This window comes from Bidens hawaiensis, unplaced genomic scaffold, assembly GCF_021521415.1.
Source record: "Bidens hawaiensis isolate Kalapana, Puna unplaced genomic scaffold, B.hawaiensis_p1.1 tig00025093_1, whole genome shotgun sequence".
NCBI classification, from domain to species: Eukaryota; Viridiplantae; Streptophyta; class Magnoliopsida; order Asterales; family Asteraceae; genus Bidens; species Bidens hawaiensis.
In genome coordinates, this window is record NW_027493991.1 from 196345 (window position 1) to 268433 (window position 72089).

The following is a 72089-nucleotide window of genomic DNA, read 5'->3' on the forward strand; positions in this document are numbered from 1 at the left end:
TCCGGGGGCAGCGGGGTCTAGCAGGGTCCAAGGGGCAGAGCCCCTGGCTGGGGTCGAGCTGCCAGGTCAGCTTGGAAAAATTTTATTTCCATTAACTGTCTTAACACATTTTTCATTAGATTTTTAATTTAGTTTCTAAACGAACTTGACTTTAGGCGAAGTTAACCCTCGGGCGAACTTAGCTCTAGGCGAAGTTAACCTTAGGCGAACTTAGCTTTAGGCGAAGTTACCAGCTAGGCGAACTTAGCTTTACAGCGAAGTTGCCATCAGGCGAACTTGGCTTCAGGCGAACTTGGCCTCAGGCGAAGTTACTAGTTAGGCGAACTTAACTTTACAGCGAAGTTGCCATCAGGCGAACTTAGCTTGCAGGCGAAGTTCATCAGGCGAACTTAGCTTGCAGGCGAAGTTCATCGCTTTGAAGGCGAAGTTGCCCAGTTGCAGGCGAAGTTGTCCAGATCAGCCGCTGTTCGGTTTCTGTCCAGCATTTTGAGCGATTTTAACACCCTTGCTATGGTTCAATATCACCCACTACGCTTCCCGACCATTTTCGGTCGCTTATACACTAAAAAGCTTGGATCTTTAAACTTCAAAGATCAAGAATCATACCTTTTTGAGCTTGTTTGGATCTCGTTTAACTTGTTAACACACTAATCGCTCTCTCTCTCTCTCTCTCTCGGATCTGCCCGTTCCTCTCCTCGGCCCGGCGGCGGTGTAGATGGTGTGTGTGTGTTTTTGGAGTGTGTGTGTAGAAAGTAAGGAAATGAAGATATTTTTGGGTTTATGGGATATTTATATCCCTGAAATCCCATGGACCTAAGGCCCATTCTCATTTAACCCGTCTCCATTAATCCAACACTAGCCCGACTCATACCAACTCCTACTCTATTATTTATTTCCTGACAACCCGAGTAAACTTTCCCTCTATTAGTAAGTATTATAATTAATATCACTTTGAAATTTCGGGATGTTACATGAACCGGTAGAGAATGAAGAAGAGCCGAGAGTGATATTGGGGAGACCGTTTTTGGCAACATCAAATGCTCATATCAATTGTCGAGACGGAACAGTGTGCATGGCCTTTGGTAATCGTAAGTTAGTTTTGCATATTTTTTCAAATTCATTTTATTATTCTTGTGAAAATAAATCTTTTAGGTCATGTGCTACTAACACGTGTCTTCCTCATGTAAGTAAGGATGACACCAAAGAAGAAAGTTTTGTGTTTGATAGGTCGAAGCGGGAAAGAGAAAAGGAGGAGGTAAATGCGGTAGAGATACGTGTTGCAGAGGTAGCAAAGTCAGGTGATGATTTCAAACATGCAAGAAAAAAGGTGGTTCATGATGAGACAGGTAAGACAAATAAGAAGAAACCGCCAAAAAAGGAGAAGGTGAGGAAGCCACCGGGGTTTGAAAATGAACAAAGAAGATTGGCATGTTTTGGGCCAAGATGGAGTGCCATGGACAGTGCACCACTATGTTGGAGGAGTAAGAAGAATGAGGTGGAGGAAGGTAAGCACTCCATTAGACCACCATAAACGCAAAATGAGGTAACGATCTGGCTGAAGACCTTAACAAAAACTTAGCACTAACCGGGAGGCAACCTGGCCTTGTATTCAGGTACATGTATATTTTTGTTGTAGTTGAACATTGTGGGTGTAGTTCACTATAAACCCTCACGAGACCATACTCGTCCACTCGGGCTACCGGGGGGTTTAAAGGGCTTGTTGCATACGCTAAATGCAACCGTGATTCCTACGAAAGTGAGTTAGGTCTTTTACCATTTTTACTCATTTAACAAATTTGGATATGAATTTAACTAATATTGGTTGGTAATTTAAAATTAATAGTTTTGCAAACGGTTTAAAAGACCTATATTTTTAACATTTGTGAGAAGCTTGCTTCTACATGCTTGAGAGTTTGCAGATTTTCTTTTGAGAGTTGAGGAGTTAAGTTCACCGAGAGATCACCGAGGGCACGAGAGTTGCACATGAGAGTTTTATTTTCTATCAGGTGATTTCGTTTTCATAACCTTATTTGTTTTATTAGTTTTGTGTTAAAAGTGTAATTGTATAAATGTATAATACATAACCATCATCACATTCGCTCCGGTTTTTAAAATTGTCAAAGTGAATTTTAACCCCGTCCCTATTAATGTTCTTTTTAATTGCTAAATTTTAAACATTGAGGACAATGTTTGCCTCAAGTGTGGGGATGGGGGAGAAATTGGAAATTTAAAAGTTTTCATGTTCCTTGAAATTAAGATTTTTGCATAATAATGAAAAATGATAGAAAAATTGGGGTATGACATAAATAGAACAGGGAACACACTTAATTTGGGATGTGTCAGTAGGCTATGCCTTGAGAATGAAAGGATAATTTGGTTGTTGACTTAATTGAACTTTAAATACTTGATTTTTAGTAGGAAATGTCTTCAGGGTTTTGTTTGTTTAGCTAAGTCTGTGTAAGGACTGGAATGAAAGATTAGGCCATACTCAACCTTACTATTAGATTTGATCACTAAAAATATATTTTAATATGAATAGTCTATAGTACAATGGTTGGATAGGCTTAACATTAGAGTATGCTAAATGGCTTGTGATATAAACATAAATGAAAAAACTGCTAGTTAAGTGGCTAACACTTCATAGGCGTATGGTTGTATGGCCTTAAATCCTGTATTGATGGGATGCCCCGGGGAATGGAGACCATGGGTCGGTATGCGGTTTGTCATCTGGTATGCGTAAATCCTAAGTGGATTTATTCATATTAAAAAAGCTTAAAAAGAGCAAACCCGCAGTTTATCTGCCAATTCATAAGTCAATAAACATGATCACAAAAAGTGCTTTAATAGTACAAATTCACTACTGACTTGATCATCCACGCTGTTAGTCATATGGGGTCCCCGTGCTCGCGTCTCATTACCATTAAGAAACGGACCACACGGGACACGTCATATGTAAGCCCTACAGATGAATTCGTGCCTACTCACGTATGGAGATGGACTTCGGGGTATTGCTTGATAACGGGGTTATGTCATGTAGTGGGGGCTATTACTAGTTGGTTACCTAATTGCACCTTAATTATATCTAATGGCCATTCTGGTAGACTTTAATACTTAAGTTTAGGTTTTGGTTTCGATAAAATATTCAAGATTGTCTTAGCTATTACATATGGGCTTAAAAATTGTACATATGTGCAAAATTTTGATCGTCTAATCTTAAGGTTTAAGTCAAGTTGGGGTGGTCTGGTTCGGTAAAACTATAATGAAGCATGGTAAGGCGGCTTCAGGGCTTTGAGGTGTGGGTTCCATTTTAATCATATGAACTAATGAAACTGTCGCACCTTATTTTTCCCGGTAAGTATTAAGGCGTGGGTCGCAATCGTGGTTTTTGTGTTCTTGTGCTTAATTAAGATAATCTATGAAGTATTTTGAGAATAATCTCTGATTCTGATTCTGATTCCATTGCAAAGTCTTTTTCGGGACGAAAAAGGATAAGTGTGGGGATGTGATGGTTGGGTAAAAGTTAGCTAGTTTTATATATTAATTAGTTATATTTAGTTAAATAATCGAATAAACATTGGTACTTCAAGCATTGTGAACGTGTTTCAGGATATTATAAGCTATGGAGCTTAACGAGGATATTTACGGGCTTGGAACGAAGATCGAGAAGTGAGAGATTGGAAGTGCACGCATTACGAGGCAGTAAAGAAAAGAAAATAAAAAATGCAGAAAAATTACATCTTCGCGATACGCGAAGATGCAAATAAAGGCAACTTCGCGTATATGTCGGCCGCGACTATTTTGTCCTTCGCGATACGCGAAGAAGCATGCCTGGACATCTTCGCGATACGCGAAGATGCTTAAGTCGGCCAAAAATTTAGGTTTTCCCTATTTAAACCCCTTAACCTCCCCATTCGGCATAGAACAACTTCCAGAGGCAGAAGAGGTGTTCTAGGGCGACTTTCAGCCATCCCGAAGCTTCCGGTTTGTCCTACGATCGTATGTTCATCAAGATAAGTGCTTTAACGATTATGTCGATGTCCGGCTAGTCGTGTGTGTTTGTTCTAGGCTAAGGTTTTGTGTAATATACTGTTATGATCAGCTTCTTGTGCTTCATGAATATAGCTTGATTAATTTTATATGAATTTGTCTTGCTTAGTTGATTATTTGGTTGATTAAAGTTTGTGTTTGTGATTATTGATTTGTGTAATGTTTGTTTGGTTATTCATCAACATTTAGGGTTTAAGCTCTTGTGTCATTGAAATCATTGAGTTAGTTGTCCTAGACATAGATTTGACAATTGTGGAGTCCGGGTTCATTTGTGTCAACAATTCGTTTAGGGTATCGTTTGTCATCATAAATCAAACCATAGGACTAGCAATTATTACAAAACTAAATACTAGAGAATCTGTGATTGACGTATGGAACACATAACCCGAACCTAGAATGAATACTTTTAATTAATATTGTTTACAAATCTTTTTAAGTAATTATTTAGTTTTAATTAAATCTTTTTCTAAAAACTGCTTGACATCGTATGTCCGCTTAGGTTAAATAATTAGGTATAAATTAAATAAACTTGCACTTTCCTTGAGTCCCTGAAGAGACGACCTTACTTACCCGTACTTATTATAGGTATTTAAGTCTTTAAATATTGTTTTTGAGTAGACCGCGACAGCCTATGTCAGTAACTGAACAAGACGAGAAAGAAACCGTGTTGGATGAAGTGCACGAGGAGGTAGTTCCGTCTCATGTTACAGGTTGTCATGGTAGAATAGAAAACGTTGAAGATCAACAAACCAACAAAGTTTACGTTGGAGTTTGCATGAGGTTCATGCATAGTTCGGGCGATCCGAATGAACAATCGAATGAAGGAGTTAAGTTCGAGAGGGAGCATGCATCAAGTGAAGATGGAAGAATTGCTTTGAGTACCATGATAGTTGGTCATGAAGTTGAAAAAGCAAAAGTCGTTTCCTTTCTGAAACCGGGTGATGCAGTTCTAAACAGTGGTAATCTCGAAACTAGCTTAGTTGTCAACAGGAAAAAGAAACCTGTTGGTAGATTGAAAAAGTCGAATCCAAGAATCAAGCTCAAGGAGGTGCGAGCGTTACAAGGTATAAAGGATCTTGGAGGAACAATGGTAGTTGGTATTGAGAGGGAGTGTAAAACTTGGTGCAATACCAACTTGAAGGACCCGAATGGTTAATGCGAAAAGTATAAGGGTGGTACGGAAGATCTCGAGGGGCGGTTTAGTGGAGATCAAAAGTTCATGGACCAAGTTGAATAACTTGGTGTCATAATTATCTTTTAATTATTATTAAATAAATTAGAAGTCTAGTATGATTATGTTTCATAGTTTGAGTAGGATTAGAATTGTGGGTGTTATATAAACCCATCAAAAGGTTTTTTTAAGTGTGGTAGAAAGTATTTTGTTCTTGTTTCTTATTAATGAAAAGAGTCGCATAAACGTTTTTTGCAATATCGTCTTTGGTGTTCTTGATTCACTTGTCTAAGGTTTAACATTTTATGTAGAAACAGTTACCTGGTCAGACCATACCAGTAGAACGAAATTTTGTTATAACCGAACCAATAACCGCATTTAATTCGATTACATACTGTTTGTTTGTATCAGGCGTTACAATTTGCGGAGAGTTTTGCACATTGTTGTGATTCTTTACTTCTAGTAACTAAAACAAATTAGAAATAACTTGACTTGATCACATATACAACAGTTAGTAACTTAATGTTCATATATTTACAATAAAAAAGAGGATTAAACCTCTGTTTCCATATAAAGATTCACATGTTAATCCTAGCAATCATCTCCTCCACCATTCCAACCTCAATCCTCCTCATTTCACCTCTATCAATCTCACCCATAACCTCTTCCAAAACCACATTCTTTGACCTCTCACTTCTGTAACCACTTGAACAATCCCTCAAAAGCCGAAGCAACGACTTCGCACTCGCCTTACCCCTTCTAGTCCCATCAATGCTAACTTGCAACAGCCCCGGGATCGCCCCTTCTCTTAATATCATCCCTCTGTATACCTCTCTACTACTTTCACACATCATCAACAATATCCCAACCGCATATTCTTTACACTGCTTTGAGCCTTCCTCAACCGCTCCACAAGTGCCCGAATCCCAAATGTGGTCGATGCAATTTCTCGTAGGGCAACTTCCGACGCAGAAACTATGTTTTCGAGTAAACCTATCGATCTCTCGACTAGTTTTGATGATTTTTCGCACTCGTTTATGAGGTGGATTAAGGAAGATGATGTGCATGGTAAAAGGTTAGTGGGAATGTATGGTGATAGGTTATGGAGAGTGACTATGATGTCAAGTTTAACTTGAGTGCTATTGTGTTCAACAAGTGTTTCAATGAGGGCTTCAATGGCACCACATGCAGCCATTGGTGATTTGTTTGCTGTGCATGATGATAAGATTAGAAGTGCTGCTATTGCATGATCAATTAAAGGACGGATCTGCGATCGAATTATGTTTAGAAGTAGAGGAATCGCTCCTGATTTCGCAATCCTGATCTTGTTTCTGTAAATTAAACATAGAAAGAATTAGGTTGATGATAAGGCCACCGCTATACAAACACCACTAATGTGCACTATTTAGGCGTAATGGGTCGGTTTTGGGTTTAAACTGAAAAAAAAGCCAAAATTCGATATTTGGGACTTATGAAAACTGTTTTGTTTTGGTTTTTCGATTTTCGGTATTCACAATAGTTCGGTTGGTTATCCTTTTTTTCTTTCCTTTTTCCAAATTTACAATTTGGGCTTTAGTGAAAAAAAAAGGCTTAAAATAATGAATTTGTGCTTGAAATTTTGATTCCTAATTTTTTTATTAATTTATTATTAACATTTGAATCTATTTTTTTTTATTAAATCATTTATAAATTTCTTAAAAACTAATAAATTTTTTTGGTTGATGTAAAAACTGAAACCGAAATCGGTCTTTTAAAAAAAGTAAAATAAAACGGTTGGCTTTTTGTTGGATTTGGTTATTTTAGATACGTTACGTCAGGTTACATTTCAGTTAATTTTAATTTCACGCACACCCTTAGTCGTACTGTCCTTTAGCCGTACTACAGGACAGGAAGGTCACACAATCCGCATTATATCATACGCCTACTATAATTAGACGAAAAATATTAAACCGTATGTACACTTTTGGAAGGTGTAACATAGTACACATTGTGATAAACGAACCGAACCTTTCGCTTCCATAGCCAAGACTGAGGAGCGCAACAACGACAAATTCCAACGATTTAACATCTCATTGAACATGAAGCACGGACACAAGCGCAGGCACGGCTCCATTTTCAGCCAGTTTATGTCGCTGCTTATTCGAGAGATGAGGAACCGCCTCTGCGGCAGCTGCTTTCGCTTCATGATCGCCGAACAAAAGCGCTTCGATTACTTGAACTTCGGCCATAGAATATGGAAAGTGTGCAATGACAAATGAAGCAATGTTTATAAGTATAAGTGGGATTGAATCTTGGGTAGTTGATGTTGCAAGTAGATTGATTGATGCTCAGAGTAAATTTGGATGAGAAGCAAAGGCTGCTGTTGTATTTATTCGCTAGAGAGGGACCATATTTAATTATTTAGCTGCTGCTTTTGTCCCGGTGAGTTGGGGATTGGGATCTTTTATAACTTTCCTTATATAGAACAACCTGCAATATATATAAAAATAATCAAATCATGTGACATGTGTATAATCTTTTTCACTTGCAAATTCTTCTAGGGATGTGATGTGATCTTCATACGCCATCCCGATGTTGACCGGATACGTCCTTATACGAGGTTGTATAGACTACGTATGACTGACAAGTCACAAGTGTACGGAGGAGACAAAAAACAATTTTTTGCAGCCTATATGACCGTATAGATCTATACGAGCGGTATAGGCATTTAATTGCTCGTATAGCACCTGGTACACCATAAAACCTATACGGGTTATATAGGGCTATACGACTGTATAGAAAACTTTGTTTAGAGCATTATTTGTTTTGGGGTGCACTTTTGTTTTTATACATGTGGACCAGATGTTTATCAGTATGTTTTTGGTCAAATTTTTTTGTTGTTTGCTTCATTGTTGATTGATTATTGTGTATGAACTGTTGTAAAGCGTAACATAATATTAACTTAAACGAAGGTTCTCGGGGTACAACTAAAAATTACTTAGCCGAGTATGCTATGTAAATTTAAATAGACAATTTATCATATTGTATTATTCAACATTTCAGTACTTTACTCATCCTAAAACTAAAAAACATAAATAAAAATTGTCAATACAAGCTGACACAAGTCAGGTGTTATATGGCCCGTATAACCCTATACAAACCGTATAAAAATAGTGCGTAGGGATTCATACTGATGCATGAAGATTCTAAACTATTCTTTTATTTATTTATTTTTCTGATGTATCTTTGAAATATTTAACTATGGGAATACGAGAAACGACCTAACACTGTAACCAAGATAATTTAAAGTTAAAAGACTCTACTTTATTGCATTGCTTCAGAGCTCCACTACATGTTACATGGATCTTTGTAGGCCCCAAAATAGTCCCATCCAAAATGAGATTTCAATTTTGTCTCATAAACTTAATATTTTTAAAAATAGCCTTTTCTAACTTATTTTTGACCATGTATTAGGAAATCTAACGCATCTTTACGACATGTTAGCATAACACGTCGTCAAAGACGCGTTGGATTTCCTAACACATGGTTAAAGACGCTAACACGTCGTTAAAGACGCGTTAGATTTCCTAACACATAGTTAAAAATGAGTTAGGCCTCCAAACACGTAGTCAAAGATATGTTAGCATCAAACGCGTAGTCGAAGATATGTTAGCTTTTCTGTTTGTTTTTTTAATATTATATTTTTATAACTAGTTTTACTTATTTTGTTTTTCTTTTATAACTTTTAATGTATAAAATTTTATATTATTTCGAATATACCGACGAGAAATGTTTACTTTTATCTACAGACCGACATAAATTTTATTTAAAACCGAGCGGGGTCAAATTTTATTGAATATTTCGATATTGATTTGGCACGGGTCGAGTTTGAGTTAGTTTATGTCGGTCAGTAGGTAAAAGTAAACATGTCTCGTTGGTATATTCGAAATAATATAAAAACTTTTATATATTAAAAGTTATAAAAGAAAAACAAATATAATGGTTAAACTAGTTATAAAAATATAATATTAAAAACAAACAAACAAAAAAGTTAACATATCTTCGACTATGCGTTTGATGCTAACATATCTTTGACTATGTGTTTGGAAGCCTAACTCATCTTTAACCATGTGTTAGGAAATCTAACGTGCATTTGACGACGTGTTAGCGTCTTTAACCATGTGTTAAGAAATCCAACGCGTCTTTGATGACGTGTTATGCTAACATGTCGTCAAAGATGCGTTAGATTTTCTAATACATCGTCGAAGATGAGTTAGAGAGGGCCATTTTTAAAAATATTAAGTTTAGGAGACAAAGTTAGAATCTCATTTTCTAGATGGGCTATTTTGGGGATTTTCCCAGCTTTGTAGCAACAAAAATTAAGAATGTACATGTAACATGGATACAAGGTGTCACATATTCACATTCTTGCTTAAAGTATATATCATCATGGTTCACAATTTTCTTATATATATTTGTATTTTCATTAGAGAGAATGTAGTGGGTGTGGGATGTTCACTTCGAGATGAAATTTCATCTCAGCATCACTAGGAGGGGGGTGGTGTTTCCACCCTCCGGTCCAATTCTTCCTCTTTGTTGGCAGTTTTCACCCTGATCGGGTTGGCTATGCCGATCTTCCCAAGCCTCTCTCTTCAAATTTAAATTTGTCTGGGCACATCATCCCGGGCATTCATCTTTCACCCACCACCTTTATCATTTAGGTTATTACATGAGCTCAACCTAACTGCAAAAGGGATCGTCCTCCATAGTAGTTTTCGAATGCAATATTCATATCTTTTTTTATGTTAAATGCTAATTAAATGCTAATATTAATGATAATTATACCGAATGATGTGATATTACACATGCACACATATTAAAGCAAACGGAAAAATTAAAATACAAAAAAAAAATCATAACTCAAAATATAAACAGAAACCGAAAAAAGTTTAAAAACTAAAATGTTTCCCCCGTTATTCCTGCTAAAAAAACGCCAAAAAGACAATAATGAAAATAAATAAAAGACACAATATATCATAAAATATAACACAATGCAGAACAAAATATAACACATTATTAAATAATATAACCGTTGATAAAAAATAATATGTATTCGAACTTGTTCAAGATAATTGATATAATCTGATAGATTGTGTCCAAAAGTCGAGCTAAGAGAGAAATATCTAAGTGCAATCTAAACCGCTTAAAATAGCATAGACTCTATCAAACAACCATTAAAATAAATAGTGTAGCATTAGGCCACACACATATACGGATATATATATATATTTTTTTTTTTTTTGAAAATTGACTTTCACATATACGGATATATATATATATAATAGTTATATATATGGACACACATTCAGATACAAAGATTTTGGAGCACATGAGAATCTGTCCAAACCCTCATTTTTCCCGGTGTGATCTCTGACCATTTTACATGGCTCTCTTAAATATTACATAACATGACTTTTCTCTTATTACATGTTGCTAATACCAGCATTCAGTATTTCTGAATACCGTTGGCTGACACCAGTAACTCATGTTTTTTTAACGGTTTTATTGAAACTGGTTGTCGGAAAACTTCGAAAGACATACACTTATTGGAATCAAACCAAGACCTCCCACATGAGATTCCTGTAAAATTCTTGCCACATACATGGTTAAAACCCTGATACACCTCCCTTGCCTCACACTTACCCAGCTAGCTTTTGCCCAGGGCCGGTTTTTGGGCCATGCAGCCCGTGCAAAGGCACGAGGTCCAAAACTTCAATAGGGCCCAAAGGTTTTAATTAATTTTCTTTTAAGTACCCAGGCCCAAACAAAGATGAAACCTGACTAACGGATTCCCCAAAATCATCTATTGGAAATCAGGAGAGGACCAAGGGGTGTAGCGATCAACGAATGGAGATCAAAAGGCCACGAGAATCATGATCTGGAGGGCAGCAGGCCACAGGAAATCATGAACTAGTGTTTTGTGAATTTTGTTGTTGAATCAACACCATCAGGTGAAATTGGGAATTTTTGATGTATAATTAGCATTCACCTATTCTAGTTTCACAAAATAAATCATGTATATCGACCTAGAGTTTGCCCTTTGAACATGGTTTGCTCAATAATACGTGTACTTGATTATCTATTTGCTGTTGGTGCATACATAAATGACAAATATGATAGTCAAGGTTTGTAGGTGTCATGTAACTAAATTAAATTCCCATTGAAGAAATTTTCTGTTTTCACAGTTTCTTAAATATTTGGCCTTCAAAGATACATACAATGCTAAGAAACAAAACTACAAACTTTGAATATTTTTATTTTTGTCTAGAAAAACTTAACACGCAATGATACCCATTGAAAACGAATTATTAGAATATAAAGACTTGATCGAGATCTTTGTTTCCCAAAACATTAGGTTAGGAGAGCCTCAAAATTCGCTTAAATAAGTTCAATTATTTTAATAGACTGCTTATCTTTTGTTTATTTTATAACAATTGTACTCGTATTGTTATATATATATATATATAATTGATGAGTTTATATTATAAGAAGGCTCAAATTTTACCTTGCACCGGGCCTAAATTTTTTTTATCATTCTCATAGACGGGTCTGCTTTTGCCAACTGAGTTAGATTGTTGGCGTAACTCTATGCTGTTATACTTAACTATTCAAATGTATATAAAACCGATAAGTTTAATCCTAACACGAACGCTATTTCTTAAAACCAAAACTAAGGATCGATTTGTGGTTAATTTCTTTCTTTTTTTTTCTTTTTTTTTTAGAACGAGAAAGATGGCTGAAAATTTTTTATGTTTTTATTTTTTTTATTTTTTTATTAAATTTTGAGTTATGATTTTTTTTATTAATTTTTATAAGAGGCTTTTTTATGTGACTACAAATACTTCTCATCCTTTTTATTTTAGTTTCCATTTATAGAATAACTTGATATCATAACATTGTTTGTTGGACTAAAGTGGAGTATTAAATACAGTATTACACTTGAATAATATGAATATAATACATGTTATCTATTTGCCGTTATACGGCGGGTGATATTCTTTTCTTCCGCAATTCCAGTTACAAGTGAAAAGGATCATATGGATTCTTTATTTGAAGCTGAGGCATTTTTTTATTCCAACTTGGGTGTAATTTATATCTGCGATTTGTTTGTTGACGTACGTACATCTGCTAATATTTTAAGTCAATATAATATTCACTTCTATGAATCAAATTGAAATATCATGTCCTCAATATAATCGACCTCCTAGTATTAAAAAGAATAATATAGTAGTGATATACGATTTTATTTTAATAACAAGGAGAAGAGGAAAAAAAATTACGGTTGCGTAAACATATGTATGTCTCGAGTAATCGGGTTGGGCTCAACTAAAGATTAAACTCATCACATACTCTTGAATTATTTTAATCTAATCACATACTTGGTCAAGTACAAATGTTTTAAGGTTCGAGTTCAAATGTAACCCCCCCCCCCCCCCCCAAAATGTTTAAGGTTTCAGACTTGCTTTGGGTTCGGATTCATTTATGATCCCTACATGTGTAAACGAGCCCAGTTTGAGCTCGCCTAAGCTGGCTCGTTTCGAACTCTATATATATTTCTAAAGATTGAGTTTGGTTAATAATTGGTTACTTAAATTCATTTATAACTATTTTGTATATATTTGTTACTATAACTTTTATATACAACATATAAGATTATTTAGTTATTTTTGGCATAATTTTATAAATTGTTACATATATAATATATTTAATATATTAAGTAAAAATTATATAAATAATAGACCCGATTAGGCTTATGAGCCTACTCGAATTTGATAAGCAGCACCCGGGCTCAATCTCATTTATTGAGCAAACTTATTTATAGGCTTGATACCACTAGGTATTCCTTCCAACACTTTATGTTAAAAAACACAGTATATGAATAGCCATGCAACATTTTATACTTGAGTTAGGCCTAAAAATAAGTTTGTTTAATATACAAACATGAGACAAAGCTTGAAATTGAGCTAGGAATAACCGAGCTCGAGTTTTACCAACCAATTGCCCGACGCATTAATTACCTAATTTCTTTTTAGTAAATTAATTAAAGTGGAGAAGCTATGTGTCCCGTAAATTTTACGATAAAAAGTTGAAAGATTTTTAAAGATTCATATTTATTAATAAAGCATGTAATACTTTTCCTTTGATTAGAAATCAAAGTTATCATTCTTTTGTTATTTTAAAAACTTCAAAACTAAGAGAAATAAATAAACTACTTCTTTTAATTAGTTAACAAATGGATACTGAAAATTTTTCTACATGCTTGGATTAAAGATTAAATTATTTTAAATAACCATAACTGGTTTTAGAATTTATTCTAATGATTTTAATAAGGTACTTTTCTTACTTAAACTTGCCATTATTTGGTATTTATTAAACTTGCCATTATCCAAGTTAGTGGTACTACAAGTTTTAACAAGTTGAACGTACGTGTACAAATATTTATGAGACATAAATATAAAGTGACAAATTTATCTTGTTCATAACAGATTTCAACTTGGGCACTTGGAATTAATTGTATAAAAACTCGGTTATCCATCTCCATTTACTCTAATAAAAGACTATCTAATTTTGCCACTAGTCAATCTTATAGCCATTCTCATCTTTTTTTCAACTTATTTTAATATATAGTACTTATCTTTTAAATCATTTCTTAATATAAATTCAAGTTTATTTTTATTAAATGATCCAAACTAATTCATTCATTAGCACCAACTCTAATAAAAGACTTCTCAATTTTGCCACTTGTCAATCCTATAATCTTCCTCGTATTTTTTTCAACCTATTTCAATATATGGTATTTATCTTTTAAATCATTTCAATATATAAATTCAAGTTTATTTTTATTAAATGTAAATCCAAACCGATTCATTCATGAACAATAATGGTGAAACAAGATAACAAGAAAATATCAAAATTGAAGTTCCACGTTAGAAATAAAATTTTAAAGTCATGGGGAAATTACAATTTAAAGTAAATAAATGTGCATAATTGTTGAAGAATTTGGATTTTTATGGTAAACTACAAATTGTTTTTAAACTAAGATTCGAGCAGCAATGCATAGTTTTTTTTTATATAAGATTGGTTTCAAATTTGGATTTAAAATTTTCTCATATGCATTTGAACTCAGGAAAATGTGTATTTTCTTAATTTTCTTCAAACATTTTGTATAAATATTACAAACGTGGGGAAAACCTGTTATATATATATCTTAGTGTTTAGCATTAAATCATTGATGTTGAATAGTATTATTATAATCCATATATATAAGGATTTACTATATGAATTATCTGTCATTTATTTGTATGTCTTTTTTGTGTAGTATAAAAGGTTTTAGCATTAAGAAAATCAATATTTAGTTCTCAATATTTTCTTCTATAACTCAGACTGAAATGCTTCATAAACATATATTTTATGACTTAATTTATACTTGTTTATACATTCAAATATATTTAATTTAATATGGCTTTTAAGACAAATTGCTTAATTAAAAATATTCAAAGTTTTAAACAAAAAAATCTGTTTCAATCTCATTCCACTATTTTCGCTTTCCAAAAATCATTTAGAATATCGAAACACAGAATGTCGTTTTCATCAGTTATTTACATAGCTTCAATATTATATTAACTTATTAATTTTATTTTTATACAAATACAACGAATTGGGTTTATGTTAGTGTTACATGTTGGTTAGTACATAATTAAAATGTATATTATGGTTTAAATTCAAAATAATAAAGCTATACACAATTTTTTTTCAAAAAAAAATTACGGTTATAACATTTATTATTAAAATATGTTTAAAAAATTTATTAAGATTCACATCTTAATTATAATATAATTTAATAGAAATATTTATTATTAGTTACTTTTATGATTTATAACTTAATCATGCTCCTCGTTATATTTCAAGAATATTTTATTTTCACATTAATTTTAAAAAATATATAGTTAATCCGGTTAAAAGTCATTTACTATGCTTGCATAAAATCCGAAATCTTTGCTTCGTTTTTTTCTATAAGTTGTTCATATATATAAATAGAGAGAGAGAGAGCAAGGTTAGAATAAGAAGTGGTTTTTTCCTAAAAAGTGTAAGAAGTGATTTGGGCCGTTAGATTCAATAAAACATATAGGGACATGACGGTAAACAATAACATATTTTTAAATCTGATTTTAATTCCCTAAATGCTTCCTATCTTTATGCTTAAAACCTACGACCTCTCATTACATTAATCAAACCAAGAACCAGATCCAAACAAAGACTTAAATCAACATACTGCTCTTCATATTTATCATACAATCAACGATTTCAGGTACGGCTCTGGTTAATTATTATCCTTCATCAGTTGATTAAGATCTATAATCATAGTTTTCCAGATTCAATATCACCATATCGAAATCCAAATTGTGTGTTCTTTAGATTCAATATTACCGGCGCGGCCGGATTTTGCGGCAGCGCTGGAGACGCAGCAAGGACAATTTATGCATCCAATGGGCGAGGCTCGGCGGGCTAGGGTTGGGGTTGCGGGTTAAACGGCGGCTTTTGATCATCATACCTGAGATTCAACCAATTTCGTGCCATTGAGGTTAGATTCTACGAACTTTGGCTCCAAACATGTTCAATTTGCTGGTTGTTTCCCTGTGTTTGATACCGTCTGTTACAATACAAACCGTAATCGAGCTAAAGAATTGTAGAAGAAGAAGAAGAATCACAGAAGAAGGAGGAGTTAAAACTCTCAAATCACTAGCTGATTCATTGCCGATCATCTCATCGTTTAAGTACAACAACACAAACTAACTACACATACAACCCCTATAATATGCTATTATTACAATTCACCCCCTACTATTTACTACCTAACATTACTCCCCCCTCAAAATATTTTTGTCCTCAAAAATCCGAATTAGAAAAAGAAATAAGGAAAAAAAATTGCTAATCAAAACTATCAAAACAAACTGGGAAAATTCTTGTGCTTCGACAAGATCACAACTCTGAATCATCATTTGAACTGTTCTGATTCGGACAACCATTAGCAGCAACATGTAGTCTCCGATCATCCCAACTATGTCATTTTTCCTTACCAAAATCGAAACTGCTACAATTTTAGTAGCAAATTTGCAATATGAAGAATAATACCCATATAGACTAACTGATGCTAAAGCAAAACTGTTATCCATATGTTGAAACACCCATGCCACTGTTCACTCTCTATCATCGCTACCGGTTTTGCTTCTGCATCATTTTGACCTATAAATCCATGGATCCTAAATTCAGTGGGTCCCATCCAAAACATTGGCGATTTACCATATGTGAAGTGTTGAGCAGACTCATCAGCCAATTGCAGAATAAGAATTTTTTGACCTTGAATTTCAATTATCAATTGAATAGTGTCCCTCATGATGGTCTCATTTTTTGAACCTTTTACTTCAACACTGAGTGCTTCACTCTCATTGAATCTACCTGTTGACAATTCTACCCTTGGAACCATAGTGACGGAAAGTGTCTCCCATATGAAACTTGATTCATTAATTGTGGTTTTGCAAGTTGTGATTATACCAACTCCTATGCAATCTGTTGTTTGAGTACAAAATAAGAATTTCACTTTAGGCTGCACACCTGTTTGAGGTTCTTGCAGCTGTAGTTCTTGTAACTCCTTAAGTCGTTTGACCACATTCTTACGTTTCCACTTAACTAGCCATCTTCTCACACCTAATTTTTGGTACTTGAACATCACATTGTCTAACCAATGAGTGTGACAACCATTCATGTGAATGCTAAAATGTTCCATCTTAATTTGTATATTTGAAAAATCAGCAAAATCAACGCCAGTGTTCGTCTTGTTGCTTCCCTGTCTCGATCTACTGTTTTCAATCATCTGTTTTTTCCAAGCAACAACTTCTGCCACAACTTCCTTTGAAGTTTTGAATTCTACATTCTTCTTTAATACATCAATCTCATTTTTAATTCCCATAACATCATCACAAGTTGTTACTGTAGTATCATGTGTGGGAAATAGTGGACTGCTTGGTACAAGGAACATATTTTCTTTGATGAATCTCTGATTAGGAATTCAAATTCATTTTTTTGTTTATTCCTCATCCCATTCATTTCTATTACAGATGTAATATCCAATTCATTCAGTGGAACCTCGTTATCCCATTTTTCATTAGGAATAAGAATTGAAACTTCAATAATCAATTATCATCCAATGGGTATACTGCATCTATATCTACCTTATTAGTGCCAACTTCTCTTTCATAATATTTTGAATCCTCATCCATATCTTCCTTTATTTCACCTCCATCATTTCCATACATTTCATCAAACTCATTTGATGCAGTCTTATTATCACTTCCATTCTCTCTTAAAGCATTATCAATTACCCTTCCACTCTCCATTGAATCATTAACATCAATGGATTCTTGATCAACGGTTTCTTGGACCTTAACCCCATTTTCATATTCATTAATGGTTTGAATCTTGTTTTCACTAATTTTTTATCACTAAAACAAATAGCAAAAAAATTAGCATGGTTCTTTGCCTTTTCATATGCTTCCTCAAGTGTCTTTGGTCTCAACAAGTTAACCCACCATTCAATTTCAGTTTTGAGACCCTCCACGAATAGCCTTACAGCATAATCCTCACTTAGCACCACCTTAGTAATGAGGAAATCAAACAAATTACAGTATTCTTGAAATGAACCTGTTTGCTGTAAGTTCTTGATGTCATCCATGGACGATGCAATATTTAGAATTCTTGTTTCTTTATATTTGGTTTCGAATAAGCGAGGACTTCGTTTTCCCCATGTTAATGATCCCATCCATTCATCAACACATCTATAACCACTGTAAAGTTCCCAATCAGTTGGTGGTTTTGAATAATTTGGTATGTAACCACAACAATGACCCCTGCCTTCATATTTCAACCATCCGCAAGAACACCGACTCCTTGCACAAACATGAACCTTGTTCTCCCATATCAAACCCCCACACGCACACAATAATACCATCGTTACCTTGATTGTTGCCTTTAATTGCTGTTTATCGCCGGAATTAGTTGTCGGAAGTGAAAATTGAGTGAATTAGGGTTAGAACTATGATTTGAACGGTTTGAAATTGGAAACAACTTATCGATTACAATCAACTAAGAACGAACTGAAACAAAATTGAAAGGAATTGAATGAATTAAAGGAATAATTGATCAATGCAGGATAAACTGAAACGAAATCGGAAAGATTGATCGGGTTAACAAACGAATTAGGGCTGAAATCAAGAGTGTCCAAGGATTGAACAGCTCTGATACCACTTGTTACGATACAAACCGTAATCGAGCTAAAGAATTGTAGAAGAAGGAGGAGTTAAAACTCTCAAATCACTAGCTGATTCATTACCGATCATCTCATCGTTTAAGTACAACAACACAAATGACTAACTACACATACAACCCCTATAATATGCTATTATTACAATTCACCCCCTACTATTTACTACCTAACACCGTCTTTGATAATATAGGGTTTCTACTGATGAATTAGGTAACTATAATGGCAATTGTGAATAAGATAATGAGGATGATGGCTTTTCAATGTGATGATTTCAAATGAAGAAATAAGTTTATAAAGGGGCAAAATTTGCAATATTAAAGTCCAATGGATCTGAATTCTTATAAGGATTTGATTTTTGTATGGTCTTTTGCAAATGACAGGTAATCATGTTTAGTTGGTCGGTTCTTAATTTGAGAAATGAAGTCAAGTTGAGTGTTTTGACTGTTTTTTTTTATTTTGATCTGATTTGCAGATTGCAATGGTCGTTTGCAGATTGCAGCAGAGTTTAGATAAGAGAAATCAGCAGCTTTAAGCATCATTATCTGATGATGCAATGGTTTGACTTTTTCTTTATTTAACACCTACAAAAACACATGCCAAATAATGTAATTTTGTGGTGTTCTGATCATATTTGGTACAATGATTAAAACAACTTTTTGATTGGAAATCGTGGTATCTCAAGCTTTTGTTTCTCCGTATCAAAATTCTTTTTTTCTTTTATTGCAGGTTTTCTTGTAGTCAAATTTACAAGAGGCAAGGATGACGACCTGAGAGTTTAAAATGTTGTGGTATAAAATAGGGTTGAATTGAAGAAGTTTGGAGTGAAACAGGAACTAAAATCTCATGAATGATGCTGTTGGATTCTTGCAGAGGTACTCAATCTCATGTTGATCCTTATATATTGAAGTACTTTTGAAAAACCTATTTTTCCAACATCATTTAGCCAAGGTTTTAATTTAATTTGGGCCTTTAAGTTTAAGTACTTTTACTCATATTATTCATACTTTAGAAGTTCAGATTGCACATAGCATACATGCTTTGAACGATTGATCAAGTTTAGCATGTTGTTGCTTTTATTTAAACCAGAAACACAATTTTACTTTAGTCAGCATACATATGCACAATGTTTGAATTTAACTTGGGGCTTCAAATTTCATGATCAGGTTATACTTTTTGCAATTTTGCATGTATTTGCTTTAACAGATGTCAGGGAGAAGGGAGCTGCATATGTGTGACCTTATGGTTATAGCTGGCGGTGATGTGGCTGGTTGTTTTAGCCAGTTATTGTGTCGCTAACTGGCGATGGAGGCAGATGTTGATATTTTGCACATGATATTGGTTTTAAGTTGTTAGTTTGTTTTCTGTCAATATGGGTTTTGCTCATGGTTTCACCCCGCCGCAACGCGCGGGTCAAAATTCTGGTTGATTATAAATCTGGTCTAAATAATCAATTGATATCTTTTTAGTGTTTAGATTCCAAATTAAAATTCATTATTATATTTGAATGTTTTGAAACTGGTCAGTTGATATCTGCGTTATTTGATGTGGTGGTTTTCTGGTTACCAGCGCCGCCGAATTTCGGACAGGTGTGGCTGGTTGAACAGTGACGGCGATAGTGGCTGGTTGATTGAAAGAATATTGAAAGAGAGTTGGGAGTGTGTGTATTTAATGGGTGTTTGGGGGAAAATGGTTAGATGCCTTGTAAAGTTGTTCTTTGTAATCTGAATGTACATGTTATTGTGTGTTTAACACTGGTGTGTTTTTTTACTAATAAAAGTGTGTTTTTGTTCTTGATGTTCTTGGCGTTTTTGGTGTTGTGCTTTAAATTTTGATTAAAATCTGTTTTTTTTTAAATTTTGATTATTTCGATTTAAAACACGCTGTTATATATCTTGATATGTTCTTGATGGTGTGTTTTAAATTTGGATTGACGATTATACCCCTGGAGTGTTATAAAGCAGGTATTAAAATAAAAACACACCGCCTAAAAAACACATTTTTCATCTAGACCATCAGATCACTAAATCTAATGCATCAGATTACTTCTTACACTTTTTAGACACACTTCACTTCTTATTATAACTCCACCCTGTATATATGTGTGTGTGTGTGTGTGTGTGTGTGTGTATCCATTAATTAAATATTCCAACAACTTCCCATAATATTAACTAATAACATGGGATAAGTATTCAAAATTTAAGCATTCCTTATTCAGTACTTTCAGCTATTATAAATAAGACTCACTATCTCCACTTTATTCAATTTTTAATATTCTAATATTCTGCTACCACAGAATAATCATTGTTATTTAAACATGACTTTAAAGTTAGTATGTCTTTGTCATTTTCTTGGCAATTACATTCATATGAAATGAAATAAATAATTTTGTTATATTTTAATTTTTTGTTTTTTATGTTTCTTAATTATACAATTGTTAATTGTAAAATATAACATCAATTAAAAATTTGTCATACACTGAATATTAATGACAACAAATTATCATGATCAATCAATTTAAAATTCTAAAGAGTTACAAGGATACATTAACTAAAGATTTTGACTTTGGATAAACAATGTATACTGACCCAATACAATCACAAATGTAGTGTACAAGAAAGTTTTTACTTATTTGTAATATATTTGTGTAATATTAATTATGTAATTTTAATATAAATTGTAATTGTATTAACAATATATGATTATTTTATTGACTGCATTTCATTTAACGGTTAAAATCTAAAATTTTCATCAAATACCGTGTAGTACACGGGCCTTAAACTAGTCTTAAATAAACTAAGTGGGAAGAATTTCTATGACAATTTGACATGGTTCATTATCAAATATAACAAGGTATCGATTTTGTTCGGGTTTCAACGGGTCTTTTTAAAATCGTATCAATTTGGTTCGGGTCATAACGGGCCAATTTGGAAGATATCAATTGGTTCGGGTTAAAATGGGCCATTTTCAAAACGTAGCGATTTGAATTTGATCAAAACATGCCATTTTAAAAAGGTTTCGATTTGGTTATGTTCTTAAATGCGCTTTCGGCGTGTTTCAGTTTATTAGGGTACAACACTTTTCACATTAAATATAAAAATAGTTTTCGTAATTAGTAAGCCACTATGCTTGTTAGATTGGTGTGTGAATGCTTATGTCATCAGCTGTGTTCCTGTCCAGAAAGAAAAGTAGCTCGAACCATTCTTGGATGCTTATCGAGAATCTTTCCTGGATGCTTATTTTTTGATTTACTTGCTTTCCAAACTAATATTAGTGAAGTTTGTTTGCTTTCTGTTAATATTATTTTTTTCAAAGTTTATGAAGTTTATATTTTAAAATTTTAAATTTTCTTCGTAAACATTATACTGTGTAAAGTTATTCTTTGTAAGAGCATTCTCATCCAACCCCTCATTTAATGTGAAGGGTGTTTTTATAATTTAGAGAGTGATTCAGGGTGCTGTGAGTGAAGAGTTTTTATATTTTAGAAAAAGTAGTGATTTTTCTGTATATTTGAAAAGTTACTGTTCATCCCCTATAATTTTTTAATATATTTTGAGAATGGTTGTGAGTGAAGGAAAGAAAAAAGATAATAATAAATGTATAAAAAGTATTATTTACTTGAAATAGAGAGAGAAAATGTAATAAGCTTTAGTGTAATTTTTGGTTTAGGGATAGGGGATGGGATGAGAATGCTCTAAGTTTTTGTATTTCAATACTTTGTTTGCGTAAGAATATGAATTGCAATTAGAAATCATGTTGTTGTCTTAAAAAATATATTAAAAAAATAACTTGTTGTTTGAAATTATATATGTGTTTACTTGACGATTTCTATATTTCCGCTCGTGTCGTGCACGTATCAGTAACCTAGTATAATAATATAGCGTAGCAAATCACAAGTGATGAAAGTATTTTTTTTCTAGACTATTCCCATCTACAAACCAACCCAAACCAATCTATATTATAAAACTAATTTCTTTCTTTTCCACCTACCCAATCCAACCAAATCGAACTTTTCACATTCATTAGCAACTCAACCTTCACTACTTGTTATTAAGTAAGTAAAAGACAAAATGGCAAAAGACGTCCTTTACGTTTGACCTGATTTTCATTAGACGTCCTTTAATGAAAGAAATAGCAAAAGGCATAACTCATGTTTCAAATTTGTTTCACGTTACGTCCTTTGTCACTAACCCAGTTAATTTTTCTTGTTAAATCTGGTCATGTGCCTTGCACATGAAGGCAGTGTGGTCATTTTACCCCTTTAAGGACTGTTTGTGTAATTAGACTATACATTTGACCTTTTGAAAAAATACATTTATTTTTTAATAAAATAAAATATATATAAAGTGGGTTATCTTCATCATCACCATCCCCTCCCCAGATTCATCACCAGTCACCACCATTCAACCCATCACCACCAAAACCGGTTTTCCGGCGAGGGGTCCCATAAGCCCCACATCATCCTCCAGCTGTCCATCAATTCTCCACCACCATGTTGATCGGTTTTCCGGTCACCATCGTCCTCTATTTTCCGCCATACCGCCTCACCGGAAAAACGAAGTAGCCGAAATATAAAAAAGGCTTCGGATGTTCACCACCACATCTTCACCATCGCCGTCCTCACCTGCCACCCACTCCACCATGTCCACCACCACCGCATCCACTTTAAGTAACCAATGCCAGATTTGTAACTTGACCCGACAACCCAAATTCACCAAACCACAAAACCTAATTAACCTACAACAACAATTCAACATAATCGGAGCAACCACCTGCACACCACACCACCAAACAACCATAATAACACCATCGCACTTAATATCTAAAATTAGTGTTCTGAATAGCTTATTAGGTATGAAATTAGGGTTTCCGACGGACAACAACCACAGCGCCGTTAAGATCTGAAATAAGGGTTTCCGACAGAACACTAATCGAGGTCTTGGTACACTTATCGTCCCTTTATTCATTTTGTCGCTAGTCCGATTGGACTTCTAATCATCGTCTAATGCTTCAATCACCACCAATCGCTACAAAGAGGGCTTCTTTTGGTCGCCGGAAAACGAGAAGGCTTGTACCCTCTACTGTCGTCGCAAACAAGCAACTTCGTGATGCCCAAACCATGTTAGTATACACCGGTTTTGTGGCTGCCTTGATGGTGGTGGTGTTAGTGACGGTGGCAGGTGGAGGTCATGGTGGCTAGGAGAGATAGAGATGAGAGAAAGAGATGGGGATAAAGAGTGTGTAATTGTTCTATATAATTTATAAAATGTGAAGTTACAAATATGCCCTCATTTGCTTTGCACATGGCCAGATTTAACGAAAAAATTTAACTGGGTTAGTGATAAAGGACGTAACGTGAAACAAATTTGAAACATGAGTTATGCGTTTTTCTATTTCTTTCATTAAAGGACGTCTAATGAAAATCAGGTCAAACGTAAAGGACGTCTTTTGCCATTTTTTCTAAGTAAAATTTATAATTCTTGTTTTTTATTAAAAGTGACCAGAAATATAAAAAATGGTTTCTTTATGTAAAATAAACAATATATAATTCATTTGAAATTATTTAAAAAAATAAAAAAGTTTGGTAGTGATTAATATTTATTTAATATTAAAAAGTATATTTTAAACAAACTCTGTTTTTATAAAAATTATACCCTGTGTTAAAAAAAAAGCTGAACAAGACCATGTTTTTTGATTTTTTTAAAAACTTAATCATTAAAAATTATTAAAAAAATCAAGATTAAAGCTAAAACTAATTAGTGTGAAAAGAAACTAAAAACATATCCACTAAAGTGGTAGTAACATGTGACAAACCCAAAGATTAGGAACTAGTTGGGTGTACCAAACCGTTGCCATATATTCTTGCTTTTTTATTTATTTTTAATTCAAAATATTGTTTTACCTGATGTGATGCACCGGGCAGATCGATAAAACCCGAATGGTAGTAAAACTCAAGAGTTGTCGGTCTCAAGCGTTGAAGCGCTATGTCGATGCGAATTCGGTCGGTTTCGGTTACGTGCGTTATAAAACAACAAAAATATATAAAAACTGAGATGAGCCAATGGAGGTGGTGTTGGCCAGTAAAACTCGAGTGCGGGTAAAACCAACCATTTTCAATTTCGAGCGTTGAGGTGGCGAGTCTACGCAAATTCGGTCGGTTTTCGTCACGTTCGTTACGATACCATAACTAAAAAAAACCGGCATCCGGTGGGTTTTCGTTACGCTATCGGAACTCAAAACAAAACGCGGTGAGTTTATGTGAATTATGTCGGTTTTGATTAGTGACAGTACCAAAACTCAACAAAAACGTCGGTAAAACCCAGTCGTTAGTAAAACCCGAAAGTTGTCGATCCCGCACGTTGCTACGACGAGCCGACGTGAATAATCGTGTAGTTATCAATTTTTGATGTGAGTGTGTTGAAAGTTAGTTTTTAATAGATGTATAAGAGGGAAAGGGGCACTAGTGTGGGTAAGGTTTATGGGTAGTTTACCATATGGCAAACCCACCCCTAACTATGTGGATAGTTTGCCAAATTACAATTTGTGGCAAAGGTTTACCATGTGTTTATATGAATGTTGGAGATTTTTGAAGAAATTAAAACACCCATTAATAATCAATTATTACATATAAATACCATTAACTATTCACCATTTTTATTCACTCACACATTTCATCATTTTTATTCATTCAACCTTCACCATTTCTATCACTCAAACCCCTAATGGCAAATTTCTCAAACGATGATCTCGATATATTCATACCTCTGAACGATTCTGATAACTATTCTTTTCAAATGATAGTAGCATACACTTTTTCAAAGATCTCATCGAGCAAGCCGAAGAGGAAGACACGACAACTTCATTGCGCATTTCTAAAAAAATCGTTCAACGTGATCGTGAAAAAGGTAACGAAGTTCTTATGAATGATTATTTTGTGGACGAACCAAAATACAATGATGATGTTTTCCGTTACCGGTTTCGTATGTCGAAACAGCTATTCTTAAAAATTGTTAGTGATGTGGAAGCACAATATCCATGGTTTCAAGTGGGATATGACGGGAGGATGAAAAAAAGTTTTACGGTAATACAAAAAGTCACGTCCGCCGTGAAACAACTTGCAACAAGTAATACTCCTGATGAGGGCGACGAGTATTTATGTATGTCCGAAAGGACTTCTCGAGAATGCCTACAATTTTTCTGCAACGCCGTGACTAAAATATATGGTGATGAGTTCTTGTGTAGGCCGACAAGCCACGATGTAGCGAACTTGTACAAGGTGCATTCAACGATTTTTATGTAATATTTTTTTGTTTTTGATCGTCATATTTTATTTTTCCAGTTTTCAATTATGTAAAATTTTTAATTGGAAAAATGGTTTTTATTGGTCCAAACTTTTTCATTTTTGCCGGCGCTGGCCCCAACTTTCATTTTGGCTAGCAACGGTCCCAACTTCAACATTCGTTGCTTCCACCAGTCCGCGACTGACGGAGCACTAACTCCGTTATGTTTTTGCTTACGTGTCAATCCGAGTTATCAAAAACATATTAAGGCAGCCACCGTGGATTATTGGTTTAGGAAAAATGGTTTTTATTGGTCCCAACTTTTTCATTTTTGCCGGCGCTGGTCCCAACTTTCATTTTGGCTGGCAACAGTCCCAACTTCAACATTCGTTGCTTCCACCAGTCCGCGACTAACGGAGCACTAACTCCGTTATGTTTTTGCTTACGTGTCAATCTGAGTTGTCAAAAACATATTACGTGGCAGCCACCGTGGATTATTGGTTTATTACGTGGCAGCCACCAGAATCCTAACTCTTCAATGCTCACTCAAAACCACCGGATCCACCCTCTCCGTCTTCGCTTCCGGCGAACCCCTCGCTGTCGCCGACCAAACTCCCGCCGTCCTCCTCCCACCCCTTCCTCCACCTCCACCAAACCCCCTTCACACACAAACACCACTGAGTCGCCACACAACACATAGAGAAAGAGAGAATGACGAAGTTCGATCCATGGCCCGTATTCTTCAAGCGAGAGTTCAACCGGAACTGGCCGTTCCTCGTTGGATTCGCCATCACCGGCACCATCATCACCAAATTCTTCCTTGGTCTTACCGGTACGCATCCAATTCCTCTTCAAATCAGATTCGATTTAAAACAGGTTCATTAATTTAAAACAGGTTCATTGATGGAGGTTAACGGCGGCTGCCGGAACCGATCTGGGTTTTGAGCTAGCAACAGATGGAGACCGGGTCGACGGCGCCGGCGGTGGTGGTGGGGGTTGGTGGCGGTGGAATGAAGGGGGTTTGGTGGAGGTGGAGGAAGGGGTGGGGAGGAGGACGGCGGGAGTTTGGTCGGCGACAGCGAGGGGTTCGTCGGAAGCGAAGACGGAGAGGACGGATCCGGTGGTTTTGAGTGAGCGTTGAAGAGTTAGGGTTCTGGTGGCTGCCACGTAATAAACCAATAATCCACGGTGGCTGCCACGTAATATGTTTTTAACAACTCAGATTGACACGTAAGCAAAAACATAACGGAGTTAGTGCTCCGTCAGTCGCGGACTGGTGGAAGCAACGAATGTTGAAGTTGGGACCGTTGCCAGCCAAAATGAAAGTTGGGACCAACGCCGGCAAAAATGAAAAAGTTGGAACCAATAAAAACCATTTTTCCTTTTTAATTTTAATGAAGTTTTAATTTTAATTACCTTTAATTGCTTTATTTATTTTTAAATTTTAACAAAAAACAAAAAAAGTTTTAGGGTATTTATGGATAGGTGTTTCCAGTAATTTTCAGGTTTATGGGTACTTAAGGATATAAAAAAAATAACGATGTATGATTGGCCGGTGCATGGATAGTACCCAAGGGGTGGCCCTTCCACTCTAATAGTGGGACAAGAATAAGTAAATTTATTTAGTAACTTAACTTTTGTATTTGTGTAAATGGTATTGGATGGAAGAAATTGAAAGGAAATAATAAGAAAAAAAGAAATAAAGAAAGAAAGAAAGAAGAGGTGATTGATTCTTTCTATTTCTGTTTTCACGCTTTTTCTTTCGTAATGCTCTCTGGATTATTATTATTATTATTAATTTAGTCTGAAGAATCATCATATCATCTATCTAATCTATGGCGAGCAATAACAGCAGCAGCATCAAGGAAGGCGATCGATCGCCTAAAATCATATTACATGAGCCTACCGGATCAACCGTCGAGGTCTCTTCCAATCTCAACATATTATGTTTGTTAATCATTTTAATTAGATCAACGAAAATCATCGTTGATTCATGCTCTTAGGGCACACTTCTTTCACATATTCATCATAATTGTCAATTTCATTTCTGGTTGCTAGTATTGGGGGCCAATGCTGAACATGTAATTTTTATATTTATATATAATAATTATAAACTTTGGTGCTGCTATTGGGCCGGGACCATAGTAGTCCTTGGATTTTGTTTGTTTTTTTAGTTCCATAACAGAAACCGAACGAATTCGCGTAGACCGACTGCGTTTTGTTTTAACTTCGGTACCATAACCAATGTGATGGAAATCAGCCGAATTTACGTAGACTCACCGCTTCAACTTCCGGGATCGGCAATGCTCGGATCTTCCCAACGCCCGGGTGTTACCGACTGACGCCGCTCAGTTGATCCTCCTCAAATTTTATACGTTTTTGTTTTATTTTTGGTTTTTAGTTCCAGTATTATAACGAACTTAACCGAAACCGACCGAATAAATATGCATCGACTTACCGCCTCAACGCCCAGGACCGACGAAGTTTGTGTTTATCGTCGCCCGAGTATAACACTACTTTGTTACAAAGATGGAATCGGTCATTCCGTTTTTATCATCATCAATTTATGCTTTCATTAATCTTTTCTTTTATACGGCAATGGAAATTCGGGCTCAATGGCATGTCTCTTCATAGCCCTGTTAATGGCAGCAAGATTTTTATGCTGGAAGTGGGGTTGAACTTTTGACTACAAGAGTCACAAAGTCTTATTCACCAGATGGCATGTTTATATCCGAACAATTGTCATAAGACTGGACTTTAATGTTATTATTACTATAACAGTTAATCTAGGGCATGGGTTTTTTAATATTTGATGCTGCATTTGCTTACCTTTTTAATTTACTTGTTTTTGTTGCATATTTGCTAAAACAACTGTTTGTTAGGATTCTTACAATTTGATTTAATGTATTTTTGTTTGTATACATTTTAGGTGCTCTTGTATGGGGCTCAGGTTATATCGTGGAAGAATGAACGTAGAGAAGAAATACTTTTTATGAGCAACAAGGTAAAGCTGCTGCACTTTTTTGTTACAAATGGTTGAAAGATACAGTTACAGTTCCCCACAGCTTATTGTTTTGCTCGCTTCTATGCAAGATTGTTATATACCACATTATATTGACATGGGGACTTGCTATGTATGCAGGCAGTTTGGAAACCGCCTAAACCTGTAAGAGGTGGCATACCCATTTGTTTTCCACAGGTTTGATTTAAACAACCTTCTTTCATTGCTTTCTTTATCTCGATAATCCACTTATTAACTGTCATATGTGCATATTACAGTTTGCAAATTTCGGTTCACTGGAGCAACATGGATTTGCCAGGAACAGGTTATGGTCGTTAGACGACGATCCTTCTCCTTTGCCTCCAGCTAACAATCAATCAAGTGCAGATCTTATATTGAAATCAACAGAAGAGGATCTGAAAACATGGCCATACAGGTACTTTGTCGTTTGCACATCAACTCAACTATGAAATAATTGTTCAATTTGTTTTTAACTTTTGAACACGATATGGAGCCACTGCAGATTTGAGTTGCGGCTCCGCATTTGTGTCAGTCATGGCAAGCTTACTTTAATCCCTCGTGTGAGAAATTTAGATAACAAGGCCTTCTCATTTACCATTGCGCTGCGTAATTATTTTTCTGTATCTGATGTCAGGTTTGCCTACTTCATCTTGTAATTATTATTATTATTATTATTATTATTATTATTATTATTATTATTATTATTATTATTGTTGTAGTTTGCTTATCAAAAAGTAATCACATCTATCATAGCTGCTATACATTATTAGACTTATCACTCATGTTATTGTTAATGTGATTTATGTGTTTTTTTCTAAAAGATTGGAAATATAATTTTGCAGTGAAGTGCGCGTTGAGGGCTTAGAGACACTGGACTATTTTGATAATCTGTCCAAGAGAGAAAGGTACACAGAGCAGGCAGATGCCATAACTTTCGATGGTGAGGTAAGATATGGTTTTATTTAACCTCCAAATGTATTACATTCTGTATATAAAGCTCTGATAGTTAATCTTTATTAGATTGACCGTGTGTATCTAAGTACACCTACGAAGATTGCCATAATTGACCATGAGAAGAAGAGAACAATTGTCTTACGCAAAGAAGGCATGGTGGATGCAGGTATCTTTTCCTATCTTCACTTTTGAAATTGATTTTTTCAACATATATTGTTTATTAAGTATTAACTATTTTAACTGTCATGTGCTAATTGCAGTTTTGTGGAATCCTTGGGACAAAAAGGCGAAATCGATTCCTGATTTGGGTGATGAAGACTATAAAACCATGTTATGCCTTGATGCTGCAGCTGTTGAAAACCCAATCAACTTAAAACCGTGTGAAGAATGGAAAGGTTGTCAAGAGCTGTCGATAGTTTCCTCAAGTTATTTCAGTGGGCAGTTGGACCCACAGAAGGTTATTAACAGCTTCCGTTAATATTCCAGGTTTCTCACTTGATCTGCAATATTAATGTTGCTGCTGCCTGCTGCTTATTACATTGATTTGCTGTTTAGGATTCTTTAGAATATTTGCAAAAGAATCTCCATGTTACATATAACCATATTATTCAAGTTGATCAGTGAGAATGTTATGCTTAGCTATGATCTGATCCACCAAATACGCCTGGTATAATTAGATCAACTAATAGCCTCTCTTTTATAGTTATGAACCACTGTTATCAGTTTCTTGAGCAACACATATATACACAAACTCGCACACTATATGTATCTATTAAGTCTTTTTGTTTGATATTGTTTTGCATTATGAAAATACCGCAACAATCTCATAAACGCATTTTTGCAATAATGTTGAAAACTGCTTAGAGTAACGTTTAGATAAGTGAAAGCAGGGACATCCCAAATTTTTCTTTGGCGTCCTTGTCTAACGGGTCGTCTCCCAGATACAAATAGACACAGGCCCTGCAGAGCAGTTCACTTTCAAATTTGTTTACCACCTTGCCATGCACTGCACCATAAAAAACACATTCTAATCAAAATGTTCTACACCTACATATACATAATAGACTTGCTATTATTTTGGGTAACGGGTCAAAGCATAAGTGGGGCAGTTCAGTTAACCCGTACGCATTTACTGTTCAGTTTTAAGTTATGTGGACTGAAACAATATTTGACCCGATTGACCATTTGAAATAAAATGCAAAACATACCTTTTGTTTCTAGAACGTATCCCGGTAGGCATGTGATCTCAATTTCAGAACCAAGAGTTAGCTTGATGCCATCTTTTGTTTCCCCCATAATCCTTCATAACCAAAAACAAGAGTTAGCTTGATATCATCTTGGCTCAGCAAGGGCTGTTCATGAGTCGAGCCAGGGTGGTTTCGAGCTCGGGCTCGAAATTAAATGAGGCGACTTAGCTAGGCTCTAGCTCGATTTTGAAGTTAAACGAGCTTAAGATCGAGCCAACAAGCCGAGCCCTGACTCGAGCCTAGCTGCCTTGGGTTACAAAAATGATCCAAATAAGCTCAGATTTTTTGAACTTTTATCGAGCGAGCCACGAGCCCGAGCTTCGAGCCTCGAGCTTTTTGAACTTTTATCGAGCGAGCTTCGAGCGAGCCAAAAGGATAACCTTGGTTTGGTTCATACAGACATATAGTTAAGAATATCCTGGCTTGGCTCAATTGAGCTTGATGTATGTAGTCGTAGAGTAAAACCTTTGAGCCACGTTAGGTGGCTCACCTAGGCTTTGCCCAGTTAGGCTTGGCTCATTAAGGTTCACCAAGCTGCTTGGTTTGTGCCATAATAGTCCGAGCAGCTTGGTGAACCTTAACGAGCCTCCCCTAACTGGGCAAATCCTAGGCGAGCCACCTAACGTGGCTATAGGCTTGATTTTAGCTCAGCTAGTTGGCGATACCGACCACACTTGATGGAAATCATGGTTGGTTAGTTACCTCTTCGTGAGGTCACTTTTTTCACCGCCAAGCTTCTTAACCGCTGCTCCTACGGTTTCATTAAAGTTGTTCCTCACCATGCTTGTAGTAAGATTTGGGAACACAATCACTATCTTCACTGTGATCCCCACTGGATAATCAATCACAATACTATACATATCTTTTGTAGCCTTCGCTTCGGCTTTCACCATCTTTGACTTCAAAACGTGCATCAATATTTCGTTATCGGCATATATCCCTGCCAAAAACACGTTATAAGAAGTGGTCCATACAAGATTGGTAGTCAGATACTCGGATGCATTTTTTGGGTTGTTCAAAACAACCCAGCAAATGCATCCGACTACCATACAATGCAAACAGTCAACTACCAAAGCTATAGATTTTGATTGAAAACCCGAGCAAGTTTTTCTTCCGTACACCAACAGCTTTCAACTCCTTTCCATCGCTTAGCTCAAGTGGAAACGAAATACCCGTTTTACGTTCGACTTCTACCGCGATCGTTTTCTCATTGTTGGTTTCTCCATTTTCAGTTGCTTTGGTTTCTTGGTTTCCGGTTGTCAACAGGGTGTCCGAGTTCATGTTCGAGATCGGTTTAAGGAAATGGTGATATGCTTTCTCTTATATAAAAGCAGTCTTAAATGAGTTGGTTTTTGTGACGGCAACTAAAAGCCGTTTAAGTGGTTGGATTTCGTTTTCGAAGTATATTGTAGTTAATGTTTGTACAACTCTAGATGCTGAATGTACAACAGACAAATGTGGGCATCGGATGCGTGATATTTGAAAACAATAAACAATGACATCGGTGTGATTTGCATTCGTAATTATGAGAAAGTATGCGTGGTTTAAGTACCGTGTGAATCATCCTGTAATAACAAATTATATAAATATTGAACAAAAGGATCTAATCATCCCGTAATGCAAAAATAAAAGAACAAAACCTTTTTTGTTAACTAATTTTGATAAATGATATGAATCAAACCCCTCTCGTTTTTTGTCATACTTCTAATTATTCAAATAAATACCCTCTTAAATATGTAATTTTATTATTAAGATTGTATTAAGTAGGGGTGGCAAATGTGACCCATGGGTTGAATGAGTTGTAATAAAATATATATAATGGTTCAGAATGGGTCAAGCTAAAAAACGAAAATGATTGAAACGGGTCAAAACGGGTTGACATTTCTTGATTTTTTTTAATGAAACGAGAAAAACAAAGGAAACTTTTTAGTTTTTTTTATGAGTTAATGGCCATTTTCGTCCCTATGGTTTGCTACTTTCGCCACTTCAGTCCAAAATTTTTAATTTTGTCAATTTAGTCCTCATAGTTTTAAATTTTAGCCAATTATGTCCCATCCGTCTAACGGCATCCAGCTATGCCGTTAGTTTAAGGGTATTTTTGTCTTTCTCATTTTAATTTTGAGTTAATGGTCATTTTAGTCCCTGTGGTTTGATATCTTTGCCAATTCAGTCCAAAGTTTGAAAATTTGTCAATTTAATGTTCGGTTTAATTCAGTTTTTTTTTATTTTTTATGTTTTTTGTTTATAACCCTAAAGAGCATAATTCAAGCCCAAAACCATCGAGCAACCTCAAATACTGGTATGCATTTACTCTGTTGACAACAGTAATCACCCCCCCTTATATTTAGTTTCTAGACATTTCCTAAAATCTTTTCCATGGTGGAATTCAATAGTAAAGTGGTCAAGGTAATTCCCTGAAATCGAATTATACACAAAAAACTAAAAATTGTTTTGTTGATTAATGTATAATAGTTGATTACGACCCAGATTTTCGTTATGATATGTTAATCTCTAAACCCTAAATATTATGCATTAATCAAAGAAACGATTTTTAGTTTTTTCCGTACAATTCGGTTTCACGGAATTGCTTTGACCACTTTACCATTGAATTCCACCATGGGGGAGAGTTTAGGAACCGTCTAAAAACTAAATACGAGAGGAGGGAGTATGATTACTGCTGTCGACAGAGTAAATGCAGACTTGTTTTGGGCTTGGATAATGCTCTCTAGGGTTATAGAAAAAAACTGACTTAAATTGACAAAATTTCAAACTTTGGACTGAATTGGCAAAAGTATCAAACCACAGGGACGAAAATGACCAATAACTCAAAATAAAAAGGAGAAAGACAAAAATACCCTTAAACTAACGGCATAGCTGGATGGCGTTAGACGGATAGGATGTAATTGGCTAATATTTAAAACTATGAGGACTAAATTGACAAAAATACAAATTTTGGACTGAAGTGACGAAAGTAGCAAACCTCAGGGACGAAAATGGCCATTAACTCTTTTTTTATTTTTTTAGTTTTTGATTTATATTTCGAGTTATAATTTTTTTCTGAATTTTTTAATGAGGGATTTTTAAAATGGGTCAAAATAGGTTGAGATTTCAGAAACCCCTCACTAAAATATTCAAAAAAAATAATTAAAAATTATAACTCAAAATATAAATCAAAAACTAAAAAGGTAAAAAAAAATAAAAAGTTCCTCCGTTTTTCTCGTTTCATAAAAAAACCCAAGAAACGTCAACCCGTTTTGACATGTTTCAATCATTTTCTTTTTTTTAGCTTGACCTATTCTGACTCATTATATATATTTTATTACAACTCATTCAACTCATGGGTCACATTTGCCACCCCTAGTATTAAGGTTATTAAATGTCACTGGAGTACAGTAGAAACTCTATAAAATAATACACTTGGGACCACCAAAATTTATTAATTAAAAGAGTTATTAATTAATCGATAAATTAATAATTATCAATTTATATATTAATTAATATTTCATTAATTTATAGTAGAATGTTCTGACTCACCCAGAAAAAAATATAGTTGCACAGTTGTTGACTGATGAAGAAATTATTGAAAGCGTTATTGGAATTAATAAAGATGATATCGATGAAGAAGATGATGAAAGTTCTACAATGGAGCCCCTTTCGCGAAACGAAGCTATTAAAGCGGCAATCACATTGAACAATTTCTTGTTGAGCTATGAGAAAACAACACCAGAAGTTCTTACCATGCTAAGGAAAATTAGAGACGAGATTCAAGGGGAAATTGATTTCAACAAAAAACAAAAGACAATTGAGTCATTTTTCAAGAAACTTTCATAAATCATTCATGTAATATGCTATATATAAGGAATTATTAATTTATATTTTATATGGGGTCTAAAGAAATTATCAAAAATGTATTATCTTATAATTTTAGCGAATTATTAATTTAGCACCCTATCCCCGAGTCAGGACTGGCAAAAAATATTATCTTAGAGAGTTTATTAAATAATCGAGTATTAATTTATCGAGTTTATACTGTAATAATCAGCATCGTTGGCTCGAATCAGCTTGGGACCAAAACTGAGTTTGATAGGTTCCTGTCATATGAATTCGCATCCGAACACTCCTAAGTCCTAATAAAAGTTGGTATTTTTACAACTATTTTTGGGTCAATGGCTTTTTTTTTTGGTGGGGTGCCGGGGGGGGGGGGGGGGGGGGGGGGGGGGGGGGCTACCTTCGGGTTTGGCACGAATCATCCCAAAACCGATTTGCTAGGATACCTAGAACTTAGGACCGCACCGATTGAAGGTAAGTCGGTCCACGCCAATTCATTGGTTTTCTCGGGCTAGCCATAGAGGTGCTCACTTCTCATAATCTTTCTCATAACACATGCAGCAAGATTTAAATATGCTTGACAAGACATGTGTCGAGTTGGGCGTTCAGTCATAATGGGTTCAGGTCAAAATGGGTTCACATAAGATCTTTCAACGGTCTATGGTTGCAAAATTATGCTCAATTTGACCACTTTCACCCCTTAATCCAATCTTCTTACGGTTTGAGTTCCTGGGAGTTGATCCATTCGTTGTTGCTTATTCATCTGAGTATCAATATTTGTTTTTATAGTTCGTTCTTTTATTAGTTTTCGAAACACCATTCATAAGTTAAAACTACCTAGGGTTTCCAAAGTTGAAACCTCTTGAGTAGTTATTGAACTTAGCTTGCGTATGCAATATCTCTGAACATGTCTTATGGAGATAGACTTTATTTTTTTAACCTTTTTTTTAATAAAATGTCAATATCATGAAAAAGAAAAAAAAACGAGGAATAACTTGCAAGCCACAAGAAGCCGAAATATTCCAGAAAAAAGAAAGGAAACAATGACAACATCAAACAACCAACTAAAACTAAATCGGAAAGTTAACAAAGTTGAACCGAAGACATTTGTGTGAAGCGATCGAGTGATCAACCGTCTTCTAAATTGTTTGATATCAAAGTCCCTACTTTTAGAATTGATATTTCATTTCTAACTTAAATTAAAACACGTATGTATTATATTGTTGTGGAGAGTTCAAACTAAGCTATACTTTATTAATTACTTATGTCACATGTAACATGGTTAATTATTTGCGTTCAAGTATAATATAAAAACCAATGTTGTAAAAGAATGTTTACAAGGCCGTATACTCCCCGAGTATTCGCTATAAGGTATGTCGTCGAGGAGAGTTTCTTTAACTCCGCATAGTTACTAAAAATCGATCAAAGGTGGTCAACCTAAGTCAGATTCGCATCTAGTCGGTGAATTTGCGCCGATTTTAAATAAAAGATAATTCGTATTTCTATAATATTAAAGAACAAATATCATTTTTTCAATTAATGATTAGCAATTTTTATAATAATTTATTATTTAAAAATGTATTTCTCTTATTTATATTGTTATTCGTCTATTTTGTTATAAATATTAGTAAACTTATGATATTTGACATATATATAATATCCAAAAATTATTTTTCTTTATATTTATCATGTCCGAGTACTCTCCGAATATTCCGAGTACACCCAACTCTCCAGTCAGACGCATAGGATCCGCCTAACGACTTTTACAACCTTGATAAAAACTAAGTATAACAGAAAAACTGTATCTTCAAACAAAATGAAAAGTGATGGGAGTTTGTTTTGGTGTAAAAGGGGAGCTTAATTGTTTCATTAAAACATAAATGGATTTATATGAAAGAAAATACTCAAAATATTTATTTTTATCGTTTCTTTTTAACTCTAGTAATGGTTTTGAAAAATACTTAAAATAGTCACTCTAAAACCGTCATCCGATAAAATTTTTAATGGATTCGAAGAAATTCATTAAAGAATTCGTTAACCTGTAAATCTCGTCACATGTCAATGTATTAATGAATCCGAAAGAATTCGTTAAAAAAAAAGTCGGATCTAACAGAATTTTTAGTGGATCCATTAAAATTTCCGACGGAAGTTTTCATCTCCCACCTCTCAAGTTCCGTCGGATCCTTTAAAATTTCCATCGGATCCAACAGTTCTTTAATGAATTCCATCGGAGCCATTAATACGTAAACATGCATCGACATTTTACAGATCAACGATATTCCGTCGACAGTTGACGAAAATCAGTTACGAAAGAACGACTATTTTAGGGATTTTCTCTTTATATAAACAAAAATACAAAACCCACTTATACCCATTAATTCTACAAATTAATATCACACTTGTTTCGTTTTCATTTTCAACAAGTCAACTAATCCATTAATGCCTTTGCATGTCCATTCTGATTTTAACATTGATCAAAGCCACATTAACTCACTCTACAAATACACATACATACAAATAAGAACATGCCTAGTGGTTCAAGCCCGAGAATTCATTACAATGACCACCTCAGAGCTTGTTTTCATCCCATCTCCCCAAGGTCCACACCTGCCTCACTTCATAGAGCTTGCAAAGGTTCTACTCCAGCGCGATCAACGGCTCTCGGATCAGATTACAACATGTCATCTACCGATCCACGTCTCCGCTTCGCCCACATACCGTGCGATGACGCCACTATGGCTCTCATCACGCCCCGAACCTTCACATGGGACATCCTCCAACACCATATACATCGTATTTGAGACATTGTCCGCGGCATCATAGCCGAGTCTGACTCCATTCGACTTGCTGGTTTTGTTGCTGAAATGCATTGCATTGATATAATTGATGTTGCCAAGGAATTTGGTGTGGCAACATACACTTATGTGTCATCACCCGCAGCCATGCTTGGGGTCATGTTTACCTTCTGGACAAACTACAAATTGAGGGCTATGATGGTTTAATGCGGTTGGAAAACTCGGATGGACCGTTGACTGTTCCGGGGTTGGTCAAACCTGTTCCGGTTAAGGTCTTACCCGATATAGCGTTTCGTAAGGAAGGTTGGGCAAAAATGTATCTCGACCTTGCGAAAAAGTACCCCGAGTCGAATGGGGTAATAGTGAATACATTTCATGATCTTGAGAGCTATGGATTGGAGTCCCTTCACAGCAGCATCGGCCCACCGGTGTTTCAGGTTGGGCCGATACTAAACTTAGTGAAGAAGAAGGACAAGGACGATGACGAGGACAAGGACAAGGACGAGGAGATAATTATGAGGTGGCTAAACGAGCAACCGGAGGGCTCGGTTGTGTTCTTATGCTTTGGAACAATGGGAACGCTTAACGAGAAGCAAGTGAAGGAGATGGCGGTGGGCATTGAGCGGAGTGCCCACAGGTTTCTGTGGGCACTGCGTCGTCCACCACCAGAAGGAAAGATGGAGTATCCGAAACCATATGAAAACTTGGAAGGGGTCCTTCCAGAGGGCTTCCTTGACAGCACATCGAGTGTGGGGAAAGTCATCGGGTGGGCCCCACAAATGTCAGTGTTGTCCCACCCATCGGTTGGTGGGTTTGTGTCACACTGTGGATGGAACTCGACGTTGGAGAGTATATGGTGCGGGGTGCCGATGGCAACATGGCCTGTTTACTTGAAAGAACAGGTGAATGCTTTTCTACTAGGGGTGGAACTGGGATTGGCGGCGGAGATTAAGATGCGGGACACGAGTACATGAATTGTGACGGCGAAAGAGGTTGAAGAGGGGATTAGGAAGCTGATGAGTGATGTCGAGATGAGAAAGAAGGTGAAGGACATGAAAGAGAAGTGTGGAGCTGCAGTTGTTAAGGGTGGATCTTCTTATGCGTCTGTTGGAAACTTAATCGATCCTTGTGTGTTTTTAATAAATGTTTGGGTTTTGAGTTTGCTACTAAGTTTTTTTTTTCTAAAATAAGATGAACGTTTATTGATGATTTAGAAGGCGATTGTGAGGGCTGAAAATCGAATAAATTAATGACGTTGCCCCGTTGATACTTAACGTGTGAATAGATTGTGTTCTAAATTGTTCCATATCAAAGCCACTACTTTCTAAATATATATTTCACTTCTTAAACTTAATTTTGAACACGTATTAAACTTTTATGAAGCTTCGAATTATGCAGTCGATATCGCCTATATATCACCGATATACTATAATACCAGTGATATATCGGTTATCGATAATATCAGTTAGTATTGGTTAGAATATCGGTATCGATAACATCAGTGATACTAACCGATATTTGACAGATATTTAATTGATATATCACTGATATTTCTGACATCAATGTTTTAAGTCTTAATTATCAACTTTTAGTGTTTAATCTTAGTTTTTTAAGTCTTAATCAATTCTTACTTGCTATGATGATCAATTGTTACTTGCTATGATTGTTAGTGTCTTGCAAGTTGCAAAAGGTGAGACTATACTGAATTATTAGTGTTATATTACTATATGTATATATGAATTTTACATGATATCAAAATTACCGATCGATATCTCACTTCGATAACCGATATCTGAGATATCGGTCCTTAACCGATATCCAGTATTTTTTCGTGTTAGGCTCCGATGAGTTCAAAGCTATACAAGAAGTCAAACAACTAATGCCCACCAGTGCATGCGACTGTCAACTAATTAATACCCACCACAAGTGCATGCATATGATATTCTGACTCTTATCTCCTCTACAAATACATGCATATAACAAACAAAATTGGTGCACTCCAAACACAAAAACAAAATACAATGACCACCTCAGAGCTTGTTTTCATCCCGTCTACCAAACTTCTTGACCTGCCTAAAACCGTAGACCTCGCAAAGCTTCTCCTCCACCGCGATCAACGCCTTTCGGCAACAATCATTATAACACAACTCCCCGGCCTCATCTTTTCAACTAAAATACGACAACACATTTCGCAACGTCCGCAGCGATGCTTGGGCTCATGTTTTACCTTCTGGACAAACGAGAGAATGAGGGCTATGATGGTTTAATGCGGTTGGAAAACTCGGATGGATCGTTGACCGTTCGGGGTTTAGTCAACCCTGTCCCGGTTAAGGTCTTACCCATTGTAGTGTTCGATAGGGAAAGTGGGTCAGTGTGTCTCGATATGGTGAAAAGACACCGTGAGTCGGATGGTATAATACTAAATACATTTCATGAACTGGAAAGCTATGGATTAGAGTCCCTTAATTTGATGAAGAGCTACGGAAAGGTGTTTCCGGTTGGGCCGATACTAAACTTAGAGAAGAAGAAGGACGAGGACGAGGAGGAGATAATTATGAGGTGGCTAAACGAGCAACCGGAGAGCTCAGTTGTGTTCTTATGCTTTGGAACCGTGGGAACACTTAACGAGAAGCATGTGAAGGAGGTGGCGGTGGAGTGCCCACAGAAACCTGTGGGCACTGCGTCGTCCACCACCAAAAGGAACGATGGAGTATCTGAAACCATATGAAAATTTGGAAGAGGTCCTTCCCGAGGGCTTCCTACAACGCACATCGAGTGTGGGGAAAGTCATCGGGTGGGCCCTGCAGACTGCGGTGTTGTCCCACCCATCAATTGGTGGGTTTGTGTCACACTGTGGATGGAACTCGACATTGAAGAGTATATGGTGTGGGGTGCCTATGGCAACATGGCCATTATTCTCAAAAGAAATGATAAATGCTTTTCTGCTCCGAGTGGAACTGGGATTGGCGGCGGAGATTAAGATGCAGGACACGAGCACACGTACCGCAACGGCGGAAGAGATCAAAAAGGGTATTAGGAAAGCTGATGAGTGATGGTGAGATGAGAAAGAAGGTGAAGGACATGAAAGAGAAGTGTAAGGCTACAACTCTTGAGGGTGGATCTTCTTATGCGTCTTATGGAAACTTAATAGATCATCTACTCAAAATTTAAGACCATTGTATGCTTTGTTTTTTTTAATAATTGTTTCGGTTTTGCGTTATAAATGTCTACAAAGTTTTGGAATGAGCTATATCTCATCGTGTTAGAAATATTCAAACTATAAACTATGCTAAAAATTTATTTTTTATATTTGTTAAGGATTAAAAAAATCAACTCCAATTGAATTTATTAGCTTTGACATGTTTGTGATAACATCGTCTGGTTTTGGGTTTAGATTGGGGAGATATAGAATTAATGCTATTTGGAAAGGGATATATGTAAATAGTTGTTTAATTAGTTTATTAAGGGTAAAATAATCCTTTAATTAGTTAATTGTAATGAAATAGATAAATATGTAATACATGTGGTTTAGGTAGTGAACATGCTCTGTGTGTACTTTGCAGTAGTCTTTTTATTCCACAACTGTTATTTATGCATATGTTTATTGTCGCATAATCAGGTTGTTTTACAATTGTCGCTGCTGCTGATATCAGCTTCTGGGAATACAGGAGAATTAAGGGGATTTAGTTAAACAAAAGGAGAATGCATAGAAACAAAACTTATGTCTCATGTGAACATGCTTTCTTTATATTTTTCAAAGGGAATAGTGTACAACATTAATGCATCAACAACTAAAATCGACATATTAGGCTTTTAGACACTTGTACATGGTCTTCCTCTTTGTGTTCAATTGATATACTTTGCCTTCTACAGTTAGAAATATGTTGCTGGAGTTTTGTTGCCTAAATCAATTGTCAAGTTGGAACGTTATATCATGGGAGAGATGAGTAAATAACTTCTCATATGTTCCATTATATGCTATATGGAACAGATTGTTGGGCCATCAAGAAGGCACAAGTGCGGAAGATGGAGGTAGCAGAAATGAGAATGCTACGTTGGATGTGTGGGCACACAAGGCTAGACCGAATAAGAAACGTTGTGTTTCGCGAGAGATTAGGGGTGACGAACATAGCAGACAAGATAAGAGAGTGGAGATTGAGATGGTTTGGACATGTAAAGAGAAGACAGACGACGAATCCTGTTAGATCCGTAGAAAACATTACTATAGAGGGGAGAAGGGGTAGAGGACGACCTAAATTGACTTGGGATGAGAGGATTAGGCATGATTTGATAGACCTAAACCTCTCCGAGGACATGGTTGAGGATAGGAATTCGTGGAGAAGTAGAATTAAAGTTAAGGATTTTTAGAGAGAATTGAATAACTTAGGGCTTAGACTTAACTTATTTAGGTCACATACCATAATGGTATTTCCCTTACATATATTATTATTATTATTATTATTATTATTAGCTTTTATATTGCTGTTAAACTGTGACCTTATTATTAATATTATTATAATTAGTAGTAGTTTTTATATAACGGTTAAACTTTGATTTCCTTTATTTTGCTTCATACACATGTACTTAGAGCCGAGGGTCTCTCTGGAAGCCACCTCTTTATTCCTTTGGATAGAGGTACGGTGTGCCTACATCCCACCCTCCCCAGACCCTACCTATAGCTTTGCTGTCGGTGGGATTTTACTGGGTATGATTGATTGATTGATTGATTGATGTTCCATTATATGCTATATATAATTAAGAACTTTGGTGCCGCAAGTGGCCTATTGGACAACTTGGCGGCACCAGATTGGTCGGTGAAGTTTTTTTTATTTTTTTAATTTAGTTACCATAATAAACGTAATGGAAACTAATCAAATGTCAATTTTTTTTCCGGTACCATAATAAACCTGAAAGAAGCCGACTGAGTTTGCGCATACTCGCCGACTTATTTAAAGCCCATGGCCGACAACGCTCCATTTTACCAATGCGCAATTTTACCGACCGATCCCCCCCCCCCCAATTGGTCGTTGGTCCATTATAATTTTACGTTTTTTAGTTCCAGTACTGTAATGTACGTAATCAAAACCGATCAAATTCATGTCAAGTTACCGCCTCAATGCTCGGGACCGACAACGCTTGGGTTGTACCACTGCCCAGGTTTGCCAACCAAATAAACATCGTCTTAAATATTTTGTTTTCTTATACGTTAGTGTTTTTATATGTTAATTTGACGAATTAATTTTTTGAGGTTTAACGCTCAAATTTTACCGATGGTGTCTATATCGTAACGAACGCAGCCAGTACTGGCTGACTTCGTGTCGACTCATCATTGTAACGGTCGTGTAAAGGCAGAGGCTGGGAAAGAAGGTATGTTCGTATAGTTGTGATTGACCAGCTTCTTGAGTGAACTTATATTCGAACTTCATGTTTGGTAAGGAAGGTTGGTCCAAGGTGTATCTTTACCTTGTGAAAAGGAACCCTGAGTCCAATGGCGTAAATTTAAGGGTGACAAAACAAATCCATTTGGGTTGTTTTTGGTCAATTTGGATAAGTTTTAAAATTAAGATGGGTCAGAATGGATTAAAAGAATTTTGCAAGAAGGTCAAGATGGGTTGGAAAATGTTAGTGACTTTTGGTTATAGGTTAGAATAGGTTTTGTTTATGGGTTAGAATGGACTAAAACAAGCTTTATCCAATTTTATTTCAAACAAAACCCACGAAACTGAGAAATCGAAACCGAACATATGCCGAAACTAACCAAAATGAAAAAAAGCAAAATGGAGCGAAAAAAATGAAAAAACTGAACCTGAACCGAGACAAAACCGGGTTTTTTTTTTACTGAACAAGGAAAATGGGGGAAACATTTTAGTTATTTTACTTTTTTCGTTTTCGATTTATATTTTGAGTTATTATTTTTTTATTAATTTTTTTGAGGGGTTTTTGACCTCTTTGTATTTTAACCTTTACTTAGTTTAACTTTACCCACCTTGACCCATATCCGTCCTAAACCGAATGAAAACGAGAAATCGAAACCGAACAAAAAGCGAATAGATACCTGAAGAAACACTAACCGGACCCCGGGCAGATTACGGGTAACCTGGGGGTTAGATAGATGTTTCCCACGAGGGGTTAGACCCGGCAAAGATGGTTCTTCTGATAACCTGCAAAACAGACACCGTGAGCTTGTCACTGAGAAGGGGGGGGTTCCTCCTTGTGACCACCCTCCGGCGTGAGAATCAGACTAGATTGCTCTTTAAATATAAATGTATATTAAGAGATTGCTAGAGCAGATATCAGATATAATATGATGATAATGTGATTAGATATGATAAGATGAGATGATCATACCATCTGTGGTATTTATAGCCGAAGGTAGGTTTCCAAGGAGGTGTGGCCTGCTGAATAGTATTCCTGTTCTACCAACTGTGGCCTACGCACGTGCCCTGCTGGTAGTTGGTGGGTAGGCAGCGGCTGATAGTGACCAGGCCTACTGTGTACTATTCCTTTTCCACCAACTGCCGGCTATGCACGTGGTATGACAGGAGTTGGTGAGTAGGCAGCGGCTAATAGTGACATACAGTACAGGAGCATGCTGCTCGCCATACTGTTGTCAATAAGCTGTCGTATCTTTAGTCAGATCTTTTGCCCATACCTCGTCAGGTACAGTACAGAAGATCTTCCCGTATCGTACGGACTGGCTTTTGGGCGGGAGTATTCCCCCTCCCGCCTTTGTGCGGGATTGTTCCCGGCTTTGCTCATTCCTTCAGGTGACACTGAGTGATTGAGAGCTAAGTGCCTTGTGCGTGTAGCCTTGCTGCGCGGGTGGCCTTCCCTGATGGCTTGTATCCGCAGCTGCGGGAACAGGCAGAGTCCTTCACCATTGGGAGGCATTTTTTGCGGGAACAGCTTGCGTACTGCGCGTAAGGACGTCACGTCTCTGAGCATGGCGGGTCCTGCGGATCCAGTTGGTTTCTACGCAGACGTCCCTCTTCAAGGTGAGTCTTGCGGGTCCAACTGGGCTCTGCTGGGACCTACCTCTTCAATACCAAAACAAAAAAAAAAAGCAAAAATGAACCGAAAAAAAACCGAGCCTGAACCGAGACAAAACCGAGATTTTTTTTTTAATAAAACGAGGACAATGGCGAAGACATTTTAGTTATTTTACATTTTGCGTTTTTAATTTAGATTTTGAGTTATTAATTTTTTTAAAAATTTTTGAATATTTTTTTGAGGGGCTTTTGAAACCCTTTGCATTTTAACTTTTACTTGGGTCAAGGTGGATTAACTTTACCCATCTTGACCCATACCCAGCCTAACCCTCTATTTTAAAAATCCATCATGACCCACACCCATCCTGACCCAAGCCCATCCTAACCCATCACCCAAATCCAACCCAACCCACTCATATTGCCACCTCTAGGCGTAATCATAAATACATTTCAAGATACAGAAAGCTATGCACTGGAGTCCCTTTTGATAATGAGAACTTATCAGGTTTTCAGAGGCTTCAAGCTAACTATCAAATTGGGGGGACTTTTAAAAAATAAAATTCATATAAACCTTCCTCCTTCACGCGGTACTGGACCGTCGATATAAACTAAAAAGTTTATAGTTAGACGGAATTAATGTATTTTTGAATTATATCTTATGTTTGTAAAAAAAATATATGTTTACATAAAATTTACCTTTTAGTTTGATTTGATGCAAATTATTTAAAAGATATTCATAATCAAAAGCGAAAGAAAATTCTAGGGGTCCTTATTTAAATTTCAGTATTATAAGACCCTACTCATCATTGTGTTTGAGACCGGCAATAAAATCTTTTTGTAGAACAAGCGTAGAATTACTAATTGAAGAACTTTTATTTTGTATATAAATAGCTACCAAGTTATGTATAGAGCAACTGTCGTGTTTTATATATAAAATCCATAATGTATTTTAAAAATAAGTGTGATTTATATATAATACAAATCCAATGTGTGTGTACATATGTAACAACTTCAGATGAAATACGTGAACAAATGGATTTTGTATAATAAATGAAGAAACACTAAGTGACCCCGGGCAGATTACGGATAATCTGGGGGTTAAGTAGATGTTTCCCACGAGGGTTAGGTCCGGCAAGATGGTTATTCTTCTGATGACCTGCAAAACAGACACCGTGAGCTCGTCACTGAGAAGGGGGGGTACCTCCTTGTGACCACCATCCGGCGTGAGAATCAGACTAGATTGCTCTTGAATATAAGTGTATATTAAGAGAAATAGCTAGAGAGAAGATGATGATACCGTTCCAAGGTGTTGGAGTATTTATAGCCGAAGGTAGGTGTCCAAGAAGGTACAGCCGGCTGTATTATATTCCTTTTCTACCAACTGTGGGCTACGCACGTGCCGTGCTGGTGGTTGGTGGGTAGGCAGCAGCTGATAGTGACATGGCCGGCTGTGCACTATTCCTTTTCCACCAACTGCAGGCTATGCACGTGCCACGACAAGGGTTGGTGAGTAGGCAGCGGCTGATAGTGACATTAAGTACTAGAGCGTGCTGCTCGTCGTACTATTGTCAGTGAGCTGTCGCAGCTTTGGTCAGATCTTTTGTCCATACCTTGGCAGGTATAGTACAAAAGGTCCTCCAGTAGCGTACGGACTGGCTCTTTTGGGCGAGCGAATTCCCGGCTTTGGGCGGGAGTATTCCCGGCTTGCTCATTCCCTCTTCAGGTGACATTACTGAATTATTTGAGAGTTAGTGCCTTGTGCGTGTAGCCTTGCTGTGCGGGTAGCCTTCCCTGATGGCTGGTATCCGTAGCTGCGGGAACAGGCGGAGTACGTCACCATTGGGAGGCTTTTCCTGCGGGAACAGCTTGCGTACTGCGCGTAAGGACGTCGCGTCTCTGAGCATGGTTGGTCCTGCGGATCCAGTTGGTCTTTGCGCAGACGTCCCTCTTTAAGGTGAGTCTTGCGAGTTCAACTGCGCAGACGTCTCTCTTCGAGGTGAGTCTTGCGGGTCCAACTGCGCAGACGTCCCTGTTTAAGGTGAGTCTTGCGGGTCCAACCGCGCAGACGTCCCTGTTCAAGGTGAGTCTTGCGGGTCCAACTGGGCTCTGCTGGGACCTACCTCTTCAATATATAAGAATTCTATGTAAAAAATATATATATATATGCGAAGATTATTCGAACTTACCTGGAATTCTATGTGTTTCTATATTATTTATATAACTTTTTTATATAAAACGAAGGCCTTATTTATTTGGAAGCCCTAAGCTCTTCGTAAAGCTATAGGGCCGACCCTGATGGTTTTATAAAAGTTGTTGGTATATATGAGTCCATTAATGAAACTAGCGCACCCATTAAGTTACTAAAAGGGGCAGCTAAAGTCCGTGGAGGCTCAAATGGAGTTCTATATTACACAATCAAGATTTGCATAGAGTCATATGATCGTTTGAAAGGTGCGGTTTCAAAACTAAGAGCGCTTTCTGAGAAGAAGTTATTTTGAACCAAGTGGGGATGTTAGATAGGCTGCTCATGTTTTTGAAGAAACAAAAGTTGAATATGGTGGTTGTCACTTGAATACATCGGTGGTTTCAGTTCATGAAAAAAAAACTTGTGTAGATAAACTAATACATTTAACGAATTATTATGTGAATAAACTTGTTATGTTTTTTATTCATGTGACATGAGCTTTGAGCTCGTGTTAAGTTCAACCCGTAAACACCACCCGTCTAACAGCATCAAATGATATTCTAAACTTATACTCCAATAACATTCCAAGCTTCTTATTAACACCATCAAAGACCCATATACGTACAAATTTTATTTCAAAACCTATTGATATTTTTGACAAGTGACAAGGCTATCAGAATCTATAGATTGTCGCTTGTACGAAAAATTAGTCCAAAACTTAAAATAATTATTATTCTGTCCATCAAATCTTTCCAATTTTCTTGCCCTATAATATTATTTAATTAATTAATTAATTAATTAAATAATTCGACTCGCCGAGTTTTGTCAGAACGATTCTCAACTCCTCTGCCTTATCTTTGCCGATCAAGAACGCAACTCTCTCTCTAACTTCATCTTGGTAATGGGTTTCTTTGATTTTGCTTAAAGATTGGATCTTTATTTTGTTTTGTGGGTTTGAAAGATTGCCCACCAGGTGTTTGTGAAAAGTCCTGAGTGAGGGTTTGGAGAATAATATGGGATCTGGGAATGGGGTTTACTCGGCTGGTGAGTTTAGCTTGGAAGCCAAGTGGTTGATTGATCCCAAGCTGCTTTTTGTTGGTCCAAAGATCGGAGAAGGTGCTCATGCCAAAGTCTATGAGGGCAAGTAAGGTTTTTTTTTTTTTTTTTTTTTTTTGTGATTTGTGCTGATTGGAAGATGGGATCTAATTGGATATTTATGGATTTGGAATCTTGAATTCCCAATTTTTTATTATTTTAAATTTTTTTTTAACTTTTTTGTCACCATAAAGATTGTTATGATTTAGTTGTTTTTCTTGATATGATTTTTTCCAGATATAAGAACCAGAATGTTGCAATTAAAATCATAAACAAAGGCGAAACCGAAGAGGAAATTGCAAAGATCAAAGGGCGTTTTGGGCGAGAAATCGCAATGTTATCGAAAGTTCAACACAAGAATTTAGTAAAGGTAGTGTTTGGATCTTGAGTAAATATCAAGTCTTGAAACAGCATTTGATTGATATTTTATTAATTTCGTTATTGTTTGTGATCACAGTTCATTGGAGCTTGCAAAGCACCAATCATGGTTATAGTAACCGAGCTTCTTACGGGTGGGACATTAAGGAAATACCTGGTTAATATGCGACCTAGGGGCTTGGACACGCGTGTTGCTATCAGGTTTGCACTTGATATAGCTCGTGCAATGGAATGCTTGCACTCGCACGGGATCATTCACCGTGATTTAAAACCTGGTAAATCACTTTATGCATTATTTCAAATCAATTCACCAATATGTTGCTTTTGTTTATTCAATGCAATGATGCATTAACATAATCTGTTTTGTTTCAGAAAACTTGCTGCTGACAGCAGATCACAAATCTGTGAAACTTGCTGATTTTGGTTTAGCAAGAGAAGAATCGTTAACAGAAATGATGACTGCAGAAACCGGGACTTACCGCTGGATGGCTCCAGAGGTTGTCTAATTTGAATAAAAATAATTTCCGGTTTTCATTTATAGCTGCGTTTTTCATATTTCTGTTCATGCGCGTGTGTAGCTTTACAGCACGGTGACACTGAGGCAAGGAGAGAAGAAGCATTATAACCATAAGGTAGATGCGTATAGCTTTGCGATTGTGTTGTGGGAGCTCCTAAATAATAAGATGCCATTTGAGGGCATGTCAAATCTTCAAGCAGCCTATGCAGCAGCTTTTAAGGTATATATATTCTCTGCAGTTGTTAGTATTATAATACTATTGTTATTGATAAAGAAAGTCGGACTTATTTGACCAAATGAATCGCACCCGTAGATGGTTATATGTTTAGGAATATGCATCGGTCAGTTTTGGGCTCAAACTGAACCAAAAACCGAAAAATTGGTTTTTGGGTTTTTGAAAACCGTTTGGTTTCGGTTTCCAGTTTTTGCAACGGGTTTTGATTGGTTTTGTTTTTACCATCTGGGCTTGAAAATCTTGGGCCAAAAGAAAAAATTGCTTAAATAATGCATTTTGGCCTAATATTTTGGACCTAATTATTCTTTGTTGTTATTTAATGATTAATTGGTTATTACATATTTTGATCTAAATTTCTTGGGTTACATCATTTATTTATCTCTTATAAATTACTTAATATCGATCTTTTGGGTTCTGTTTTTTCAATTTTGTTTGATAGCAAAACCAAACTGACAACGGTTTCTGAAAAACATAAAACCAAAGCATCGGTTATTTCTGTTCAGTTACGTTGGTTATTGCAGCTATGGTTCATTTATATTTGGTTTCATGCACACCCCTACAATGTATAATGTGCTCGTATGATAAACTTGGATCAGAGACGTGTTAATTTTATTTTTGCAGAATGTGAGACCGAGTGCTGATGACCTCCCTCAAGATTTGGCGCTAATTGTGACATCTTGTTGGAAGGAAGACCCGAATGCTCGCCCAAATTTCAGTCAAATAATACAAATGCTTCTCAATTTTTTATCATCCACCACCTCACCGCCAGCTGAATCCACTCCCGCCATCCCACCTCGGATGTTCAATGGCTTTTTACCCGATTCTCCTGGTACAAGCACGTTAATCGCGAAAGAGGATGAAACGCCGAAAACGCCCATGCAAAGCAGCCCTCAAGGGGGTACATTCTCGTGCTTTTATCAGTGTTGTTGGTGACAACAAAAGGTGGAAGATACATAACGGTTACAGTTGGTTAAATAGGAGTATTATGGGCATTAGAAGGAGGTATGATGTTTTACATAATAATGATGATAATAATAATAATATGTATAAGGTGTAAATTGTTATGAACTGACTTAAATGGCATAGGTTGGTTTGTGAAAGTTGTGGCTGTAAAATATATGAATTGCTTCAAAGTCGGTTCAACCCACACACAACTCAATAAAGACGTTTTTTAAGGGTGTCGCAAATTCGGTATTTAACTAAATGTCAACTTGATTATATGTTGGGTTGGACTACTTCCTTTGGATAAGGGAAAATGGATTACCCGCTCAAGCGCATATCAATTTGGTTTTCATTGTCTGCTAATACTTTTATGGACGTCACTATGGGAATTCCGAGTGATTTTTGGGTTTTGGTTATATAGATGTTATATAAAAGAATTATCGTATGTAAATTGTAAAGTGACACTGTAACCCGAAGGCCAGGTACGCCCATGATACCAATGAGTTATGATAGAACACGATTGTGTAAAATCATATCATGCTAGAGATGAGACTCGTATATCAACAATAAAACGCACCTTTTGGTAATGAAAGTACAGCACGAAGTAGACTTGTGTTTATAAACAAAACTCATGTGTATGTGTATTTTAATACATGGAATTTGTATACATCTTAACAGTCATCTAAACATACAAACAAATATAGTATAAATATGTTTTTTTCTTTTGTGATATAAGCATATATGAGACCTTTAAAATCACAAGATCAATTGATTTTTAATGCCTAAATTTTTTTATTTTTGGTTAATCTAAGCACGTATGATCCAAGCAAAATGTTGTATTGTTTCCAAGGACAATCATGTGAATAGTGTTATGTGACATTTTAAAAAGACTAATGGTCACATGTTTTCATTACACCAAACAGAAATTGATGATACATACCTCCAATTTGTTGCTCATTTACAAAGGGTTGTTGCGCACGTTCAATTTGTGCGCAAGCAATAGGTGATACACGAACGTTGTTTGCATATGAATTCTCAAATGCATTTCGTGCGTCACAATAGAGCCAATTTAACGAAATTTAAAAGGATACACGAGCCAAAGTGAACGAACGCTTAAGCCATGTGGATTCTATTAATCGGTATGAACGACCAACAATTATACTCATTCTAGCTAATAATGTTCTACAAATAGCTTTTAGGAATTTCTTCTTCTAACTCCTTGAATTCCCATGCATCATCGACCGAGTAGTCCCCTGTAACATAAGTTTATAGTATTTCGAGTCAACTTTCCAAAAATATTATTATCGAGCATGTCGGGTTCAATGACTTACCAATGGAGTCTCTTCTTAAAGCAGTCATATGAGCACAACTGCATGAACATAACATAATCAACTTATTTGAATAAAATAGCCATATAGAATAGAAGCACGTGTTATAAGTATGACTATTAGAGTACCTATTAAGAGCCTTTGCAAAATCTGCACATAAGGATCGGATATACGTCCCTTTTGAGCATGTCACCCGGAAAATCACATTTTGTCTGCACCATACGATCATTTATGCTTGTTACTTGTAAACTCATATCGTTATGACTGTATTACGTTAACCATAGCGGTGGGGTGTTTGGATGTGCATCTGAAGTGATTATTGTAACTTAAAACTAAGTTATAGATATCAAATGATAATCTAATTTGATTCTCTAAGTCACAGGAGTAAAAATATCTTCACGACACAAATCTAACACGAAATTTATGGGTTTGGGATTAGTTTAAATGAGTTTAGGACAGTTTCAGCCTTTCGGATTGAGCCCACGAGAGAACATTTTTGGCTAAACAAGCCGTGTATGGGTCGACCTGTCGGGTTCGTGAGTTGACCAGTTTAACTTTATACTTACTTTTTCAAAAATCATATCCTAATAAACACCCAAACACCCTCTGATATTACTTTTATCTGATTTTGATTTTCAGGTCACATGAAAGGATATAAAATATGAATCTAACCTGTCTTCAAGACTCCGTTCAACATGAAACTCAAAAATTGATATCCGTCTTGGTGAAAGTTCAAGACTTTCTCCTCTTCTTGCTTTCTCATACAACCTCTCACCTCCAACCTATTACGAAGATTAAACATTAAACACGAGCTGAATGCCTGAAATGAAATTAAACAAGAATTAAATAGCAGCAAGACTTACTTTAATGGCAGAAAACATTGGAGGTACTTGCCATATTTCCCCACAAAACGATGCTGCGGTTTTCTTTATGTCATCATCCTTAATGTGCTCCCACGGCTCGCGTTGTATTACTGGTGAGTCAGCATCAAGTGTTGAGGTTGCTTCCCCTAATCGAAGGACCCCACTATAACCTTTGACCATACCTTGAAATCTGCAAATAGGAAAACAAAAAAAAAGACGAAAATCATAACACGGTCCTTTAAATGTGTAATTTTTTATAAGTGATTATTTAATTATTGCAACTTTTAAGTCACAATAATCAGTGTTTAGTATTTGGTTAAACATTTATGCATAGTCCAAACACGCCAGATGACACGGAATATGAGAGACATTTTTATGAGTTTCATTTAAAACATTATAAGTCATTAAGATATAGCATTAAAGCTTGCTTACCTATCAACTAACTTTGTTGCTTTGCCAATACATACAATAAGCAAACCAGTTGCCATAGGATCAAGGGTCCCTGCATGACCAACCTGTCACAAACAACATAGACAAAATCAAGCATAGACACATTAATAATGGCAATATGCTGCTACAAAGCAAAACAATAAAACCATACCTTTTTTACATTAACCAAGCGGCGCAACTTCCCACAAACCGTAAACGAAGTCCATCCTATAAAATGATATAAAGGCACTAAGGCAATATCTTTTAAAAAGTTTCAATTTGCAAAACATAACATATCACATAATGGCATGTCAAAAAACATTTCAAATTCATGAAATGAGCAATCTTTTTACAAAGTACTAGTCAAAGTTGCTACCTTTATATCATGCAGAATTTATATATATAGCACTTTAACACTAACAATTCAGTATATTCTCCTACTGTTAACAAATTAACCTTTTGCAATAACAATTCTAACAAGTAGAAACTGATTAAGACTCGAAACACCAACATTAAACACTAAAAGATTGAAAATTAAGACTTAAAACACTAATATCAGGAATATCAGTGATATATTGGTACCGATATTCTGACCGATATTTCACATGAGGACTAATAACCGAGATACCACCGATATACCACCGAGATTGATTGCATAGCAAATTACTAGTCAAAGTTGCTACCTTTAGGTTTGTTAACCAAAAGAACAGCTCCAGTTGGACCATCCCATTTAGGAGGAAGCCCCGAACTCCTACCCGACACAAATGGGCCCGTGTCATCACCCTCATTCGGTACTTTCGTCAAACACTTAAAGAACTCTTCGACTTTCTTCTCCGTAACATCCATTTTCGCATCTTTATCCTCTTCAAAAAACACCAAACTCTTGTCATCTTTCTTCTCATCAACACCTTCACCTTCAACCGTCTTCTTATCCTTGCGTTCTTTACCCGCATTCGATTGACCTGGATCAAGAAACGCCTTGTCAAAACACTGATCAGGAAAAAACTTCTTCTCCAACTGATACACCATCTTATAATGCTTATCTTTCTCCCACGGGTACGCGAACGCGTCATAAAAATACAACTCCTCTTCGCGTTTATGCAATGTTTTAAGCTTCACAACTTCTTGATTTAACTCCACATACTTACTCTCATACTTACCATTATTATTAATATTATCATCATCCGAATCTGAACCGTACATTCTCCTTTGCCTCTTGTTGTAATACTTCCTCTTTGACTTACCCATCTCATCATTCAATAACACAGACTGATTTTGACTTTGACTTTCTTGATTTTGAGTTTGACTTTCTTGATTTTGAGTTTGGGTTTGTGAGGTTAGTTTCATATCGACCCAATCGTCAAAACCCAATTGGGAATCTGGGTGGGTTGAATTTGGGGTTGGTGGGCGGCGGCGGCGGTGGTGGTGGGGCGGTGGTTGAGATGGACGGGCGATAATCATTTCGTATTGAAGTGGGAATGGGGTTTTGGTGGTGGAATATGAATACGAAGGATTGAAGGTGGGTTTTGTACGGAAGGAGAAGATGGGTCGAAGGAGAAGATGGGTTATGCAATTCAATTTCGCCATTTGTGTGAACTGGTTGTCAGCAGTGAAGAAGGAGAAGAAGGCACTACTAGGTTTTTAGATTTGGCTTCTAAAACTAAACATTTCTATGTAAATTTCCCAAAATAAGTATTTATGAAAAGAAAGTTCATATTACATTTATCATTTGTAAAAAATTTTAAAAATATGTATTATAAACTAGTCGTGACGAGTAGTTTGTAGAACCAATTAAAAGTTGTCATGTGTCATTAAACTAATCGTAACGAGCACGTTCACTAATCATTTACTCGTCACGACTAAATAGGTTTCATGCCTCGTAATCAACGCCCACGGGTTATTTATAAATCATTTAGTCGCGACGAGTAGTTTACCTGGTTTACATTCCCGACACGGGTAGTTTATTAGTAGTTAACTCGTCGCGACTAGTTTAACCTTTTAATCTACTCGTCGCGACTAAAGGACTTATGAATTACTCGTGGATGTTGATTAAGAGGCAAGAAACTTATTTAGTCGTGACGAATAATTAATTAGTGAACATGCTCGTTACGGTTAGTTTAATGACACGTGGCAAGTTCGAATTGGTTTCTACAAACTACTCGTCACGACTAGTATATAATACTAGTTTTTGGAATTTTTTGGAAATGATACGTAAAACTAGAATTTTGTATTCATAAATGCTTATTTTGGGATTTTCCCTATTTCTTTTTCTTTTTTTATATCAATCAAAAACCATAAAATGAATACCGGTATAAATGTTGTTTAGTGGTATGAGTTTGGTTCGTTATGGTATGGTTGTCGTACCAACACTCGATGTAGCCTACGGTAGAGGTGAGCAAATAAACTAGTTAATCGAACCAATCCGAAAAAGAAATAAAAAATGAACCGGTTTGAAACCGAGTAAGTAGAAACCGGTTTGAAACCATAAAAACCAAAGGTTTGGAATCGGTTTGTAATTTTCTCCACCAAAACCGGTTTCAAACCGGTTAGCCGAACCGAAACCAAGCAAAAACTGGACAAAACCCGAACCGAAACCGATCGTAACTAGGTCAAGAAACCGGTTTCAACCCGAACCAAAACCGGTTTTAAATTTTGTTGACCAAACCTGTCACACCCTCAAAATCCACTAACGGAGTTTTACCGTCAGATGGTGTGAACTAACAGGATCGGAATCATTAGTTATAATCAAACCATAAAAACGTTTAAATGAAAATAAGTGCGGAAGCGTAAAACCATAGAAACCAATGTTGCGTCACGCAGGACGACTTAAAAACCCAATGATAACAGTTTAAAATAAGTTTGCATAATTAAAAGTGTTTCAAGCAATGCATGATCCTAAACCGCGCGCCCGCCTCGGCTACCTGAGAATAACATACTAAAAGTGTCAACACGGGGTTGGTGAGTTCACAAGTTTATATAAAATAAAGCGTTTTGCGTTCAGCGTTTTGCGTTAAGCGTTTTGCGTTCAGCGTTTTGCGTTAAGCGTTTTGCTTTACCAGATAGTGTTATGTCAATTATATATCTATAGGTAGCTAGCCTATAAAACAAGTATTACTAAGTGTTCGACACCGAAGCTGACTGTTTATCATTTGCCTTGCCACCAGGTCTATCCCGACCATGGTATGTGTTTAGCCAAGATTACACCCACTCGACCTCCAGTCAAGTTTAGCGTTGGGTGGGGTTTGTCAAACCCAGTAGTACTACTCAACAATGACTCGCTATTATCCAATATTAAACGGTTCGATGTGAATGAAGGACTTTAGTTATTGCGTTTGCCACTTAGTCTTTACAAGTGATATATAATCTATATTAACAAAATCTTAAATGTGTTTTCGGAGTATGTTATCTCCCCCAAGTGAAAAGCGTTTGAAAACAGTTTAAAAGGGGTAAGTGAACTCACTGTTTGCGAAGAATTCCCAAAATAAATCACCAAGTGATGCGCGTCACAGAAAACTCTCTCTAGCGTTCTAAAACAACAAGGAGATTTTCTAAGTATCGGAACTAATATCGAGTCTCTAGACCCGGCACATAATTCCTAATCACAAGATACGTTTCGTGTTTGTTTGTGAATCGTGTGTGACTTAACGAGTACATTTGTGATACGATACGACGTGTCATGTATTAATAACGTATATCAATAGCAACTATTCCCCGCAGGGGCAATTTGGTCAAAATACCACACTTATTTAGCAAGTATTCCCCGCAGGGGCAATTTGGTCAAAACATAACAATTAACTAGCAACTAGCACTTTTCATGCATTTTCACAAAGTTCGGCAGTTAACTTTACCGAGACAGAATTCTACGTGAAAGATTATACTATTCCACCGATCATAGCATCTCAATTAATTCATCAAAAATCATCACAAAAGCATACATGTATTAGGTTTCCAGAACATGTTTTATTTTATTTTTATTCCACATAGGTTTCTCACAATGATCAAAACATTACAGCAAACTCATAACAGTCAAATTCATGCGCAACAGAATGTTATTTGAAATTCCCGTTAAATGAAAAATCCAACAGATGCAAGACCAATTGGGTTTGGTTCTTAACTCAACAAGTTAACTTCCAGAAGTGGAACCAACCCATTTGGCCTTGTAGTGCATGAGATATAATATTTACAAAACAACCTAACAACAGGTCTAACAACTCAGCTTTGCACAACGTTTTTGTAAAATCATAAAAGTTAACTTTTACACGTTCAAAAATTGCAAATTTATATTCTTTAGAAACTAGACTCAACTTAGTTTACTGTAGTATCAATAATCTCAACCAATTTTCACATTTACACCCCGTTACAGTCAATTGAACATCAACAACCCAATCTGTCCAGAAACTGTTTGCAACAAAACTCAACATATTAACCATCTATAGACTATAATCCGTTCATATAACACTCTAGACTCCATAATCACTATCCATGCACATCAATTACACATTACATACATGATTAGGGTTTTTGCTTGAACTCAAATCAAAGACACAAACAATTAACATGTGATAACATCAATTCTAGTTATCAAATCACAATTAATACATCATCTAATCAAACAAATCATATGAGCACCATATATGAAAATTTTCAGAACCTAGGGTTCACAATTAACCCATTAAAAATCGAAATTAAGCAAGAAGAATGCATAGGATAGTTGTTTATACCTTCCTAGTACCTTAATCTTCGATCAAACTTGAAAGATCTTGTGTATATGTGTGTGTGTGAGGCTGCCGATCGCGAGAGAGGGGAGGGAGAGGGCTGCCGTCGGGTAGAGTGAAAGGGAGAAGAGAGAGTTAGGGTTTATAGTTATTAATAATAATAACATGTTACACTTTAGTCCCTCAACTTCCAAATGTTACTTTTCTAGCTTAATTAACTAGTTCTAGCACATTGAGTTAACGTTTATAACAATGTTATCACATGACACATAAGTCTAACACATAATTATCACATAATTATTGTTTTGACGTTTTTCGTTTATTCACCAATCGTTTGCGTCAACTCGTTTGCGTTTCGATGCAATTCCCGAAAGACTACACATGTAGTAAGTGTTAAGCGTCGTTTAAACCCTAGTTTAAATGTAATGAGGTGTGCGTTATAGATTCAGTGATCTTTAAGTTTGAATTGACGGAGTTGAGTTAACGGAGTTAACCTGAAATTGACGATTGTCACAAAACCGAACCGGTTTCAACCCAAACCTGGTTTGAGTTTTAAACCGGTTTGTGCACCTCTAGTCTATAGACTACAGTACAAAAAATATATTTTATTATCAATACAACGAATTTACACCGTCACATCAAGAACCAGTAAAAACAAATGCAGCGTTTTTACACATAAGCAATTGTTTTCAAAAGGGTTTGCTAAATGTACACCTCTCTTACTATTGCCCCTAAAAAAACACACAAAAGTTAAATGAAATTAAAAATTAATAATAAAAAACTATAAAAAAAAATAAGCATTTTCATATTCACCCGCCCCTAAATGTCTAACCGCCCCCCTTGGTTTAAACATTTTATCACTTCAACAACTTCTACGCCATCAAAAACACACACAAAGTTCATCTCGACCATTCTCAATTATTCATGTATTGTTTTCACACTCGTATCATCATCCACTACTACGATACGTGCTTGTACTCTTGATATTCGATTTTCAAGTTCTAAACCCGAAAGTGTTTACGTTTGAAAATGATGTTATTTTTGTGATAATCAATCATATTCAAACACGTCGAGGCTATATTTGACAAGTTATCGTTATCTTTATCCATGGCGTATATCAGTTTATTAGAATTTTTTCTTTTCTCGCCCCTAATCGTATTGGATAAGAATAATTCTTGTTAAAAAAAATAATATTAGTGATACGGATTTTCTTGTGGTTTCTAGAAGCAACATTTCTATCCTTTTGAGTAGTGTAGGATTTGCCTACATCTCACCATTCCCATACCTTACTCCTAGTACTGCTATTCGTGAGATTTTTATTGGATATGACTAATGTATTTTTTTGAAGATGCATGTAACTTGGTATTTTAAGTTAAATATTTTGTTAATAGGTGTTTTGATCTCTTCACTTTGTAGCCAAATTTAATTTTGTATCCGTTTGGGCTTAAAACCAATCTAAATCGATCAATACACACCCATAGTATGATTAAATCGATCCACACACTCATAGTACGCTTTTTTTCTTTTGAGTTATATTTTGTATACTCTGACAATATTACAATTGGAGTCCACTTATGTGTAAAGTATGGACAAAAGGAAGCGGCTAGAAATAACAAAAGTTAATGCAACTATGCAAGCACTGTTACTTATACATTTGAAGCTTACTTCAACAACATTATAGTCTTATGCTACATCATCCAACCAATTAACCAATACACTCCTCCTATTCACAAAAACATCTTTTTGCACATTCTCAATGTAATCTACTAATGGTTTCTCTTTACCTCCATCTGGATCAAAATTTTTTAAAAAAAATCAAAACTTTAATTCCCAAATAAACCCATCAATTAAACACCACAAGCTGATTAAATTCCAAATTATATTCAAAACCCTAATCCAGATAAGATCATTTTAATAACTCATGGCACAAAAATGAACCCTAAATTGAAAAAGTCAAAAACTTCAATTTCCAAATAAACCCATAAACCCATCATTAAAAATTGATTACAACCCAAATTAGATTCAAAACATGCCTACCTGCCACTTTATTTTAATTTTTTCGAGTTTAGCAAGTTATCAAAACCCTAATTGAAATATAATTAATTCATCAAACTCAAGCTTGATTCATAAAACCCTTAAATTGAAAATTCAAAAACTTCAATTCCCAAATAAACCCATAAAACACTTCAATTTAATTAAAAGAGTTGTCATTTTAGTACCCGTGTTTTGTCCACTTACGCTAGTTTGGTACCGTTTTTTTATTTATTGCAAATGCCTACTTCACTTTTCTAGAACTTGCCATTTTTGTATTTTTTTTCTAACCCCGTCAATTTTTTTCATTAAGTCAGAGGTAAATTGGTAAGTTCGTTTATTTTTTTTATTTTCTCATTTGAGCCAAGTGTCATCTTCATACACATGGTTTGTTCAATTATGCAACTTTAGTACCTTTTTGAATTTATTTCAACTGGATATTTGGATTAGTTTTGGATAATAGGCAAACCACATCTTCAAACCCAAATATCGATCCACGTATGAACTTGCCATTTAAGTTTTAATTGTGATATGCAATGTCTTTTTCGGTTTGCCTATGATCCAAAACTAATCCAAATATCTAGTTGAAATAAATTCAGAAAAGGTACTAAAGTTGCATAATTGAACAAACCATATGTATGAAAATGACACTTAGCTCAAAAAATAAATAAATAAAATAAACAAAATTACCAATTTACCCTTGGCTTAACGGACAAAAGTGTCAGGGTTAGAAAAAAGTACTAAAATGACAAGTTTTAGAAAAGTGAAGTAACCATTTGTAATAAAATAAAAAACAATACTAAAGTTGCGTAATTGGACAAGGCACCGGTACCAAAATGACACTTAACTCTAATTAAAACCCTAATCCAGATAACATCAATTTATCAAACCATAAATTGATCTGAAAAATAAAATTAGGGTTTTTTCAAACCTCTGTGTAAGATAACTTAGGCACTTTACAAGATTCGGATGGCCCCTCAGTTTCTCCATTGACCCTGCAACTCGCTTATCTCAAACTATAACCTTGTCATTGTAAGTAAACATAACCCTTTTTTACTTTTAACGTTTTGGGGGTGCTACCGGCTCTTCCTAGGAGCGAACTTAAGGACTTGATGCATACGAAATTTTGCCCATGAGATCAAGATGTGCTGGCCAAGTCTTTACCCGGGTCAAAGTTTGAGCATTGTTTGAAACTTTTATATACTACTTAATTTTGGATGATTTTTTACTTGAGACATAAAGGTGGAGATTATTAAATGTTATGTTCAAGTGAAATTAAGTCAAACGGGTTTTTTACTTTTGATTAAAATATGTTTAATCATCTGAGGGTAAAAAAATCATTTGCAATTTCATGAGTTAGTGAAAGTTTGGACAATTTTCATTACTTGTGGAAATTTAAAGGAGTAGAAGTGAACAAGATGAAACGTGTTTGTTAGAAGATGCAGAGGGTAGTTATAATCGATCTAGGGTTCACAATGACGAGATTAGATTTCATTTTGTAGTTTTTTGATTACGTTTGTGATTAGTTCTTTGAATTCATATGTTCTTCTATTGAATAAGCCATAATGCACATTAGTGACCGTTCTAATTTGATTATTGAGGGTGTGCATTGGCGTTAAACAATTTAATTCCGCTTATTTGTTTTAACATGCTAAAATAGCCGTAAAAGGCACAATAAGTGAACTTTCTTTCTTTCTTTTTTTATAAACGACTAATTTGGATCACTCACGGACCACTGAAGTATCATCGTGCCACCAGTAGTACCACACGATCATATCCACCACCAAGCCACCAATTCAGAAGGAAACTCATCATTTGAAAAAAACCCCCTCTTGTGATATTCAAACCCAGGATCTTATAGTCAATAAGTCTTATCCCACCACCAAGATACCATTGGACCTTTGGTATAAGTGAACTTTCTTGATTGCTAATTAATTTGTATTGGTTTTTATTGCACGTCATTAAGAACATTCTCATTTTAGAATTGGTAATGAATATGATATATATTTTAAATGGTATTATCATAACTCGTAAGACATAACACGTATTTTTATTCCTATTATTTATAGAAAATGCCTAGTTACATATGCATGTTATGTGTTACAACTTACAAGCTATATGAAATATTAAATTCTATACATAATTACATATGTTTGGAGAACCGTGTGAAATCCATATTGTCATTCTTAAAAACCGTAATTTAAAAAGCCTTATCACTTGGCATTAAACTTGCTTCGAAATTCTTCATCTTGCCAACTTGTCATTTGTTGGTGTTATCACTTCTTACACTATATATGCAAACCATACTAAAAAGAATTATAGTGAATTTATGCGAATAAAAGTTTTTTTTCTTTAATCTATATTAAAGAAAAAACATGTCTCTTTAACAATATATTAGCTAAGCAATAAATAACAATTATTTTGTAGGACTTTTATTGGCAATGATTATTAATAAGAATATAAAAGCATGAGCATATAAACAATTATCTTTAATGATAAAAATATAATTTTTTTATAATATATGAATTAACTTATATAGCAATTTGAAGTACAGAATTGTAATTTTAAATGAGTTTTGTTTCACAAAACAAAATTTTAAAACTTTAATATTGAATAAATTATGTAAGTTAATAATAACCGAGTTTACTGCATGTTACTTCAAAGCCACTAAACATCTTTCTAACTAAGGAGCCCTTTAAGTTTCAATATTAAGGCATGCGTTGTGATCAAAGTGAACACTAAGCACGTTACATCAGCATGGAGGGCACAGAACACCGACACAGGAAAGGTGCTAAGGGGTGGAATGTGGTGATTCTCACACACGTGGGGGCTTGTTCGTTTTTTTATTTAATTAAATATTTGACTAATCATTTATCTTCGCTTCACCTCTTTGCAACACACACAGTATGTTTGAAATGTGAAGCCTTCCACTACATACCCAGCTATTGCATTTTTTTCTTTTTTTTTCATATTTTATATTCACCACAAACTGATGATCTCGTTCCACTATTCTAATAACTTTATAAATACAAAAATTAATTGACCTAAATAAAACATATATGAATTTAAAATTATTCTTTTTAAGTTTAAAGCTAATCAGATAACATTATTTGAAAAAAAAAATCATTAAATTATACTAAAGTTTTATAACTTTTCATTTAAATTATTAAACTTAATCATTTATGGAAAATTCATCAAACATTGAGCGATTCAGTGATTTTTTTAATTATTAGAAAAAAAATATTGTTCGACTCATCTAACTACTATATTAAAGCAATGAATAGTTTTCACATGACATTAATTAAGCTATCCACATAGGATTCCACATCAACAGTTTTCAAAATTATAATTTACATCTAATAAGCTATTTAATTTTAATACTATTATCATTTATATAATCATCAACAAAGTTACAAATATAACTTTAAATGTTGAATTTAATGAAGTTTTTATATATTTATGAGTTATAAAATTTTATTTATCATCATTTATATTTTATAAATCCGTAAGGTATGTTATTATGTCTATTATTAAATTTAATTTTTTTGTTGCATCTTTCTAACCACCCATGTATTAACGAGCTACATCCTAGTCATAACAATATTACAAATTGAATGATTTTCCTATTATAAAAACATGATGTGAGATTTTTTTTTAAATTCAAACCACCTAAAAGAACAAAATAGAATATGATGATTTAATCAACAATTTTAATGCTAAATTACCCAGCTTAACACACATCATTCATCGGATGAGATTAAACGTACCCCCTCTTCCTCTTTTTTATTTGTCATACCCGGCCCTCAAAATATTAAATCAAAACTTGTCATATTTTGTCATTTTAAAACTATTTTTTTAGATCGTTTTCTCCTTTTTAAAAGATACACATTATTTTTGAAAAAAAGTGTTTTTAAAAGTTAAACCAAAAAACACCTTCCAATAAAGGAAAAAAAACTGTTTTCTCAAAAAATTTTAAACAATAACAGGTTATTTCATTTTTAAGAAAATGTATTTAAAAAGTAATCATATAACGTTTTTGCCTGTACATGAGATTTATTTATTTTTATTAATTAACAAATTATAGGAAAAATGTTTTTAAATAATGTAAACTATTTCTGAATGCTATTTGAAAAAAAAAAGAATTTTTCTAAAAAAGTTTCAAACAATTTTATGAAAAAAAATGTTTTTGTAAATAAGAAAAAAAGTTATTTTATAAAATATAAAAGGTTTAACTAAAAAATAAAAAATCTAAAACATTCTTAATCTTAAAAAAAACAACAATAACAACAACCATACTTAATAAAATCTATTAATAACAAAACAATTAGCAGGTCTGATTAATATGAGATGTAACAACCTGTTCCTCTATTTCAAAGAATAGAAGTAAAAAAATAAAAGAGGATTGCAAGGGTACATTTAATAAAAATAAATGAAAAGGGGATAAATTTAATAACATCACCCATATAGAAGTTTGTTACTCAAAAGCTAATCTAAGTTTTAAACTTTTGAAATTTGAAAACCATCATTAAAAAAGTTAAATCCCAATGGTTACAAATGTGTTACACTTAGGAGTACACGTGGCATAACTTCTGTGTAGCAAAACCTCCCCTTTTAAGATTCTTCAGTTACTCTCCAAATTTTAAACCATTATTATTATTATTATTATTATTATTATTATTATTATTATTATTATTATTATTAAAACATTAACGTTGCCTCTTCACTTTCTCCATCCACTGCATATCCTGCTTCTGCATGTATATATACATATACATACAGAATCTGTATCTACACCCCACTCATTTCATGAAACCCAGACTCATTATGGTTCAAATTCACCCCCCGATTCATCACTATCACTTTTAATTTTGGTTTTCAAGGGTTTAATTAGGGTTTCTGCTATCCTCTGAAATTTGGGGGTTTTTGAATCTGCGTTTGTTTATGTTAAATTAAGCTCTGATTCTTCTTCGATTTCTGAATTTGGGCTTCTGCTATCCTCCGTGATGGCTGATGTTTATTCAACTTACAAGAAACGAGACGATATCTGTGACGATGTTTGTGGTCAGGTATGCTTATTCCAATTAGGGTTTTACAGCTTCCAATTTTCATAATTTTGTTCATTATTTTTCATGGGTTTTGCCCAATTTTGATGAATTGACGATAATGCGCTTCGATTTCGCCGTAATTTTGCTTCAACTTGATCCGTACCTCTGTTTCTAGGGTTTTAAAGATTCCAATTTTCATAGTTTCTGCTCATTATTTATCATGGGTTTTGCCCAATTTTGTTAATTTTGATGTAATTTTGATGAATTGACGATAATGCGCTTCGATTTCGCCGTAATTTTGCTTCAATTTGATCCGTACCTCTGTTTCTAGGGTTTTAAAAGTTTTGGTACAAATTGAATATATTTTGGGGTTAAAGTTTAATTGTTTTAATATTTGCAGGAAGTAAGCAGGATATCAAGAATCAGATGCATGATTCAAAGCCTTGATTTACGAATAATTATAATATTGTTTGTGATCATACCAACTGTGTGTTTAGGTGTTTTCTTTCATGGACAAAAAGTTACATACTTTTTAAGGCCCATTTGGCAATCACCACCATCACCCTTTATTCAAATCCCTCATTACTACCACCCAAATGTTACAATGGACACACTATGCAAGCTTCACGGGTGGACTGTGCGGGAGTACCCGAGACGTGTGTTCGACGCGGTCTTGTTTAACAATGAGGTCGACATGCTCACGATCCGTTGGAAAGAACTCTATCCTTACATTACTCAGTTTGTGCTCCTCGAGTCAAATTCGACGTTTACAAGCTTACCGAAACCACACTTCTTCGCCATCAACCGGGCCCGGTTTGACTTTGTGGAATCCCGTTTGACTTACGCCACGATGGCAGGTGGGTCGAGAAAGGGGATGAACGCGTTTTATGAAGAGGGGTATCAACGGGTCGCGCTTGAGAGGTTGCTACGGATTGCGGGGATCGAAGATGATGATTTGTTGATAATGTCGGATGTTGATGAGATCCCGAGCGCGCACACGATTGATCTTTTGAGATGGTGTGACGGGCCGCCTCCGGTTATGCATTTGCATTTAAGAAATTTTCTATATTCTTTTGAGTTTAACATCCAACACAAAAGCTGGAGGGCTTCGGTTCATCAATACAAACATGGTAAAACCCGATACATGCATTTCCGACAAGCCGATTACTTGTTTGCTGATTCGGGGTGGCATTGTAGTTTCTGCTTCAGAAAGTTAAGTGATTTTGTGTTCAAAATGAAAGCTTATAGTCATGTGGATCGGATCCGGTTCGCCAATGATCTTGACCCGAAAAGGATCCAGAATGTGATATGTAATGGGGATGACTTGTATGGTATGATTCCGGAGGAGTACACTTTCAGGGAGATTATCGGCAACATGGGACCGATCCCTAGTTCGTATTCTGCAGTTCATTTGCCGGCGTATTTGTTAAACAATGCTGACGAGTACAAGTATCTTTTGCCCGGAAACTGTGTTAGAGAAGCTGGGTGATCGCCGGATGTGGTGGACGGAATAGGCAACAGGGGGTTTAGCAGTGACATGGACAATGCATATTTTGATTGTACCATGCAAGTAGTTAATGCATATTTAGACATGTTACCCTGCAAATAGAGCCACACATGGATGTTTGTGGTGGTGTTTTTTTGTCTGGTATGCAGCCAAATATACCATTGATTTTGGAATATGTTTATTGTCAGGTTTCTGCTTGGTCCCTTGCGATCCATAATATAATTATAGTTGTTTTGATGAAACAAAATCTAATGCCAAACTTCAGGCACACAAACTTGAACAGTTGAACCCAACATTAGTTAAACCCGAAATAGTCGGATTTAAACCCGAACGAGTATTTGGGTATATAACAATTATGGTATTAGATGATACACGACTTTATTTAACGACTATATGGGTATATAAAATTATGGTATTAGATGATACTTTATTGCTCAAAAATGCATATCAATTTAGCCAAAACAATGTCCTTAAATAATTTATTTTTTAATTTTCTTGTCTCTGTAATAGAGAACAAGATGCATGTCTATTAATTTTTTAGTTTTTATATTGTTTATTTTATTGGTTGCTAAAGCTATACATAAAATAATATAAACTGTATTTGAGCTCAAGAAGTATTCTTTTTATAAACTAATGGGTTGGATTTTGTACCCTTTATATATTTCTTTTACATTTGTATCTCAAAGGTGTTTAAATTTCTATATATTTATTAACCTTTATCTTTCATATTATGTGGTTGTTTTACCCTATCCATTTTTAATATTGGTGGGATATACCCTCTTCAGACCCTACTATAGCTTTGCTATACTGAGGTAAGGCTGTCTACATCTTACCCTCCTCAGACCCTACTATAGCTTTGCTATTGGTGGGATATACTGAGTACGATGATGATGATGATGATTTTTAATATTTATATTTTTTGAATTTTTAATTTTATTTACTATAAGAAAGTTAATAATATACTTAGTATTTAATGATAAAAGAGTTTAACAAATAATTAAGATGTTATAACCCGATTTAAAAGTTATCTGGGTTTGATGAGACCCGTGACCCGCTTATTTTTTTATTATAAATTTGTTTATTCATTATAAATAATATCCTTATTTAAAAAAATTGGATATTAATGTTTAGTATATCTCTATTTTATAGGATATTAATATCAAAGTGAGATTAATTTTTAATTTAATGAGATGCTATAACCCGTTTAAGGGCTATCTGGGTTTGGTGAGGCCCATACCCGTGAATTCGGGTCAAATGTATAAGAAGTCGCCATTTACAAATAAAACAATATAGTGGCTTGAGAAAATGTAGGGAGCAACCAGAGTTCTTTTAAAGGTTTCGTTTATATATATTTAAGATTTAAGATTAATATATGTATTGAACTTTTATGGGTGGAGGGGTCGTAAACCATCGGTCGACCAATCACGGGCCACCACCTCAGCCGTTGTCCTTGAACCTACGCATACTCAAATCCAACGGCATCACATTACCCATCAACCCTCTGTTCCCTCTCTCACACATGCACAAGCGTGCTCCTCTCTCCTTTCCCTTTTCGAGTTGTATCACCCGGAATCGATACTCAGTACCCGAGGACACTACGCGCTATCCAACCCCACCACGGTATGAATTATATATATATCTCTTTACAGTTTTTGATCTCCTTATTTATTATATAGTTAGTGTTTTGGATCAAACACAATCGACCTTTATTATACTATTTTATTTTGTATAACGTAATTACTCTAATTCAAAATTGGAATGACTCTAGCTATTTGTATGTTTAGTAGGTTAATTTTATTTGTATCGGATCCTAGCCCTATATCTCCTAAGAAGAAAACTAGAGAACTCCATTAGAACAATTGATTTTATATGATCAATGGATGAAAATAAGGAAATAAGATAATAAAACATGTTGCGTACGTATTGTATTATTGAATAATAGTTTTTACAATATATAGTCCCTATATATAGATTTGTATTAAGTCACTAGGGACGACTAATATAACACAATGGCCAGCCTGTCTATGCTGAATATATCGTCCAATATTCCCCTTAAGCTAAGGTTGGGGACCGACTCCTAGCTTGGACTTCAAGAAGAGAAAGCGGTCTGAACATAGGGGTTCTGTGAACACATCAGCAATTTGATCGGCGGTAGAAATAAACTGAACATTTAACTTCCTTTGAGCAACCTTATCTTGAACAAAGTGAAACTCGACTTCCAGATGTTTTGTTCTAGCATGAAAAACTGGATTAGCATAAAAGATACATGGCTCCTAAATTGTCAAACCATACGACTGGGGATGAGTTCTTCAAAACACGGAGTTCTCTTAGAAGTGTTTCAAGCCAAGTTAATTCAGCAACCGTATCTGCCAAGGCTTTGTACTCGGTTTCAGTTGATAACCGAGATACGGTCTTTTGTTTTCTAGCTGACCATGAAATAAGATTAGAATCAAGATATATAGCAAACCCGCTTGTGGATCGACGGTCATTGGGGCACCTTTGCCAAGTCGGCAGCTGAAGAGGTTGTCAAGGAATGATTAGCATTCCTGTATGGATATTGTAAAATACATTTGACAACCGACCAATGAGTTGAAGTATTTAAAGTTCAAAGTTGGACGATGCAATAAAAAAGGGGGGATTGGTAGAGCATCGAATACAGAAGCTAAAGTTGTTGATCATTGAACTGAAGACTCTAAAAGTTTTGATAGCATTAGTCTAGGGGGGAGATTGTTGGATCATAAATTGTTGAGACTTATGCATATCAAACAACTTCAACATAATCAAGACGGAACAAAGATGTTTGGGGAGTTAATAGATTGCGCATAAGATGGTTTACGACTTGGAGCATGTAAAACCGAAATCACAAGAGTGATTTCAGTTGGATGGGTTCTTGGGTTTTGGGCTTGGCCTTTGGGCCTTTGGTAATGGCTACCCTATATCTTGTTAGTTTATGTTACAGTTAGGGTTATCACTCATAGAAAAATTCCAGCCACCATCTGTTCTAGAGAGCAATTGAGTGTATTCGGTTTATGTATCAGACGATCAATCAATAGAATTGTATGCATTGAAACCACATTTAATTGTGTTCTTATTGTTCATCTTACTAATATACTATTCTTGAATCACCACGGTGTTTGGATTCCGCACAAACAATGTATTCGATTGATATCATATTGTGTAGATCCGGATTTAGGACTTACAATAACATTAACAAACACAAATTTTTTTATATTGTCAAGAATTTAAAACCCGTTCAATCGTAAACTGTATCAGTATATCTACACACTCAGCGGGATTGTTTCACCGAGTGTACAACCACGGAGCACGCTAGTCCTTTTACTATGGTTAACGTAGTTTTAAGTATACTACAACCGAGTCTCTTTACTAGCCATGTTACGACCTTTAATCCGTAACTCGTGTATAACTTTAGATCCATCTATACGTGCGCTTATCGCCTAAATGCTTTTTAGTAGATTACCTTTACGCGTCAAACATTTTGAAAACCACTCAAACCATGCATAAATGGTGGCGAAAAGGCCTAAACGAATGTAAAAAAGGCATAAATGGACGAGAATGCAAAAATTGACGAAAATGTATTTGTAACCGTTTCCCGACCTGGTTCGCATTCGGGTATACCATCAATAAAAATCTCGCATTTATTTAAGTATTTTTATTTCTTTTATTTTATTTATTTATTGATAAAACTGCGAACCATGTGCAAAAACAACCCCCTAAACTAAACTTTTAACAACTTTTGCACCCATAACTAAAGACCTAGAACCAAGTTGCAATTTAATCAAACTTTTAACCACCAACACCTCTATCCTCCTTGATCCTCAATTTTCGGCCAAAAATCAAGAAATTAATATTACGTATATGCAAAAGACAACTTTTATTATTATTGCTATGCTAGTTGTAATGGTTCATATTTAATGCATGTAATTGTCAATTTAATATTATATATATGCAAAAACTGTGATTACTTACTCAACTTTATATTGACAAGCCTATCTATCTTCACGCATGACGCGGGTGGCTTTTTGGAATGAAGAAATGAGTTAAAGAATAGTCTGGACCTTAGGATGCGTGATGAAAAATGATAAATTTTTTTTATTTAATTGTAATGTTTATTTCATCGGAGAAAGAATCTTGTTTTTGCATCGACTCATACTCTCCAAAACGGCTCCTGTATATAGGAGCGAGGCGTTGTAATACAGTAGGACAATCCGTCGTTTCGGCTACCACATATGAGTTTTTCAGTGGAAACTGCTTATACCACATTTTACTAAATGAATATATGTAAGACCCCGAAATCAAAAACCATCATTTATGGCTGCAATTTTTACCCGAATCCGAAGCCCGAACCAGAATAACTCAAATCCAACCAACCTAACCTTAAATGGGTCAGTTACCCATTCTTTTTTCTCAAGTAAAAAACCCAAACAACCCAATAAAGAAAAACCCAAACCTTAAATAACCCAACCAACCTAACCCTTAAACGGGTTAGTTACCCGGTCTCTTTTCTCAAGCAAAAAAACCCAAACAACACAGTAAAAAAAACCCAAACCTTAAGTAACCCAACCAACCTAACCTTAAACGGGTCAGTTACCCGTTCTCTTTTCTCAAGCAAAGAACCCAAACAACCCAATAAAAAAACCCAAACCTTAAATAACCCAACCAACCTAACCCTTAAACGGGTCAGTTACCCGGTCTCTTTTCTCAAGCAAAAAACCCAATCAAAAAAAAAAAAGAAGAAAACCCAAACCTTAAATAACCCAACCAACCTAACCCTTAAACGGGTCAGTTACCCGGTCTCTTTTCTCAACCAAAAAACCAAAACAACCTAATAAGAAAAACCCAAAACCTTAAATAACCCAATCAACCTAACCCTTAAATGGGTCAGTTACCCGGTCTCTTTTCTCAAGCAAAAAAGCCAAACAACCCAATAAAAAAAACCCGAACCTTAAATAACCCATCCAATTTAACCCTCAAACGGGTCAGTTACCCGGTATCTTTTCTCAACCTAAAAACCCAAACAACCCAATAAAAAAACCCAAAACCTTAAATAACCCAACCAACCTAACCCTTAGACGGGTCAGTTACCCGGTCTCTTTTCTCAAGCAAAAAAGCCAAACAACCCAAACAAAAAAAACCCGAACCTTAAATAACCCAACCAATCTAACCCTTAAACGGGTCAGTTACCCGGTCTCGTTTCTCAAACAAAAAACCCAAACAACCTAATAAAAAAAACACGAACTTTAAATAACCCAACCAACCTAACCCTTAAACAAGTCAGTCACCGGATCTCTTTTCACAAACAAAATACCCAGACAACCCAAACAAAAAAACCCGAATCTTAAATAACTCAAACCCGACCAACCCGACCCAACCGAATCATTTACTTCTTGTTTCTAAAATAAAAACTCTCCCAAACCTTCAATCTTTCTTAAAAAAACTGAAGAACAAATAGATTCTTGTCAGACCCTGAAATCAAACACCAACCTATCAATACATTCTTACTACTGTGCAATTTTCAGGTGTTAATCGCAACAAAGTATCAATCTTTTTGTATCTCATAAAACCCCTCGAACGATTATTATTTATTATTATTATTGTCAGCAAGATCTACGATACGTGAGTATTGCTTTCTCTTCCGATTCTTTTATGTTTATTATTTGTATCTAATGGATCAATCGTATATAATATGCAAGTTGATAATGTGGCTTTTTGTTTGTTATTGATGGGTTTATTATGAATTAATCAAGGGTTTTTTAGAATATGTTGGTTGTTCAAATATGCTGGAATTAAATTAGGGTTTTTGTTTAGAAATAGATATTAAATTTAAAACTAGGGTTCACATTGCAATTAGCTCATTTTGACCAACAGTTGACCTTGATATAGTTTGTTTGTTTGTTGTGGATTATGCACTTACCCCTTGATTTTTTTTGTGTATTGAGAGCGTGTTCGGGATTGAGTTTGAAACACCTTATTGGCTTATTGGTGTTTTCATAAAGCCAATAAGTTGAAATGTGTTTGGCAATCACGAAATTTTTTTTTATTTTAGCTTTTTTATAAAAAGCAGTTTCTAAGGGGGTGTTTGGGATTCCTTATTTTACCTCCTTATAACTT

At 35.4% G+C, this 72089-nt stretch overlaps 6 protein-coding genes and 2 pseudogenes across 7 annotated transcripts; 5 read left to right on the forward strand and 3 right to left on the reverse strand.

The window, feature by feature from the left end:
* Positions 1 to 6071: 6071 nt before the first annotated feature.
* Positions 6072 to 7446, reverse strand: LOC143570842 (uncharacterized). The gene is made up of 2 exons (XM_077056385.1): positions 7310 to 7446; positions 6072 to 6549 (listed from the first exon to the last, which is right to left on the reverse strand). Exons 1-2 carry the CDS (start codon positions 7444 to 7446, stop codon positions 6072 to 6074), a joined length of 615 nt encoding a protein of 204 aa, XP_076912500.1.
* A 20244-nt stretch (positions 7447 to 27690) lies between these two features.
* On the forward strand, positions 27691 to 30551 carry LOC143570823 (putative glucose-6-phosphate 1-epimerase). Its single transcript, XM_077056368.1, has 8 exons — positions 27691 to 27777; positions 28785 to 28859; positions 28998 to 29054; positions 29135 to 29292; positions 29380 to 29511; positions 29720 to 29822; positions 29898 to 29997; positions 30092 to 30551. Exons 1-8 carry the CDS (start codon positions 27691 to 27693, stop codon positions 30307 to 30309), a joined length of 930 nt encoding a protein of 309 aa, XP_076912483.1. The 3' UTR covers positions 30310 to 30551.
* Positions 30552 to 30703: 152 nt separating this feature from the next.
* On the reverse strand, positions 30704 to 32359 carry LOC143570824 (chalcone isomerase-like protein 1). The gene is made up of 4 exons (XM_077056369.1): positions 32149 to 32359; positions 31781 to 32018; positions 31040 to 31131; positions 30704 to 30837 (listed from the first exon to the last, which is right to left on the reverse strand). The coding sequence occupies exons 1-4, from the start codon at positions 32357 to 32359 to the stop codon at positions 30704 to 30706; spliced, it is 675 nt and encodes a 224-aa protein (XP_076912484.1).
* A 5106-nt stretch (positions 32360 to 37465) lies between these two features.
* On the forward strand, positions 37466 to 38891 carry LOC143570843 (UDP-glycosyltransferase 71E1 pseudogene; annotated as a pseudogene).
* A 995-nt stretch (positions 38892 to 39886) lies between these two features.
* LOC143570844 (UDP-glycosyltransferase 71E1 pseudogene) lies at positions 39887 to 40872 on the forward strand (annotated as a pseudogene).
* A 6910-nt stretch (positions 40873 to 47782) lies between these two features.
* LOC143570826 (serine/threonine-protein kinase STY13-like) lies at positions 47783 to 50189 on the forward strand. Its single transcript, XM_077056370.1, has 6 exons — positions 47783 to 48019; positions 48208 to 48340; positions 48428 to 48623; positions 48721 to 48845; positions 48927 to 49085; positions 49722 to 50189. Exons 1-6 carry the CDS (start codon positions 47889 to 47891, stop codon positions 50031 to 50033), a joined length of 1056 nt encoding a protein of 351 aa, XP_076912485.1. The 5' UTR covers positions 47783 to 47888; the 3' UTR covers positions 50034 to 50189.
* Positions 50190 to 51192: 1003 nt separating this feature from the next.
* On the reverse strand, positions 51193 to 54166 carry LOC143570827 (uncharacterized). Of its 2 annotated transcripts, XM_077056372.1 has the most exons (9): positions 53610 to 54166; positions 53346 to 53570; positions 52835 to 52890; positions 52666 to 52748; positions 52234 to 52423; positions 52043 to 52152; positions 51499 to 51582; positions 51374 to 51411; positions 51193 to 51295 (listed from the first exon to the last, which is right to left on the reverse strand). In XM_077056372.1, exons 1-9 carry the CDS (start codon positions 54121 to 54123, stop codon positions 51225 to 51227), a joined length of 1371 nt encoding a protein of 456 aa, XP_076912487.1. In that variant the 5' UTR covers positions 54124 to 54166; the 3' UTR covers positions 51193 to 51224. The 2 variants fall into 2 exon arrangements, with proteins under 2 accessions (XP_076912487.1, XP_076912486.1); XM_077056371.1 differs by having other exon boundaries at positions 53346 to 54166.
* Positions 54167 to 64246: 10080 nt separating this feature from the next.
* Positions 64247 to 65945, forward strand: LOC143570828 (uncharacterized). The gene is made up of 2 exons (XM_077056373.1): positions 64247 to 64474; positions 64854 to 65945. The coding sequence occupies exons 1-2, from the start codon at positions 64412 to 64414 to the stop codon at positions 65940 to 65942; spliced, it is 1152 nt and encodes a 383-aa protein (XP_076912488.1). The 5' UTR covers positions 64247 to 64411; the 3' UTR covers positions 65943 to 65945.
* Positions 65946 to 72089: the final 6144 nt, after the last annotated feature.

Excerpts from the sequence above, each read along its gene's own strand:
- LOC143570842 (XM_077056385.1), bottom strand. The coding sequence starts at position 7,446 with ATGGCCGAAGTTCAAGTAATCGAAGCGCTTTTGTTCGGCGATCATGAA. Across the intron at positions 6,550-7,309 it reads GGAGCCGTGCCTGCGCTTGT|AAACAAGATCAGGATTGCGA; the intron begins GTCCGTGCTTCA and ends TTTAATTTACAG.
- LOC143570823 (XM_077056368.1), top strand. The coding sequence starts at position 27,691 with ATGGCGAGCAATAACAGCAGCAGCATCAAGGAAGGCGATCGATCGCCT. Across the intron at positions 28,860-28,997 it reads TACTTTTTATGAGCAACAAG|GCAGTTTGGAAACCGCCTAA; the intron begins GTAAAGCTGCTG and ends CTATGTATGCAG. Across the intron at positions 29,512-29,719 it reads TTTTCTGTATCTGATGTCAG|TGAAGTGCGCGTTGAGGGCT; the intron begins GTTTGCCTACTT and ends ATAATTTTGCAG.
- LOC143570824 (XM_077056369.1), bottom strand. The coding sequence starts at position 32,359 with ATGAACTCGGACACCCTGTTGACAACCGGAAACCAAGAAACCAAAGCA. Across the intron at positions 31,132-31,780 it reads AAAAGTGACCTCACGAAGAG|GATTATGGGGGAAACAAAAG; the intron begins GTAACTAACCAA and ends TTGGTTATGAAG. Across the intron at positions 30,838-31,039 it reads ATACGTTCTAGAAACAAAAG|TGCATGGCAAGGTGGTAAAC; the intron begins GTATGTTTTGCA and ends TTTATGGTGCAG.
- LOC143570826 (XM_077056370.1), top strand. The coding sequence starts at position 47,889 with ATGGGATCTGGGAATGGGGTTTACTCGGCTGGTGAGTTTAGCTTGGAA. Across the intron at positions 48,341-48,427 it reads AACACAAGAATTTAGTAAAG|TTCATTGGAGCTTGCAAAGC; the intron begins GTAGTGTTTGGA and ends TTGTGATCACAG. Across the intron at positions 48,846-48,926 it reads ACCGCTGGATGGCTCCAGAG|CTTTACAGCACGGTGACACT; the intron begins GTTGTCTAATTT and ends GCGCGTGTGTAG.
- LOC143570827 (XM_077056371.1), bottom strand. The coding sequence starts at position 54,123 with ATGATTATCGCCCGTCCATCTCAACCACCGCCCCACCACCACCGCCGC. Across the intron at positions 51,583-52,042 it reads GAACGGAGTCTTGAAGACAG|ACAAAATGTGATTTTCCGGG; the intron begins GTTAGATTCATA and ends CGTATGGTGCAG. Across the intron at positions 51,296-51,373 it reads TTTAAGAAGAGACTCCATTG|GGGACTACTCGGTCGATGAT; the intron begins GTAAGTCATTGA and ends CTTATGTTACAG.
- LOC143570828 (XM_077056373.1), top strand. The coding sequence starts at position 64,412 with ATGGCTGATGTTTATTCAACTTACAAGAAACGAGACGATATCTGTGAC. Across the intron at positions 64,475-64,853 it reads GTGACGATGTTTGTGGTCAG|GAAGTAAGCAGGATATCAAG; the intron begins GTATGCTTATTC and ends TAATATTTGCAG.